Source organism: Lepidochelys olivacea (genome assembly GCF_965140295.1).
Source record: "Lepidochelys olivacea isolate rLepOli2 genome assembly, chromosome: 18".
Classification (NCBI taxonomy): domain Eukaryota; kingdom Metazoa; phylum Chordata; order Testudines; family Cheloniidae; genus Lepidochelys; species Lepidochelys olivacea.
Window position 1 is genome coordinate 5,357,102 of NC_140428.1, and position 72,089 is coordinate 5,429,190.

Genomic DNA, 72,089 nt, shown 5'->3' on the forward strand with positions numbered 1-72,089 from the left:
AGGGCTCAGCTTCTCTCCCAGCACAAAGCCCCTCCAAGCCTCTACACATACAGATACCACCAATACAAAACCAAACACACACAAATACCTTCTCCTCCAACAGAACTCCCACTCAAACTCCCCTGTTTACAGCTCTGTTTGCTAGCTCCTGTGCCGCTGCCTGACTGGCTGCTACCTTTATAGGACCCCTAGTCAGTGAAGCCCCGCCCCCTAATCACGGCTCAGCTTCTCACCCAGCACAAAGCCCCTACACATACAGATACTACCAATACAAAACCAAACACACACAAATACCTTCTCCTCCAACAGAACTCCCACTCAAACCCCCCTGTTTACAGCTCTGTTTGCTAGCTCCTGTGCCGCTGCAGCTGTCTGTGCCGCTGCCTGACTGGCTGCTACCTTTATAGGACCCCTAGTCAGTCAAGCCCCGCCCACTAATCAGGGCTCAGCTTCTCTCCCAGCACAAAGCCCCTACACATACAGATACTACCAATACAAAACCAAACACACACAAATACCTTCTCCTCCAACAGAACTCCCACTCAAACTCCCCTGTTTACAGCTCTGTTTGCTAGCTCCTGTGCCGCTGCAGCTGTCTGTGCCGCTGCCTGACTGGCTGCTACCTTTATAGGACCCCTAGTCAGTGAAGCCCCGCCCCCTAATCAGGGCTCAGCTACTCTCCCAGCACAAAGCCCCTACACATACAGATACTAACAATACAAAACCAAACACACACAAATACCTTCTCCTCCCACTCAAACTCCCCGTTTACAGCTCTGTTTGCTAGCTCCTGTGCCGCTGCAGCTGTCTGTGCCGCTGTCTGACTGGCTGCTACCTTTATAGGACCCCTAGTCAGTGAAGCCCCGCCCCCTAATCAGGGTTCAGCTTCTGTCCCAGCACAAAGCCCCTACACACACAGATACTACCAATACAAAACCAAACACACACAAATACCTTCTCCTCCAACAGAACTCCCACTCAAACTCCCCTGTTTACAGCTCTGTTTGATAGCTCCTGTGCCGCTGCCTGACTGGCTGCAACCTTATAGGACCCCTAGTCAGGGAAGCCCCGCCCACTAATCAGGGCTCAGCTTCTCTCCCAGCACAAAGCCCCTCCAAGCCTCTACACATACAGATACTACCAATACAAAACCAAACACACACAAATACCTTCTCCTCCAACAGAACTCCCACTCAAACTCCCCTGTTTACAGCTCTGTTTGCTAGCTCCTGTGCCGCTGCCTGACTGGCTGCTACCTTTATAGGACCCCTAGTGAGGGAACCCCGCCCCCTAATCAGGGCTCAGCTTCTCTCCCAGCACAAAGCCCCTACACATACAGATACTACCAATACAAAACCAAACACACACAAATACCTTCTCCTCCAACAGAACTCCCACTCAAACTCCCCTGTTTACAGCTCTGTTTGCTAGCTCCTGTGCCGCTGCAGCTGTCTGTGCGGCTGCCTGACTGGCTGCTACCTTTATAGGACCCCTAGTCAGGGAAGCCCCGCCCACTAATCAGGGCTCAGCTTCTCTCCCAGCACAAAGCCCCTCCAAGCCTCTAGACATACAGATACTACCAATACAAAACCAAACACACACAAATACCTTCTCCTCCAACAGAACTCCCACTCAAACTCCCCTGTTTACAGCTCTGTTTGCTAGCTCCTGTGCCGCTGCAGCTGTCAGTGCCGCTGACTGACTGCTACCTTTATAGGACCCCTAGTCAGTCAAGCCCCGCCCCCTAATCAGGGCTCAGCTTCTCTCCCAGCACAAAGCCCCTACACATACAGATACTGCCAATACAAAACCAAACACACACAAATACCTTCTCCTCCAACAGAACTCCCACTCAAACTCCCCTGTTTACAGCTCTGTTTGCTAGCTCCTGTGCCGCTGCAGCTGTCTGTGCCGCTGCCTGACTGGCTGCTACCTTTATAGGACCCCTAGTCAGTCAACCCCCGCCCCCTAATCAGGGCTCAGCTTCTCTCCCAGCACAAAGCCCCTACACACACAGATACTTCCAATACAAAACCAAACACACACAAATACCTTCTCCTCCAACAGAACTCCCACTCAAACTCCCCTGTTTACAGCTCTGTTTGTTAGCTCCTGTGCCGCTGCCTGACTGGATGATACCTTTATAGGACCCCTAGTCAGGGAAGCCCCGCCCACTAATCAGGGCTCAGCTTCTCTCCCAGCACAAAGCCCCTCCAAGCCTCTACACATACAGATACCACCAATACAAAACCAAACACACACAAATACCTTCTCCTCCAACAGAACTCCCACTCAAACTCCCCTGTTTACAGCTCTGTTTGGCTGCTACCTTTATAGGACCCCTAGTCAGTGAAGCCCCGCCCCCTAATCACGGCTCAGCTTCTCTCCCAGCACAAAGCCCCTACACATACAGATACTACCAATACAAAACCAAACACACACAAATACCTTCTCCTCCAACAGAACTCCCACTCAAACTCCCCTGTTTACAGCTCTGTTTGCTAGCTCCTGTGCCGCTGCCTGACTGGCTGCTACCTTTATAGGACCCCTAGTCAGTGAAGCCCCGCCCCCTAATCAGGGCTCAGCTTCTGTCTCAGCACAAAGCCCCTACACACACACATACTACCAATACAAAACCAAACACACACAAATACCTTCTCCTCCAACAGAACTCCCACTCAAACCCTCTGTTTGCTAGCTCCTGTGCCGCTGCAGCTGTCTGTGGCGCTGCCTGACTGGCTGCTACATTTATAGGACCCCTAGTCAGTGAAGCCCCGCCCCCTAATCAGGGCTCAGCTTCTCTCCCAGCACAAAGCCCCTACACATACAGATACTAAGAATACAAAACCAAACACACACAAATACCTTCTCCTCCCACTCAAACTCCCCTGTTTACAGGTCTGTTTGCTAGCTCCTGTGCCGCTGCCTGACTGGCTGCTACCTTTATAGGACCCCTAGTCAGGGAAGCCCCGCCCCCTAATCAGGGCTCAGCTTCTCTCCCAGCACAAAGCCCCTACACATACATATACTAACAATGCAAAACCAAACACACACAAATACCTTCTCCTCCAACAGAACTCCCACTCAAACTCCCCTGTTTACAGCTCTGTTTGCTAGCTCCTGTGCCGCTGCAGCTGTCTGTGCGGCTGCCTGACTGGCTGCTACCTTTATAGGACCCCTTGTCAGGGAAGCCCCGCCCACTAATCAGGGCTCAGCTTCTCTCCCAGCACAAAGCCCCTCCAAGCCTCTACACATCCAGATACTACCAATACAAAACCAAACACACACAAATACCTTCTCCTCCAACAGAACTCCCACTCAAACTCCCCTGTTTACAGCTCTGTTTGCTAGCTCCTGTGCCGCTGCCTGACTGGCTGCTACCTTTATAGGACCCCTAGTCAGTGAAGCCCCGCCCCCTAATCAGGGCTCAGCTTCTGTCCCAGCACAAAGCCCCTACACACACAGATACTACCAATACAAAACCAAACACACACAAATACCTTCTACTCCAACAGTACTCCCACTCAAACTCCCCTGTTTACAGCTCTGTTTGATAGCTCCTGTGCCGCTGCAGCTGTCTGTGCCGCTGCCTGACTGGCTGATACCTTTCTAGGACCCCTAGTCAGTGAAGCCCCGCCCCCTAATCAGGGCTCAGCTTCTCTCCCAGCACGAAGCCCCTACACATACAGATACTACCAATACAAAAACACACACAAATACCTTCTCCTCCAACAGAACTCCCACTCAAACTCCCCTGTTCACAGCTCTGTTTGCTAGCTCCTGTGCCGCTGCCTGACTGGCTGCTACCTTTATAGGACCCCTAGTCAGGGAAGCCCCGCCCCCTAATCAGGGCTCAGCTTCTCTCCCAGCACAAAGCCCCTACACATACAGATACTAACAATACAGAACCAAACACACACAAATACCTTCTCCTCCAAAAGAACTCCCACTCAAACTCCCCTGTTTACAGCTCTGTTTGCTAGCTCCTGTGCTGCTGCAGCTGTCTGTGCCGCTACCTGACTGGCTGCTACCTTTATAGGACCCCTAGTCAGTGAAGCCCCGCCCCCCAATGAGGGCTCAGCTTCTGTCTCAGGACAAAGCCCCTACACACACAGATACTACCAATACAAAACCAAACACACACAAATACCTTCTCCTCCAACAGAACTCCCACTCAAACCCCCCTGTTTACAGATCTGTTTGCTAGCTCCTGTGCCGCTGCAGCTGTCTGTGCCGCTGTCTGACTGGCTGCTACCTTTATAGGACCCCTAGTCAGTGAAGCCCCGCCCCCTAATCAGGGCTCAGCTTCTCTCCCAGCACAAAGCCCCTACATATACAGGTACTAACAATACAAAACCAAACACACACAAATACCTTCTCCTCCCACTCAAACTCTCCGTTTACAGCTCTGTTTGCTAGCTCCTGTGCCGCTGCAGCTGTCTGTGCCGCTGTCTGACTGGCTGCTACCTTTATAGGACCCCTAGTCAGTGAAGCCCCGCCCCCTAATCAGGGTTCAGCTTCTGTCCCAGCACAAAGCCCCTACACACACAGATACTACCAATACAAAACCAAACACACACACATACCTTCTCCTCCAACAGAACTCCCTCTCAAACTCCACTGTTTACAGCTCTGTTTGCTAGCTCCTGTGCCGCTGCAGCTGTCTGTGCCGCTGCCTGACTGGCTGCTAACTTTATAGGACCCCTAGTCAGGGAAGACCCGCCCCTAATCAGGGCTCAGCTTCTCTCCCAGCACAAAGCCCCTACACACACAGATACTACCAATACAAAACCAAACACACACACAAATACCTTCTCCTCCAACAGTACTCCCACTCAAACTCCCCTGTTTACAGCTCTGTTTGCTAGCTCCTGTGCCGCTGCCTGACTGGCTGCTACCTTTATAGGACCCCTAGTCAGGGAAGCCCCGCCCCTAATCAGGGCTCAGCTTCTATCCCAGCACAAAGCCCCTACACATACAGATACTAACAATACAAAACCAAACACAGACGAATACCTTCTCCTCCGAAAGAACTCCCACTCAAACTCCCCTGTTTACAGCTCTGTTTGCTAGCTCCTGTGCCGCTGCAGCTGTCTGTGCCGCTGCCTGATTGGCTGCTACCTTTATAGGACCCCTAGTCAGGGAAGCCCCGCCCCCTAATCACGGCTCAGCTTCTCTCCCAGCACAAAGCCTCTACACATACAGATACTACCAATACAAAACCAAACACCCACAAATACCTACTCCTCCAACAGAACTCCCACTCAAACTCCCCGGCTTACAGCTCTGTTTGCTAGCTCCTGTGCCGCTGCAGCTGTCTGTGCCGGTGCCTGACTGGCTGCTACCTTTATAGGACCCCTAGTCAGTCAAGCCCCGCCCCCTAATCAGGGCTCAGTTTCTTTCCCAGCACAAAGCCCCTACACGCACAGATACTACCAATACAAAACCAAACACACACAAATACCTTCTCCTCCAAAAGAACTCCCACTCAAACTCCCCTGTTTACAGCTCTGTTTGATAGCTCCTGTGCCGCTGCCTGACTGGCTGCAACCTTTATAGGACCCCTAGTCAGGAAAGCCCCGCCCCCTAATCAGGGCTCAGCTTCTCTCCCAGCACAAAGCCCCTACACATACAGATACTACCAATACAAAACCAAACACACACAAATACCTTCTCCTCCAACAGAACTCCCACTCAAACTTCCCTGTTTACAGCTCTGTTTGCTAGCTCCTGTGCCGCTGCCTGACTGGCTGCTACCTTTATAGGACCCCTAGTCAGTGAAGCCCCGCCCCCTAATCAGGGCTCAGCTTCTGTCCCAGCACAAAGCCCCTACACACACAGATACTACCAATACAAAACCAAACACACACAAATACCTTCTACTCCAACAGTACTCCCACTCAAACTCCCCTGTTTACAGCTCTGTTTGATAGCTCCTGTGCCGCTGCAGCTGTCTGTGCCGCTGCCTGACTGGCTGATACCTTTCTAGGACCCCTAGTCAGTGAAGCCCCGCCCCCTAATCAGGGCTCAGCTTCTCTCCCAGCACGAAGCCCCTACACATACAGATACTACCAATACAAAAACACACACAAATACCTTCTCCTCCAACAGAACTCCCACTCAAACTCCCCTGTTCACAGCTCTGTTTGCTAGCTCCTGTGCCGCTGCCTGACTGGCTGCTACCCTTATAGGACCCCTAGTCAGGGAAGCCCCGCCCCCTAATCAGGGCTCAGCTTCTCTCCCAGCACAAAGCCCCTACACATACAGATACTAACAATACAGAACCAAACACACAAATACCTTCTCCTCCAAAAGAACTCCCACTCAAACTCCCCTGTTTACAGCTCTGTTTGCTAGCTCCTGTGCTGCTGCAGCTGTCTGTGCCGCTACCTGACTGGCTGCTACCTTTATAGGACCCCTAGTCAGTGAAGCCCCGCCCCCCAATGAGGGCTCAGCTTCTGTCTCAGGACAAAGCCCCTACACACACAGATACTACCAATACAAAACCAAACACACACAAATACCTTCTCCTCCAACAGAACTCCCACTCAAACCCCCCAGTTTACAGCTCTGTTTGCTAGCTCCTGTGCCGCTGCAGCTGTCTGTGCCGCTGTCTGACTGGCTGCTACCTTTATAGGACCCCTAGTCAGTGAAGCCCCGCCCCCTAATCAGGGCTCAGCTTCTCTCCCAGCACAAAGCCCCTTCATATACAGGTACTAACAATACAAAACCAAACACACACAAATACCTTCTCCTCCCACTCAAACTCTCCGTTTACAGCTCTGTTTGCTAGCTCCTGTGCCGCTGCAGCTGTCTGTGCCGCTGTCTGACTGGCTGCTACCTTTATAGGACCCCTAGTCAGTGAAGCCCCGCCCCCTAATCAGGGTTCAGCTTCTGTCCCAGCACAAAGCCCCTACACACACAGATACTACCAATACAAAACCAAACACACACACATACCTTCTCCTCCAACAGAACTCCCTCTCAAACTCCACTGTTTACAGCTCTGTTTGCTAGCTCCTGTGCCGCTGCAGCTGTCTGTGCCGCTGCCTGACTGGCTGCTAACTTTATAGGACCCCTAGTCAGGGAAGCCCCGCCCCCTAATCAGGGCTCAGCTTCTCTCCCAGCACAAAGCCCCTACACATACATATACTAACAATGCAAAACCAAACACACACACAAATACCGTCTCCTCCAACAGTACTCCCACTCAAACTCCCCTGTTTACAGCTCTGTTTGCTAGCTCCTGTGCCGCTGCCTGACTGGCTGCTACCTTTATAGGACCCCTAGTCAGGGAAGCCCCGCCCCTAATCAGGGCTCAGCTTCTATCCCAGCACAAAGCCCCTACACATACAGATACTAACAATACAAAACCAAACACAGACGAATACCTTCTCCTCCGAAAGAACTCCCACTCAAACTCCCCTGTTTACAGCTCTGTTTGCTAGCTCCTGTGCCGCTGCCTGACTGGCTGCTACCTTTATAGGACCCCTAATCAGTGAAGCCCCGCCCCCTAATCACGGCTCAGCTTCTCTCCCAGCACAAAGCCCCTACACATACAGATACTACCAATACAAAACCAAACACACACAAATACCTTCTCCTCCAACAGAACTCCCACTCAAACTCCCCTGTTTACAGCTCTGTTTGCTAGCTCCTGTGCCGCTGCCTGACTGGCTGCTACCTTTATAGGACCCCTAGTCAGTGAAGCCCCGCCCCCTAATCAGGGCTCAGCTTCTGTCTCAGCACAAAGCCCCTACACACACACATACTACCAATACAAAACCAAACACACACAAATACCTTCTCCTCCAACAGAACTCCCACTCAAACCCTCTGTTTGCTAGCTCCTGTGCCGCTGCAGCTGTCTGTGGCGCTGCCTGACTGGCTGCTACATTTATAGGACCCCTAGTCAGTGAAGCCCCGCCCCCTAATCAGGGCTCAGCTTCTCTCCCAGCACAAAGCCCCTACACATACAGATACTAAGAATACAAAACCAAACACACACAAATACCTTCTCCTCCCACTCAAACTCCCCTGTTTACAGGTCTGTTTGCTAGCTCCTGTGCCGCTGCCTGACTGGCTGCTACCTTTATAGGACCCCTAGTCAGGGAAGCCCCGCCCCCTAATCAGGGCTCAGCTTCTCTCCCAGCACAAAGCCCCTACACATACATATACTAACAATGCAAAACCAAACACACACAAATACCTTCTCCTCCAACAGAACTCCCACTCAAACTCCCCTGTTTACAGCTCTGTTTGCTAGCTCCTGTGCCGCTGCAGCTGTCTGTGCCGCTGCCTGACTGGCTGCTACCTTTATAGGACCCCTAGTCAGTGAAGCCCCGCCCCCTAATCAGGGCTCAGCTTCTGTCCAGCACAAAGCCCCTACACACACAGATACTACCAATACAAAACCAAACACACACAAATATCTTCTACTCCAACAGTACTCCCACTCAAACTCCCCTGTTTACAGCTCTGTTTGATAGCTCCTGTGCCGCTGCAGCTGTCTGTGCCGCTGCCTGACTGGCTGATACCTTTCTAGGACCCCTAGTCAGTGAAGCCCCGCCCCCTAATCAGGGCTCAGCTTCTCTCCCAGCACGAAGCCCCTACACATACAGATACTACCAATACAAAAACACACACAAATACCTTCTCCTCCAACAGAACTCCCACTCAAACTCCCCTGTTCACAGCTCTGTTTGCTAGCTCCTGTGCCGCTGCCTGACTGGCTGCTACCTTTATAGGACCCCTAGTCAGGGAAGCCCCGCCCCCTAATCAGGGCTCAGCTTCTCTCCCAGCACAAAGCCCCTACACATACAGATACTAACAATACAGAACCAAACACACACAAATACCTTCTCCTCCAAAAGAACTCCCACTCAAACTCCCCTGTTTACAGCTCTGTTTGCTAGCTCCTGTGCTGCTGCAGCTGTCTGTGCCGCTACCTGACTGGCTGCTACCTTTATAGGACCCCTAGTCAGTGAAGCCCCGCCCCCCAATGAGGGCTCAGCTTCTGTCTCAGGACAAAGCCCCTACACACACAGATACTACCAATACAAAACCAAACACACACAAATACCTTCTCCTCCAACAGAACTCCCACTCAAACCCCCCTGTTTACAGCTCTGTTTGCTAGCTCCTGTGCCGCTGCAGCTGTCTGTGCCGCTGTCTGACTGGCTGCTACCTTTATAGGACCCCTAGTCAGTGAAGCCCCGCCCCCTAATCAGGGCTCAGCTTCTCTCCCAGCACAAAGCCCCTACATATACAGGTACCAACAATACAAAACCAAACACACGCAAATACCTTCTCCTCCCACTCAAACTCTCCGTTTACAGCTCTGTTTGCTAGCTCCTGTGCCGCTGCAGCTGTCTGTGCCGCTGTCTGACTGGCTGCTACCTTTATAGGACCCCTAGTCAGTGAAGCCCCGCCCCCTAATCAGGGTTCAGCTTCTGTCCCAGCACAAAGCCCCTACACACACAGATACTACCAATACAAAACCAAACACACACACATACCTTCTCCTCCAACAGAACTCCCTCTCAAACTCCACTGTTTACAGCTCTGTTTGCTAGCTCCTGTGCCGCTGCAGCTGTCTGTGCCGCTGCCTGACTGGCTGCTAACTTTATAGGACCCCTAGTCAGGGAAGACCCGCCCCTAATCAGGGCTCAGCTTCTCTCCCAGCACAAAGCCCCTACACACACAGATACTACCAATACAAAACCAAACACACACACAAATACCTTCTCCTCCAACAGTACTCCCACTCAAACTCCCCTGTTTACAGCTCTGTTTGCTAGCTCCTGTGCCGCTGCCTGACTGGCTGCTACCTTTATAGGACCCCTAGTCAGGGAAGCCCCGCCCCTAATCAGGGCTCAGCTTCTATCCCAGCACAAAGCCCCTACACATACAGATACTAACAATACAAAACCAAACACAGACGAATACCTTCTCCTCCGAAAGAACTCCCACTCAAACTCCCCTGTTTACAGCTCTGTTTGCTAGCTCCTGTGCCGCTGCAGCTGTCTGTGCCGCTGCCTGATTGGCTGCTACCTTTATAGGACCCCTAGTCAGGGAAGCCCCGCCCCCTAATCACGGCTCAGCTTCTCTCCCAGCACAAAGCCTCTACACATACAGATACTACCAATACAAAACCAAACACCCACAAATACCTACTCCTCCAACAGAACTCCCACTCAAACTCCCCGGCTTACAGCTCTGTTTGCTAGCTCCTGTGCCGCTGCAGCTGTCTGTGCCGGTGCCTGACTGGCTGCTACCTTTATAGGACCCCTAGTCAGTCAAGCCCCGCCCCCTAATCAGGGCTCAGTTTCTTTCCCAGCACAAAGCCCCTACACGCACAGATACTACCAATACAAAACCAAACACACACAAATACCTTCTCCTCCAAAAGAACTCCCACTCAAACTCCCCTGTTTACAGCTCTGTTTGATAGCTCCTGTGCCGCTGCCTGACTGGCTGCAACCTTTATAGGACCCCTAGTCAGGAAAGCCCCGCCCCCTAATCAGGGCTCAGCTTCTCTCCCAGCACAAAGCCCCTACACATACAGATACTACCAATACAAAACCAAACACACACAAATACCTTCTCTTCCAACAGAACTCCCACTCAAACCCCCTGTTTACAGCTCTGTTTGCTAGCTCCTGTGCCGCTGCAGCTGTCTGTGCCGCTGCCTGACTGGCTGCTACATTTATAGGACCCCTTGTCAGTGAAGCCCCGCCCCCTAATCAGGGCTCAGCTTCTCTCCCATCACAAAGCCCCTACGCATACAGATACTAAGAATACAAAACCAAACACACACAAATACCTTCTCCTCCCACTCAAACTCCCGTGTTTACAGGTCTGTTTGCTAGCTCCTGTGCCGCTGCCTGACTGGCTGCAACCTTATAGGACCCCTAGTCAGGGAAGCCCCGCCCACTAATCAGGGCTCAGCTTCTCTCCCAGCACAAAGCCCCTCCAAGCCTCTACACATACAGATACTACCAATACAAAACCAAACACACACAAATACCTTCTCCTCCAACAGAACTCCCACTCAAACTCCCCTGTTTACAACTCTGTTTGCTAGCTCCTGTGCCGCTGCCTGACTGGCTGCTACCTTTATAGGACCCCTAGTCAGGGAAGCCCCGCCCCCTAATCAGGGCTCAGCTTCTCTCCCAGCACAAAGCCCCTACACATACAGATATTAACAATACAAAACCAAACACACACAAATACCTCCTCCTCCAACAGAACATCCACTCAAACTCCCCTGTTTACAGCTCTGTTTGCTAGCTCCTGTGCCGCTGCAGCTGTCTGTGCGGCTGCCTGACTGGCTGCTATCTTTATAGGACCCCTAGTCAGGGAAGCCCCGCCCACTAATCAGGGCTCAGCTTCTCTCCCAGCACAAAGCCCCTCCAGGCCTCTACACATACAGATACTACCAATACAAAACCAAACACACACGAATACCTTCTCCTCCAACAGAACTCCCACTCAAACTCCCCTGTTTACAGCTCTGTTTGCTAGCTCCTGTGCCGCTGCCTGACTGGCTGCTACCTTTATAGGACCCCTAGTCAGGGAAGCCCCGCCCCCTAATCAGGGCTCAGCTTCTCTCCCAGCAGAAAGCCCCTACACATACAGATACTAACAATACAAAACCAAACACACACAAATACCTTCTCCTCCAAAAGAACTCCCACTCAAACTCCCCTGTTTACAGCCCTGTTTGCTAGCTCCTGTGCTGCTGCAGCTATCTGTGCCGCTACCTGACTGGCTGCTACCTTTATAGGATCCCCTAGTCAGTGAAGCCCCGCCCCCCAATGAGGGCTCAGCTTCTGTCTCAGCAGAAAGCCCCTACACACAGAGATACTACCAATACAAAACCAAACACACACAAATACCTTCTACTCCGACAGTACTCCCACTCAAACTCCCCTGTTTACAGCTCTGTTTGATAGCTCCTGTGCCGCTGCCTGACTGGCTGCAACCCTTATAGGACCCCTAGTCAGGGAAGCGCCGCCCCCTAATCAGGGCTCAGCTTCTCTCCCAGCACAAAGCCCCTACACATACAGATACCACCAATACAAAACCAAACACACACAAATACCTTCTCCTCCAGCAGAACTCCCACTCAAACCCCCCTGTTTACAGCTCTGTTTGCTAGCTCCTGTGCCGCTGCAGCTGTCTGTGCCGCTGCCTGACTGGCTCATACCTTTATAGGACCCCTAGTCAGTGAAGCCCCGCCCCCTAATCAGGGCTCAGCTTCTCTCCCAGCACAAAGCCCCTACACACACAGATACTACCAATACAAAACCAAACACACACAAATACCTTCTACTCCAACAGTACTCCCACTCAAACTCCCCTGTTTACAGCTCTGTTTGCTAGCTCCTGTGCCGCTGCAGCTGTCTGTGCCGCTGCCTGACTGGCTGATACCTTTATAGGACCCCTAGTCAGTGAAGCCCCGCCCCCCAATCAGGGCTCAGCTTCTGTCTCACCACAAAGCCCCTACACACACAGATACTACCAATACAAAACCAAACACACACAAATACCTTCTCCTCCCACTCAAACTCCCGTGTTTACAGGTCTGTTTGCTAGCTCCTGTGCCGCTGCCTGACTGGCTGCAACCTTATAGGACCCCTAGTCAGGGAAGCCCCGCCCACTAATCAGGGCTCAGCTTCTCTCCCAGCACAAAGCCCCTCCAAGCCTCTACACATACAGATACTACCAATACAAAACCAAACACACACAAATACCTTCTCCTCCAACAGAACTCCCACTCAAACTCCCCTGTTTACAACTCTGTTTGCTAGCTCCTGTGCCGCTGCCTGACTGGCTGCTACCTTTATAGGACCCCTAGTCAGGGAAGCCCCGCCCCCTAATCAGGGCTCAGCTTCTCTCCCAGCACAAAGCCCCTACACATACAGATATTAACAATACAAAACCAAACACACACAAATACCTCCTCCTCCAACAGAACTCCCACTCAAACTCCCCTGTTTACAGCTCTGTTTGCTAGCTCCTGTGCCGCTGCAGCTGTCTGTGCGGCTGCCTGACTGGCTGCTATCTTTATAGGACCCCTAGTCAGGGAAGCCCCGCCCACTAATCAGGGCTCAGCTTCTCTCCCAGCACAAAGCCCCTCCAGGCCTCTACACATACAGATACTACCAATACAAAACCAAACACACACGAATACCTTCTCCTCCAACAGAACTCCCACTCAAACTCCCCTGTTTACAGCTCTGTTTGCTAGCTCCTGTGCCGCTGCCTGACTGGCTGCTACCTTTATAGGACCCCTAGTCAGGGAAGCCCCGCCCCCTAATCAGGGCTCAGCTTCTCTCCCAGCAGAAAGCCCCTACACATACAGATACTAACAATACAAAACCAAACACACACAAATACCTTCTCCTCCAAAAGAACTCCCACTCAAACTCCCCTGTTTACAGCCCTGTTTGCTAGCTCCTGTGCTGCTGCAGCTATCTGTGCCGCTACCTGACTGGCTGCTACCTTTATAGGATCCCCTAGTCAGTGAAGCCCCGCCCCCCAATGAGGGCTCAGCTTCTGTCTCAGCAGAAAGCCCCTACACACAGAGATACTACCAATACAAAACCAAACACACACAAATACCTTCTACTCCGACAGTACTCCCACTCAAACTCCCCTGTTTACAGCTCTGTTTGATAGCTCCTGTGCCGCTGCCTGACTGGCTGCAACCCTTATAGGACCCCTAGTCAGGGAAGCGCCGCCCCCTAATCAGGGCTCAGCTTCTCTCCCAGCACAAAGCCCCTACACATACAGATACCACCAATACAAAACCAAACACACACAAATACCTTCTCCTCCAGCAGAACTCCCACTCAAACCCCCCTGTTTACAGCTCTGTTTGCTAGCTCCTGTGCCGCTGCAGCTGTCTGTGCCGCTGCCTGACTGGCTCATACCTTTATAGGACCCCTAGTCAGTGAAGCCCCGCCCCCTAATCAGGGCTCAGCTTCTCTCCCAGCACAAAGCCCCTACACACACAGATACTACCAATACAAAACCAAACACACACAAATACCTTCTACTCCAACAGTACTCCCACTCAAACTCCCCTGTTTACAGCTCTGTTTGCTAGCTCCTGTGCCGCTGCAGCTGTCTGTGCCGCTGCCTGACTGGCTGATACCTTTATAGGACCCCTAGTCAGTGAAGCCCCGCCCCCCAATCAGGGCTCAGCTTCTGTCTCACCACAAAGCCCCTACACACACAGATACTACCAATACAAAACCAAACACACACAAATACCTTCTACTCCGACAGTACTCCCACTCAAACTCCCCTGTTTACAGCTCTGTTTGTAGCTCCTGTGCCGCTGCCTGACTGGCTGCAACCTTTATAGGACCCCTAGTCAGGGAAGCCCCGCCCCCTAATCAGGGCTCAGCTTCTTTCCCAGCACAAAGCCCCTCCAAGCCTCTACACATACAGATACTACCAATACAAAACCAAACACACACACAAATACCTTCTCCTCCAACAGAACTCCCACTCAAACTCCCCTGTTTACATCTCTGTGTGCTAGCTCCTGTGCCGCTGCCTGACTGGCTGCTACCTTTATAGGACCCCTAGTCAGGGAAGCCCCGCCCCCTAATCAGGGCTCAGCTTCTCTCCCAGCACAAAGCCCCTACACACACAGATACTAACAATACAAAACCAAACACACACAAATACCTTCTCCTCCAACAGAACTCCCACTCGAACTCCCCTGTTTACAGCTCTGTTTGTAGCTCCTGTGCCGCTGCCTGACTGGCTGCTACCTTTATAGGACCCCTCGTCAGGGAAGCCCCGCCCCCTAATCAGGCCTCAGCTTCTCTCCCAGCACAAAGCCCCAAAACATACAGATACTACCAATACAAAAGCAAACACACACACAAATACCTTCTCCACCAACAGAACTCCCACTCAAACTCCCCTGTTTACATCGCTGTGTGCTACCTCCTGTGCCGCTGCCTGACTGGCTGCTACCTTTATAGGACCCCTAGTCAGGGAAGCCCCGCCCCCTAATCAGGGCTCAGCTTCTCTCCCAGCACAAAGCCCCTACACATACAGATACTAACAATACAAAAGCAAACACACACACAAATACCTTCTCCACCAACAGAACTCCCACTCAAACTCCCCTGTTTACATCTCTGTGTGCTAGCTCCTGTGCCGCTGCCTGACTGGCTGCTACCTTTATAGGACCCCTAGTCAGGGAAGCCCCGCCCCCTAATCAGGGCTCAGCTTCTCTCCCAGCACAAAGCCCCTACACATACAGATACTAACAATACAAAACCAAACACACACAAAAAACTTCTCCTCCAACAGAACTCCCACTCGAACTCCCCTGTTTACAGCTCTGTTTGTAGCTCCTGTGCCGCTGCCTGACTGGCTGCTACCTTTATAGGACCCCTCGTCAGGGAAGCCCCGCCCCCTAATCAGGGCTCAGCTTCTTTCCCAGCACAAAGCCCCTCCAAGCCTCTACACATACAGATACTACCAATACAAAACCAAACACACACACAAATACCTTCTGCTCCAACAGAACTCCCACTCAAACCCGCCTGTTTACAGCTCTGTTTGCTAGCTCCTGTGCCGCTGCAGCTGTCTGTGCCGCTGCCTGACTGGCTGCGACCTTTATAGGACCCCTAGTCAGTCAAGCCCCGCCCCCTAATCAGGGCTCAGCTTCTCTCCCAGCAAAAAGCCCCTACACACACAGATACTACCAATACAAAAACACACACAAATACCTTCTCCTCCAACAGAACTCCCACTCAAACTCCCCTGTTTACAGCTCTGTTTGCTAGCTCCTGTGCCGATGCAGCTGTCTGTGCCGCTGCCTGACTGGCTGCTACTTTTATAGGACCCCAAGTCAGGGAAGCCCCGCCCCCTAATCAGGGCTCAGCTTCTCTCCCAGCACAAAGCCTCTACACATACAGATACTACCAATACAAAACCAAACACACACAAATACCTTCTCCTCCAACAGAACTCCCACTCAAACTCCCCTGTTTACAGCTCTGTTTGCTAGCTCCTGTGCCGCTGCAGCTGTCTGTGCCGCTGCCTGACTGGCTGCTACCTTTATAGGACTCCTAGTCAGTGAAGCCCCGCCCCCTAATCAGGGCTCAGCTTCTGTCCCAGCACAAAGCCCCTACACACACAGATACTACCAATACAAAACCAAACACACACAAATACCTTCTCCTCCAACAGAACTCCCACTCAAACTCCCCTGTTTACAGCTCTGTTTGCTAGCTCCTGTGCCGCTGCCTGACTGGCTGCTACCTTTATAGGACCCCTAGTCAGGGAAGCCCCGCCCCCTAATCAGGGCTCAGCTTCTCTCCCAGCAGAAAGCCCCTACACATACAGATACTAACAATACAAAACCAAACACACACAAATACCTTCTCCTCCAAAAGAACTCCCACTCAAACTCCCCTGTTTACACCTCTGTTTGCTAGCTCCTGTGCTGCTGCAGCTGTCTGTACCGCTACCTGACTGGCTGCTACCTTTATAGGACCCCTAGTCAGTGAAGCCCCGCCCCCCAATCAGGGCTCAGCTTCTGTCTCAGCACAAAGCCCCTACACACACAGATACTACCAATACAAAACCAAACACACACAAATACCTTCTACTCCGACAGTACTCCCACTCAAACTCCCCTGTTTACAGCTCTGTTTGATAGCTCCTGTGCCGCTGCCTGACTGGCTGCAACCTTTATAGGACCCCTAGTCAGGGAAGCCCCGCCCCCTAATCAGGGCTCAGCTTCTCTCCCAGCACAAAGCCCCTACACATACAGATACCACCAATACAAAACCAAACACACACAAATACCTTCTCCTCCAACAGAACTCCCACTCAAAATCCCCTGTTTACAGCTCTGTTTGCTAGCCCCTGTGCCGATGCAGCTGTCTGTGCCGCTGCGTGACTGGCTGATACCTTTTTAGGACCCCTAGTCAGTGAAGCCCCGCCCCCTAATCAGGGCTCAGCTTCTCTCCCAGCACAAAGCCCCTACACATACAGATACTAACAATACAAAACCGAACACACACAAATACCTTCTCCTCCCACTCAAACTCCCCTGTTTACAGCTCTGTTTGATAGCTCCTGTGCCGCTGCCTGACTGGCTGCAAACTTATAGGACCCCTAGTCAGGGAAGCCCCGCCCACTAAACAGGGCTCAGCTTCTTTCCCAGCACAAAGCCCCTCCAAGCCTCTACACATACAGATACCACCAATACAAAACCAAACACACACAAATACCTTCTCCTCCAACAGAACTCCCACTCAAACTCCCCTGTTTACAGCTCTGTTTGCTAGCTCCTGTGCCGCTGCAGCTGTCTGTGCCGCTGCCTGACTGGCTGCTACCTTTATAGGACCCCTAGTCAGTCAAGCCCCGCCCCCTAATCAGGGCTCAGTTTCTCTCCCAGCACAAAGCCTCTACACATACAGATACTACCAATACAAATCCAAACACACACAAATACCTTCTCCTCCAACAGAACTCCCACTCAAAATCCACTGTTTACAGCTCTGTTTGCTAGCTCCTGTGCCGCTGCAGCTGTCTGTGCCGCTGCCTGACTGGCTGCTACCTTTATAGGACCCCTAGTCAGTCAAGCCCCGCCCCCTAATCAGGGCTCAGTTTCTCTCCCAGCACAAAGCCTCTACACATACAGATACTACCAATACAAATCCAAACACACACAAATACCTTCTCCTCCCACTCAAACTCCCCGTTTACAGCTCTGTTTGCTAGCTCCTGTGCCGCTGCCTGACTGGCTGCTACCTTTATAGGACCCCTCGTCAGGGAAGCCCCGCCCCCTAATCAGGGCTCAGCTTCTTTCCCAGCACAAAGCCCCTCCAAGCCTCTACACATACAGATACTACCAATACAAAACCAAACACACACACAAATACCTTCTCCTCCAACAGAACTCCCACTCAACCCGCCTGTTTACAGCTCTGTTTGCTAGCTCCTGTGCCGCTGCAGCTGTCTGTGCCGCTGCCTGACTGGCTGCGACCTTTATAGGACCCCTAGTCAGTCAAGCCCCGCCCCCTAATCAGGGCTCAGCTTCTGTCCCAGCACAAAGCCCCTACACACACAGATACTACCAATACAAAACCAAACACACACAAATACCTTCTACTCCAACAGTACTCCCACTCAAACTCCCCTGTTTACAGCTCTGTTTGATAGCTCCTGTGCCGCTGCAGCTGTCTGTGCCACTGCCTGACTGGCTGATACCTTTATAGGACCGCTAGTCCGTGAAGCCCCGCCCCCTAATCACGGTTCAGCTTCTGTCCTAGCACAAAGCCCCTACACACACAGATACTACCAATACAAAAACACACACAAATACCTTCTCCTCCAACAGAACTCCCACTCAAACTCCCCTGTTTCCAGCTCTGTTTGCTAGCTCCTGTGCCGCTGCCTGACTGGCTGCTAGCTTTATAGGACCCCTAGTCAGGGAAGCCCCGCCCCCTAATCAGGGCTCAGCTTCTCTCCCAGCACAGAGCCCCTACACATACAGATACCACCAATACAAAACCAAACACACACAAATACCTTCTCCTCCAACAGAACTCCCACTCAAAATCCCCTGTTTACAGCTCTGTTTGCTAGCTCCTGTGCCGATGCAGCTGTCTGTGCCGCTGCCTGACTGTCTGATACCTTTTTAGGACCCCTAGTCAGTGAAGCCCCGCCCCCTAATCAGGGCTCAGCTTCTCTCCCAGCACAAAGCCCCTACACATACAGATACTAACAATACAAAACCAAACACACACAAATACGTTCTCCTCCCACTCAAACTCCCCGTTTACAGCTCTGTTTGCTAGCACCTGTGCCGCTGCAGCTGTCTGTGCCGCTGCCTGACTGGCTGCTACCTTTATAGGACCCCAAGTCAGGGAAGCCCCGCCCCCTAATCAGGGCTCAGCTTCTCTCCCAGCACAAAGCCTCTACACATACAGATACTACCAATACAAATCCAAACACACACAAATACCTTCTCCTCCAACAGAACTCCCACTCCAACTTTCCTCTTTACAGCTCTGTTTGCTAGCTCCTGTGCCGCTGCAGCTGTCTGTGCCGCTGCCTGACTGGCTGCTACCTTTATAGGACCCCTAGTCAGTCAAGCCCCGCCCCCTAATCAGGGCTCAGTTTCTCTCCCAGCACAAAGCCCCTACACATACAGATACTACCAATACAAAACCAAACACACACAAATACCTTCTCCTCCAACAGAACTCCCACTCAAACCCGACTGTTTACAGCTCTGTTTGCTAGCTCCTGTGCCGCTGCAGCTGTCTGTGCCGCTGCCTGACTGGCTGCGACCTTTATAGGACCCCTAGTCAGTGAAGCCCCGCCCCCTAATCAGACCTCAGCTTCTCTCCCAGCACAAAGCCCCTACACACACAGATACTACCAATACAAAAACACACACAAATACCTTCTCCTCCAACAGAACTCCCACGCAAAATCCCCTGTTTACAGCTCTGTTTGCTAGCTCCTGTGCCGCTGCCTGACTGGCTGCTAGCTTTATAGGACCCCTGGTCAGGGAAGCCCCGCCCCCTAATCAGGGCTCAGCTTCTCTCCCAGCACAAAGCCCCTACACATACAGATACCACCAATACAAAACCAAACACACACAAACACCTTCTCCTCCAACAGAACTCCCACGCAAAATCCCCTGTTTACAGCTCTGTTTGCTAGCTCCTGTGCCGATGCAGCTGTCTGTGCCGCTGCCTCACTGGCTGATACCTTTTTAGGACCCCTAGTCAGTGAAGCCCCGCCCCCTAATCAGACCTCAGCTTCTCTCCCAGCACAAAGCCCCTACACATACAGATACCACCAATACAAATCCAAACACACACAAATACCTTCTCCTCCCACTCAAACTCCCCGTTTACAGCTCTGTTTGCTAGCTCCTGTGCCGCTGCAGCTGTCTGTGCCGCTGCCTGACTGACTGCTACCTTTATAGGACCCCTAGTCAGTGAAGCCCCGCCCCCTAATCAGGGCTCAGCTTCTGTCCCAGCACAAAGCCCTTACACATACAGATACCACCAATACAAATCCAAACACACACAAATACCTTCTACTCCAACAGAACTCCCACTCAAACTCCCCTGTTTACAGCTCTGTTTGATAGCTCCTGTGCCGCTGCCTGACTGGCTGCAACCTTTATAGGACCCCTAGCCAGGGAAGCCCCGCCCCCTAATCAGGGCTCAGCTTCTCTCCCAGGACAAAGCCCCTACACATACAGATACCACCAATACAAAACCAAACACACACAAATACCTTCTCCTCCAACAGAACTCCCACTCAAACTCCCCTGTTTACAGCTCTGTTTGCGAGCTCCTGTGCCGCTGCAGCTGTCTGTGCCGCTGCCTGACTGGCTGATACCTTTATAGGGCCCCTAGTCAGGGAAGCCCCGCCCCCTAATCAGGGCTCAGCTTCTCTCCCAGCACAAAGCCCATACACATACAGATACTAACAATACAAAACCAAACACACACAAATACCTTCTCCTCCAACAGAACTCCCACTCCAACTCCCCTGTTTACAGCTCTGTTTGCTAGCTCCTGTGCCGCTGCCTGACTGGCTGCTACCTTTATAGGACCCCTAGCCAGGGAAGCCCCGCCCCCTAATCAGGACTCAGCTTCTCTCCCAGGACAAAGCCCCTACACATAGAGATACCACCAATACAAAACCAAACACACACAAATACCTTCTCCTCCAACAGAACTCCCACTCAAACTCCCCTGTTTACAGCTCTGTTTGCTAGCTCCTGTGCCGCTGCAGCTGTCTGTGCCGCTGCCTGACTGGCTGATACCTTTCTAGGACCCCAAGTAAATGAAGCCCCGCCCCTTAATCACGGCTCAGCTTCTCTCCCAGCACAAAGCCCCTTCACATACAGATACTACCAATACAAAACCAAACACACACGAATACCTTCTCCTCCAACAGAACTCCCACTCGAACTCCCCTGTTTACAGCTCTGTTTGTAGCTCCTGTGCCGCTGCCTGACTGGCTGCAACCTTTATAGGACCCGTAGTCGGGGAAGCCCCGCCCCCTAATCAGGGCTCAGCTTCTTTCCCAGCACAAAGCCCCTCCAAGCCTCTACACATACAGATACTACCAATACAAAACCAAACACACACACAAATACCTTCTCCTCCAACAGAACTCCCACTCAAACTCCCCTGTTTACATCTCTGTGTGCTAGCTCCTGTGCCGCTGCCTGACTGGCTGCTACCTTTATAGGACCCCTAGTCAGGGAAGCCCCGCCCCCTAATCAGGGCTCAGCTTCTCTCCCAGCACAAAGCCCCTACACATACAGATACTAACAATACAAAACCAAACACACACAAAAACCTTCTCCTCCAACAGAACTCCCACTCGAACTCCCCTGTTTACAGCTCTGTTTGTAGCTCCTGTGCCGCTGCCTGACTGGCTGCAACCTTTATAGGACCCCTCGTCAGGGAAGCCCCGCCCCCTAATCAGGCCTCAGCTTCTCTCCCAGCACAAAGCCCCAAAACATACAGATACGACCAATACAAAAGCAAACACACACACAAATACCTTCTCCACCAACAGAACTCCCACTCAAACTCCCCTGTTTACATCTCTGTGTGCTAGCTCCTGTGCCGCTGCCTGACTGGCTGCTACCTTTATAGGACCCCTAGTCAGGGAAGCCCCGCCCCCTAATCAGGGCTCAGCTTCTTTCCCAGCACAAAGCCCCTCCAAGCCTCTACACATACAGATACTACCAATACAAAACCAAACACACACACAAATACCTTCTCCTCCAACAGAACTCCCACTCAAACCCGCCTGTTTACAGCTCTGTTTGCTAGCTCCTGTGCCGCTGCAGCTGTCTGTGCCGCTGCCTGACTGGCTGCGACCTTTATAGGACCCCTAGTCAGTCAAGCCCCGCCCCCTAATCAGGGCTCAGCTTCTCTCCCAGCAAAAAGCCCCTACACATACAGATACTACCAATACAAAACCAAACACACACAAATACCTTCCCCTCCAACAGAACTCCCACTCAAACTCCCCTGTTTACAGCTCTGTTTGCTAGCTCCTGTGCCGCTGCAGCTGTCTGTGCCGCTGCCTGACTGGCTGCTACCTTTATAGGACCCCTAGTCAGTCAAGCCCCGCCCCCTAATCAGGGCTCAGTTTCTCTCCCAGCACAAAGCCCCTACACATACAGATACTACCAATACAAAACCAAACACACACAAATACCTTCTCCTCCAACAGAACTCCCACTCAAACCCGCCTGTTTACAGCTCTGTTTGCTAGCTCCTGTGCCGCTGCAGCTGTCTGTGCCGCTGCCTGACTGGCTGCTACCTTTATAGGACCCCTAGTCAGTGAAGCCCCGCCCCCTAATCAGACCTCAGCTTCTCTCCCAGCACAAAGCCCCTACACACACAGATACTACCAATACAAAAACACACACAAATACCTTCTCCTCCAACAGAACTCCCACTCAAACTCCACTGTTTACAGCTCTGTTTGCTAGCTCCTGTGCCGCTGCCTGACTGGCTGCTAGCTTTATAGGACCCCTAGTCAGGGAAGCCCCGCCCCCTAATCAGGGCTCAGCTTCTCTCCCAGCACAAAGCCCCTACACATACAGATACCACCAATACAAAACCAAACACACACAAACACCTTCTCCTCCAACAGAACTCCCACTCAAAATCCCCTGTTTACAGCTCTGTTTGCTAGCTCCTGTGCCGCTGCAGCTGTCTGTGCCGCTGCCTGACTGGCTGCTACCTTTATAGGACCCCTAGTCAGGGAAGCCCCGCCCCCTAATCAGGGTCAGCTTCTCTCCCAGCACAAAGCCCTTACACATACAGATACCACCAATACAAATCCAAACACACACAAATACCTTCTCCTCCAAGAGAACTCCCACTCAGACTCCCCTGTTTACAGCTCTGTTTGCTAGCTCCTGTGCCGCTGCAGCTGTCTGTGCCGCTGCCTGACTGACTGCTACCTTTATAGGACCCCTAGTCAGTGAAGCCCCGCCCCCTAATCAGGGCTCAGCTTCTGTCCCAGCACAAAGCCCCTACACACACAGATACTACCAATACAAATCCAAACACACACAAATACCTTCTACTCCAACAGAACTCCCACTCAAACTCCCCTGTTTACAGCTCTGTTTGATAGCTCCTGTGCCGCTGCCTGACTGGCTGCTACCTTTATAGGACCCCAAGTCAGGGAAGCCCCGCCCCCTAATCAGGGCTCAGCTTCTCTCCCAGCACAAAGCCTCTACACGCACAGATACTACCAATACAAATCCAAACACACACAAATACCTTCTGCTCCAACAGAACTCCCACTCCAACTTTCCTCTTTACAGCTCCGTTTGCTAGCTCCTGTGCCGCTGCAGCTGTCTGTGACGCTGCCTGACTGGCTGCTACCTTTATAGCACCCCTAGTCAGTGCAGCCCCGCCCCCTAATCAGGGCTCAGCTTCTGTCTCAGCACAAAGCCCCTACACACACAGATACTACCAATACAAAACCAAACACACACAAATACCTTCTACTCCAACAGTACTCCCACTCAAACTCCCCTGTTTACAGCTCTGTTTGCTAGCTCCTGTGCCGCTGCCTGACTGGCTGCTACTTTTATAGGACCCCTAGTCAGGGAAGCCCCGCCCCCAATCAGGGCTCAGCTTCTCTCCCAGCACAAAGCCTCTACACATACAAATACTACCAATACAAATCCAAACACACACAAATACCTTCTCCTCCAACAGAACTCCCACTCAAACTCCCCTGTTTACATCTCTGTGTGCTAGCTCCTGTGCCGCTGCCTGACTGGCTGCTACCTTTATAGGACCCCTAGTCAGGGAAGCCCCGCCCCTAATCAGGGCTCAGCTTCTGTCTCAGCACAAAGCCCCTACACACACAGATACTACCAATACAAAACCAAACACACACAAATACCTTCTACTCCAACAGTACTCCCACTCAAACTCCCCTGTTTACAGCTCTGTTTGCTAGCTCCTGTGCTGCTGCAGCTGTCTGTGCCACTACCTGACTGGCTGCTACCTTTATAGCACCCCTAGTCAGTGCAGCCCCGCCCCCTAATCAGGGCTCAGCTTCTGTCTCAGCACAAAGCCCCTACACACACAGATACTACCAATACAAAACCAAACACACACAAATACCTTCTACTCCAACAGTACTCCCACTCAAACTCCCCTGTTTACAGCTCTGTTTGCTAGCTCCTGTGCTGCTGCAGCTGTCTGTGCCACTACCTGACTGGCTGGTACCTTTATAGCACCCCTAGTCAGTGCAGCCCCGCCCCCTAATCAGGGCTCAGCTTCTGTCTCAGCACAAAGCCCCTACACACACAGATACTACCAATACAAAACCAAACACACACAAATACCTTCTACTCCAACAGTACTCCCACTCAAACTCCCCTGTTTACAGCTCTGTTTGCTAGCTCCTGTGCCGCTGCCTGACTGGCTGCTACTTTTATAGGACCCCTAGTCAGGGAAGCCCCGCCCCCAATCAGGGCTCAGCTTCTCTCCCAGCACAAAGCCTCTACACATACAAATACTACCAATACAAATCCAAACACACACAAATACCTTCTCCTCCAACAGAACTCCCACTCAAACTCCCCTGTTTACATCTCTGTGTGCTAGCTCCTGTGCCGCTGCCTGACTGGCTGCTACCTTTATAGGACCCCTAGTCAGTCAAGCCCCGCCCCCTAATCAGGCCTCAGCTTCTCTCCCAGCACAAAGCCCCTACACACACAGATACTACCAATACAAAACCAAACACACACAAATACCTTCTACTCCAACAGAACTCCCACTCAAAATCCCCTGTTTACAGCTCTGTTTGATAGCTCCTGTGCCGCTGCATGACTGGCTGCAACCTTTATAGGACCCCTAGTCAGGGAAGCCCCGCCCCCTAATCAGGGTCAGCTTCTCTCCCAGCACAAAGCCCTTACACATACAGATACCACCAATACAAATCCAAACACACACAAATACCTTCTCCTCCAAGAGAACTCCCACTCAGACTCCCCTGTTTACAGCTCTGTTTGCTAGCTCCTGTGCCGCTGCAGCTGTCTGTGCCGCTGCCTGACTGGCTGATACCTTTCTAGGACCCCTAGTCAGTGAAGCCCCGCCCCCTAATCAGGGCTCAGCTTCTGTCCCAGCACAAAGCCCCTACACACACAGATACTACCAATACAAATCCAAACACACACAAATACCTTCTACTCCAACAGAACTCCCACTCAAACTCCCCTGTTTACAGCTCTGTTTGATAGCTCCTGTGCCGCTGCCTGACTGGCTGCAACCTTTATAGGACCCCTAGCCAGGGAACCCCCGCCCCCTAATCAGGGCTCAGCTTCTCTCCCAGGACAAAGCCCCTACACATACAGATACCACCAATACAAAACCAAACACACACAAATACCTTCTCCTCCAACAGAACTCCCACTCAAACTCCCCTGTTTACAGCTCTGTTTGCGAGCTCCTGTGCCGCTGCAGCTGTCTGTGCCGCTGCCTGACTGGCTGATACCTTTATAGGGCCCCTAGTCAGGGAAGACCCGCCCCCTAATCAGGGCTCAGCTTCTCTCCCAGCACAAAGCCCATACACATACAGATACTAACAATACAAAACCAAACACACACAAATACCTTCTCCTCCAACAGAACTCCCACTCCAACTCCCCTGTTTACAGCTCTGTTTGCTAGCTCCTGTGCCGCTGCCTGACTGGCTGCTACCTTTATAGGACCCCTAGCCAGGGAAGCCCCGCCCCCTAATCAGGGCTCAGCTTCTCTCCCAGGACAAAGCCCCTACACATAGAGATACCACCAATACAAAACCAAACACACACAAATACCTTCTCCTCCAACAGAACTCCCACTCAAACTCCCCTGTTTACAGCTCTGTTTGCTAGCTCCTGTGCCGCTGCAGCTGTCTGTGCCGCTGCCTGACTGGCTGATACCTTTCTAGGACCCCTAGTAAGTGAAGCCCCGACCCCTAATCACGGCTCAGCTTCTCTCCCAGCACAAAGCCCCTTCACATACAGATACTACCAATACAAAACCAAACACACACGAATACCTTCTCCTCCAACAGAACTCCCACTCGAACTCCCCTGTTTACAGCTCTGTTTGTAGCTCCTGTGCCGCTGCCTGACTGGCTGCAACCTTTATAGGACCCCTAGTCAGGGAAGCCCCGCCCCCTAATCAGGGCTCAGCTTCTTTCCCAGCACAAAGCCCCTACACATAGAGATACCACCAATACAAAACCAAACACACACAAATACCTTCTCCTCCAACAGAACTCCCACTCAAACTCCCCTGTTTACAGCTCTGTTTGCTAGCTCCTGTGCCGCTGCAGCTGTCTGTGCCGCTGCCTGACTGGCTGCTACCTTTATAGGACCCCTAGTCAGTCAAGCCCCGCCCCCTAATCAGGGCTCAGTTTCTCTCCCAGCACAAAGCCCCTACACACACAGATACTACCAATACAAAAACACACACAAATACCTTCTCCTCCAACAGAACTCCCACTCAAACTCCACTGTTTACAGCTCTGTTTGCTAGCTCCTGTGCCGCTGCCTGACTGGCTGCTAGCTTTATAGGACCCCTAGTCAGGGAAGCCCCGCCCCCTAATCAGGGCTCAGCTTCTCTCCCAGCACAAAGCCCCTACACATACAGATACCACCAATACAAAACCAAACACACACAAACACCTTCTCCTCCAACAGAACTCCCACGCAAAATCCCCTGTTTACAGCTCTGTTTGCTAGCTCCTGTGCCGATGCAGCTGTCTGTGCCGCTGCCTCACTGGCTGATACCTTTTTAGGACCCCTAGTCAGTGAAGCCCCGCCCCCTAATCAGACCTCAGCTTCTCTCCCAGCACAAAGCCCCTACACATACAGATACCACCAATACAAATCCAAACACACACAAATACCTTCTCCTCCCACTCAAACTCCCCGTTTACAGCTCTGTTTGCTAGCTCCTGTGCCGCTGCAGCTGTCTGTGCCGCTGCCTGACTGACTGCTACCTTTATAGGACCCCTAGTCAGGGAAGCCCCGCCCCCTAATCAGGGCTCAGCTTCTTTCCCAGCACAAAGCCCCTCCAAGCCTCTACACATACAGATACTACCAATACAAAACCAAACACACACACAAATACCTTCTCCTCCAACAGAACTCCCACTCAAACTCCCCTGTTTACATCTCTGTGTGCTAGCTCCTGTGCCGCTGCCTGACTGGCTGCTACCTTTATAGGACCCCTAGTCAGGGAAGCCGCGCCCCCTAATCAGGGCTCAGCTTCTCTCCCAGCACAAAGCCCCTACACATACAGATACTAACAATACAAAACCAAACACACACAAATACCTTCTCCTCCAACAGAACTCCCACTCGAACTCCCCTGTTTACAGCTCTGTTTGTAGCTCCTGTGCCGCTGCCTGACTGGCTGCTACCTTTATAGGACCCCTCGTCAGGGAAGCCCCGCCCCCTAATCAGGCCTCAGCTTCTCTCCCAGCACAAAGCCCCAAAACATACAGATACTACCAATACAAAAGCAAACACACACACAAATACCTTCTCCACCAACAGAACTCCCACTCAAACTCCCCTGTTTACATCGCTGTGTGCTAGCTCCTGTGCCGCTGCCTGACTGGCTGCTACCTTTATAGGACCCCTAGTCAGGGAAGCCCCGCCCCCTAATCAGGGCTCAGCTTCTCTCCCAGCACAAAGCCCCTACACATACAGATACTAACAATACAAAAGCAAACACACACACAAATACCTTCTCCACCAACAGAACTCCCACTCAAACTCCCCTGTTTACATCTCTGTGTGCTAGCTCCTGTGCCGCTGCGTGACTGGCTGCTACCTTTATAGGACCCCTAGTCAGGGAAGCCCCGCCCCCTAATCAGGGCTCAGCTTCTCTCCCAGCACAAAGCCCCTACACATACAGATACTAACAATACAAAACCAAACACACACAAAAACCTTCTCCTCCAACAGAACTCCCACTCGAACTCCCCTGTTTACAGCTCTGTTTGTAGCTCCTGTGCCGCTGCCTGACTGGCTGCTACCTTTATAGGACCCCTCGTCAGGGAAGCCCCGCCCCCTAATCAGGGCTCAGCTTCTTTCCCAGCACAAAGCCCCTCCAAGCCTCTACACATACAGATACTACCAATACAAAACCAAACACACACACAAATACCTTCTCCTCCAACAGAACTCCCACTCAAACCCGCCTGTTTACAGCTCTGTTTGCTAGCTCCTGTGCCGCTGCAGCTGTCTGTGCCGCTGCCTGACTGGCTGCGACCTTTATAGGACCCCTAGTCAGTCAAGCCCCGCCCCCTAATCAGGGCTCAGCTTCTCTCCCAGCAAAAAGCCCCTACACATACAGATACTACCAATACAAAACCAAACACACACAAATACCTTCTCCTCCAACAGAACTCCCACTCAAACTCCCGTTTACAGCTCTGTTTGCTAGCTCCTGTGCCGCTGCAGCTGTCTGTGCCGCTGCCTGACTGGCTGCTACCTTTATAGGACCCCAAGTCAGGAAAGCCCCGCCCCCTAATCAGGGCTCAGCTTCTCTCCCAGCACAAAGCCTCTACACATACAGATACTACCAATACAAATCCAAACACACACAAATACCTTCTCCTCCAACAGAACTCCCACTCAAACTCCCCTGTTTACATCTCTGTGTGCTAGCTCCTGTGCCGCTGCCTGACTGGCTGCTACCTTTATAGGACCCCTAGTCAGGGAAGCCCCGCCCCCTAATCAGGGCTCAGCTTCTCTCCCAGCACGAAGCCCCTACACATACAGATACTAACAATACAAAACCAAACACACACACAAATACCTTCTCCTCCAACAGAACTCCCACTCAACCCGCCTGTTTACAGCTCTGTTTGCTAGCTCCTGTGCCGCTGCAGCTGTCTGTGCCGCTGCCTGACTGGCTGCGACCTTTATAGGACCCCTAGTCAGTCAAGCCCCGCCCCCTAATCAGGGCTCAGCTTCTGTCCCAGCACAAAGCCCCTACACACACAGATACTACCAATACAAAACCAAACACACACAAATACCTTCTACTCCAACAGTACTCCCACTCAAACTCCCCTGTTTACAGCTCTGTTTGATAGCTCCTGTGCCGCTGCAGCTGTCTGTGCCGCTGCCTGACTGGCTGATACCTTTATAGGACCGCTAGTCAGTGAAGCCCCGCCCCCTAATCACGGTTCAGCTTCTGTCCTAGCACAAAGCTCCTACACACACAGATACTACCAATACAAAAACACACACAAATACCTTCTCCTCCAACAGAACTCCCACTCAAACTCCCCTGTTTCCAGCTCTGTTTGCTAGCTCCTGTGCCGCTGCCTGACTGGCTGCTAGCTTTATAGGACCCCTAGTCAGGGAAGCCCCGCCCCCTAATCAGGGCTCAGCTTCTCTCCCAGCACAGAGCCCCTACACATACAGATACCACCAATACAAAACCAAACACACACAAATACCTTCTCCTCCAACAGAACTCCCACTCAAAATCCCCTGTTTACAGCTCTGTTTGCTAGCTCCTGTGCCGATGCAGCTGTCTGTGCCGCTGCCTGACTGTCTGATACCTTTTTAGGACCCCTAGTCAGTGAAGCCCCGCCCCCTAATCAGGGCTCAGCTTCTCTCCCAGCACAAAGCCCCTACACATACAGATACTAACAATACAAAACCAAACACACACAAATACCTTCTCCTCCCACTCAAACTCCCCGTTTACAGCTCTGTTTGCTAGCTCCTGTGCCGCTGCAGCTGTCTGTGCCGCTGCCTGACTGGCTGCTACCTTTATAGGACCCCAAGTCAGGGAAGCCCCGCCCCCTAATCAGGGCTCAGCTTCTCTCCCAGCACAAAGCCTCTACACATACAGATACTACCAATACAAATCCAAACACACACAAATACCTTCTCCTCCAACAGAACTCCCACTCCAACTGTCCTCTTTACAGCTCTGTTTGCTAGCTCCTGTGCCGCTGCAGCTGTCTGTGCCGCTGCCTGACTGGCTGCTACCTTTATAGGACCCCTAGTCAGTCAAGCCCCGCCCCCTAATCAGGGCTCAGTTTCTCTCCCAGCACAAAGCCCCTACACATACAGATACTACCAATACAAAACCAAACACACACAAATACCTTCTCCTCCAACAGAACTCCCACTCAAACCCGCCTGTTTACAGCTCTGTTTGCTAGCTCCTGTGCCGCTGCAGCTGTCTGTGCCGCTGCCTGACTGGCTGCGACCTTTATAGGACCCCTAGTCAGTGAAGCCCCGCCCCCTAATCAGACCTCAGCTTCTCTCCCAGCACAAAGCCCCTACACACACAGATACTACCAATACAAAAACACACACAAATACCTTCTCCTCCAACAGAACTCCCACTCAAACTCCCCTGTTTACAGCTCTGTTTGCTAGCTCCTGTGCCGCTGCCTGACTGGCTGCTACCTTTATAGGACCCCTAGCCAGGGAAGCCCCGCCCCCTAAACAGGGCTCAGCTTCTCTCCCAGGACAAAGCCCCTACACATAGAGATACCACCAATACAAAACCAAACACACACAAATACCTTCTCCTCCAACAGAACTCCCACTCAAACTCCCCTGTTTACAGCTCTGTTTGCTAGCTCCTGTGCCGCTGCAGCTGTCTGTGCCGCTGCCTGACTGGCTGATACCTTTCTAGGACCCCTAGTAAATGAAGCCCCGCCCCCTAATCACGGCTCAGCTTCTCTCCCAGCACAAAGCCCCTTCACATACAGATACTACCAATACAAAACCAAACACACACGAATACCTTCTCCTCCAACAGAACTCCCACTCGAACTCCCCTGTTTACAGCTCTGTTTGTAGCTCCTGTGCCGCTGCCTGACTGGCTGCAACCTTTATAGGACCCCTAGTCAGGGAAGCCCCGCCCCCTAATCAGGGCTCAGCTTCTTTCCCAGCACAAAGCCCCTCCAAGCCTCTACACATACAGATACTACCAATACAAAAAAAACACACACACAAATACCTTCTCCTCCAACAGAACTCCCACTCAAACTCCCCTGTTTACATCTCTGTGTGCTAGCTCCTGTGCCGCTGCCTGACTGGCTGCTACCTTTATAGGACCCCTAGTCAGGGAAGCCCCGCCCCCTAATCAGGGCTCAGCTTCTCTCCCAGCACAAAGCCCCTACACATACAGATACTAACAATACAAAACCAAACACACACAAATACCTTCTCCTCCAACAGAACTCCCACTCGAACTCCCCTGTTTACAGCTCTGTTTGTAGCTCCTGTGCCGCTGCCTGACTGGCTGCAACCTTTATAGGACCCCTCGTCAGGGAAGCCCCGCCCCCTAATCAGGCCTCAGCTTCTCTCCCAGCACAAAGCCCCAAAACATACAGATACTACCAATACAAAAGCAAACACACACACAAATACCTTCTCCACCAACAGAACTCCCACTCAAACTCCCCTGTTTACATCTCTGTGTGCTAGCTCCTGTGCCGCTGCCTGACTGGCTGCTACCTTTATAGGACCCCTAGTCAGGGAAGCCCCGCCCCCTAATCAGGGCTCAGCTTCTCTCCCAGCACAAAGCCCCTACACATACAGATACTAACAATACAAAACCAAACACACACAAAAACCTTCTCCTCCAACAGAACTCCCACTCGAACTCCCCTGTTTACAGCTCTGTTTGTAGCTCCTGTGCCGCTGCCTGACTGGCTGCTACCTTTATAGGACCCCTCGTCAGGGAAGCCCCGCCCCCTAATCAGGGCTCAGCTTCTTTCCCAGCACAAAGCCCCTCCAAGCCTCTACACATACAGATACTACCAATACAAAACCAAACACACACACAAATACCTTCTCCTCCAACAGAACTCCCACTCAAACCCGCCTGTTTACAGCTCTGTTTGCTAGCTCCTGTGCCGCTGCAGCTGTCTGTGCCGCTGCCTGACTGGCTGCGACCTTTATAGGACCCCTAGTCAGTCAAGCCCCGCCCCCTAATCAGGGCTCAGCTTCTCTCCCAGCAAAAAGCCCCTACACATACAGATACTACCAATACAAAACCAAACACACACAAATACCTTCTCCTCCAACAGAACTCCCACTCAAACTCCCCTGTTTACAGCTCTGTTTGCTAGCTCCTGTGCCGCTGCAGCTGTCTGTGCCGCTGCCTGACTGGCTGCTACCTTTATAGGACTCCTAGTCAGTGAAGCCCCGCCCCCTAATCAGGGCTCAGTTTCTGTCCCAGCACAAAGCCCCTACACACACAGATACTACCAATACAAATCCAAACACACACAAATACCTTCTCCTCCAACAGAACTCCCACTCAAAATCCCCTGTTTACATCTCTGTGTGCTAGCTCCTGTGCCGCTGCCTGACTGGCTGCTACCTTTATAGGACCCCTAGTCAGGGAAGCCCCGCCCCCTAATCAGGGCTCAGCTTCTCTCCCAGCACGAAGCCCCTACACATACAGATACTAACAATACAAAACCAAACACACACAAATACCTTCTCCTCCAACAGAACTCCCACTCGAACTCCCCTGTTTACAGCTCTGTTTGCTAGCTCCTGTGCCGCTGCAGCTGTCTGTGCCGCTGCCTGACTGGGTGCTACCTTTATAGGACCCCTAGTCAGGGAAGCCCCGCCCCCTAATCACGGCTCAGCTTCTCTCCCAGCACAAAGCCCCTTCACATACAGATACTACCAATACAAAACCAAACACACACGAATACCTTCTCCTCCAACAGAACTCCCACTCGAACTCCCCTGTTTACAGCTCTGTTTGTAGCTCCTGTGCCGCTGCCTGACTGGCTGCAACCTTTATAGGACCCCTAGTCAGGGAAGCCCCGCCCCCTAATCAGGGCTCAGCTTCTTTCCCAGCACAAAGCCCCTCCAAGCCTCTACACATACAGATACTACCAATACAAAACCAAACACACACACAAATACCTTCTCCTCCAACAGAACTCCCACTCAAACTCCCCTGTTTACATCTCTGTGTGCTAGCTCCTGTGCCGCTGCCTGACTGGCTGCTACCTTTATAGGACCCCTAGTCAGGGAAGCCCCGCCCCCTAATCAGGGCTCAGCTTCTCTCCCAGCACAAAGCCCCTACACATACAGATACTAACAATACAAAACCAAACACACACAAAAACCTTCTCCTCCAACAGAACTCCCACTCGAACTCCCCTGTTTACAGCTCTGTTTGTAGCTCCTGTGCCGCTGCCTGACTGGCTGCAACCTTTATAGGACCCCTCGTCAGGGAAGCCCCGCCCCCTAATCAGGCCTCAGCTTCTCTCCCAGCACAAAGCCCCAAAACATACAGATACTACCAATACAAAAGCAAACACACACACAAATACCTTCTCCACCAACAGAACTCCCACTCAAACTCCCCTGTTTACATCTCTGTGTGCTAGCTCCTGTGCCGCTGCCTGACTGGCTGCTACCTTTATAGGACCCCTAGTCAGGGAAGCCCCGCCCCCTAATCAGGGCTCAGCTTCTTTCCCAGCACAAAGCCCCTCCAAGCCTCTACACATACAGATACTACCAATACAAAACCAAACACACACACAAATACCTTCTCCTCCAACAGAACTCCCACTCAAACCCGCCTGTTTACAGCTCTGTTTGCTAGCTCCTGTGCCCCTGCAGCTGTCTGTGCCGCTGCCTGACTGGCTGCGACCTTTATAGGACCCCTAGTCAGTCAAGCCCCGCCCCCTAATCAGGGCTCAGCTTCTCTCCCAGGACAAAGCCCCTACACATACAGATACCACCAATACAAAACCAAACACACACAAATACCTTCTCCTCCAACAGAACTCCCACTCAAACTCCCCTGTTTACAGCTCTGTTTGCGAGCTCCTGTGCCGCTGCAGCTGTCTGTGCCGCTGCCTGACTGGCTGATACCTTTATAGGGACCCCCATTCAGGGAAGACCCGCCCCCTAATCAGGGCTCAGCTTCTCTCCCAGCACAAAGCCCATACACATACAGATACTAACAATACAAAACCAAACACACACAAATACCTTCTCCTCCAACAGAACTCCCACTCCAACTCCCCTGTTTACAGCTCTGTTTGCTAGCTCCTGTGCCGCTGCCTGACTGGCTGCTACCTTTATAGGACCCCTAGCCAGGGAAGCCCCGCCCCCTAATCAGGGCTCAGCTTCTCTCCCAGGACAAAGCCCCTACACATAGAGATACCACCAATACAAAACCAAACACACACAAATACCTTCTCCTCCAACAGAACTCCCACTCAAACTCCCCTGTTTACAGCTCTGTTTGCTAGCTCCTGTGCCGCTGCAGCTGTCTGTGCCGCTGCCTGACTGGCTGATACCTTTCTAGGACCCCTAGTAAGTGAAGCCCCGACCCCTAATCACGGCTCAGCTTCTCTCCCAGCACAAAGCCCCTTCACATACAGATACTACCAATACAAAACCAAACACACACGAATACCTTCTCCTCCAACAGAACTCCCACTCGAACTCCCCTGTTTACAGCTCTGTTTGCTAGCTCCTGTGCCGCTGCAGCTGTCTGTGCCGCTGCCTGACTGGCTGCTACCTTTATAGGACCCCTAGTCAGTCAAGCCCCGCCCCCTAATCAGGGCTCAGTTTCTCTCCCAGCACAAAGCCCCTACACATACAGATACTACCAATACAAAACCAAACACACACAAATACCTTCTCCTCCAACAGAACTCCCACTCAAACCCGCCTGTTTACAGCTCTGTTTGCTAGCTCCTGTGCCGCTGCAGCTGTCTGTGCCGCTGCCTGACTGGCTGCGACCTATATAGGACCCCTAGTCAGTGAAGCCCCGCCCCCTAATCAGACCTCAGCTTCTCTCCCAGCACAAAGCCCCTACACACACAGATACTACCAATACAAAAACACACACAAATACCTTCTCCTCCAACAGAACTCCCACTCAAACTCCACTGTTTACAGCTCTGTTTGCTAGCTCCTGTGCCGCTGCCTGACTGGCTGCTAGCTTTATAGGACCCCTAGTCAGGGAAGCCCCGCCCCCTAATCAGGGCTCAGCTTCTCTCCCAGCACAAAGCCCCTACACATACAGATACCACCAATACAAAACCAAACACACACAAACACCTTCTCCTCCAACAGAACTCCCACGCAAAATCCAGTGTTTACAGCTCTGTTTGCTAGCTCCTGTGCCGATGCAGCTGTCTGTGCCGCTGCCTCACTGGCTGATACCTTTTTAGGACCCCTAGTCAGTGAAGCCCCGCCCCCTAATCAGACCTCAGCTTCTCTCCCAGCACAAAGCCCCTACACATACAGATACCACCAATACAAATCCAAACACACACAAATACCTTCTCCTCCCACTCAAACTCCCCGTTTACAGCTCTGTTTGCTAGCTCCTGTGCCGCTGCAGCTGTCTGTGCCGCTGCCTGACTGACTGCTACCTTTATAGGACCCCTAGTCAGGGAAGCCCCGCCCCCTAATCAGGGTCAGCTTCTCTCCCAGCACAAAGCCCTTACACATACAGATACCACCAATACAAATCCAAACACACACAAATACCTTCTCCTCCAAGAGAACTCCCACTCAGACTCCCCTGTTTACAGCTCTGTTTGCTAGCTCCTGTGCCGCTGCAGCTGTCTGTGCCGCTGCCTGACTGACTGCTACCTTTATAGGACCCCTAGTCAGTGAAGCCCCGCCCCCTAATCAGGGCTCAGCTTCTGTCCCAGCACAAAGTCCCTACACACACAGATACTACCAATACAAATCCAAACACACACAAATACCTTCTACTCCAACAGAACTCCCACTCAAACTCCCCTGTTTACAGCTCTGTTTGATAGCTCCTGTGCCGCTGCCTGACTGGCTGCTACCTTTATAGGACCCCAAGTCAGGGAAGCCCCGCCCCCTAATCAGGGCTCAGCTTCTCTCCCAGCACAAAGCCTCTACACGCACAGATACTACCAATACAAATCCAAACACACACAAATACCTTCTGCTCCAACAGAACTTCCACTCCAACTTTCCTCTTTACAGCTCTGTTTGCTAGCTCCTGTGCCGCTGCAGCTGTCTGTGACGCTGCCTGACTGGCTGCTACCTTTATAGGACCCCTAGTCAGGGAAGACCCGCCCCCTAATCAGGGCTCAGCTTCTGTCCCAACACAAAGCCCCTACACGCACAGATACTACCAATACAAAACCAAACACAGACACAAATACCTTCTCCTCCAACAGCACTCGCACTCAAACTCCCTGTTTACAGCTCTGTTTGCTAGCTCCTGTGCCGCTGCCTGACTGGCTGCTACCTTTATAGGACCCCTAGTCAGGGAAGCCCCGCCCCTAATCAGGGCTCAGCTTCTCTCCCAGCACAAAGCCCCTACACATACAGATACTAACAATAGAAAACCAAACACACACAAATACCTTCTCCTCCGAAAGAACTCCCACTCAAACTCCCCTGTTTACAGCTCTGTTTGCTAGCTCCTGTGCTGCTGCAGCTGTCTGTGCCACTACCTGACTGGCTGCTACCTTTACAGCACCCCTAGTCAGTGAAGCCCCGCCCCCTAATCAGGGCTCAGCTTCTGTCTCAGCACAAAGCCCCTACACACACAGATACTACCAATACAAAACCAAACACACACAAATACCTTCTCCTCCAACAGAACTCCCACTCAAACTCCCCTGTTTACATCTCTGTGTGCTAGCTCCTGTGCCGCTGCCTGACTGGCTGCTACTTTTATAGGACCCCTAGTCAGGGAAGCCCCGCCCCCTAATCAGGGCTCAGCTTCTCTCCCAGCACAAAGCCTCTACACATACAAATACTACCAATACAAATCCAAACACACACAAATACCTTCTCCTCCAACAGAACTCCCACTCAAACTCCCCTGTTTACATCTCTGTGTGCTAGCTCCTGTGCCGCTGCCTGACTGGCTGCTATCTTTATAGGACCCCTAGTCAGTCAAGCCCCGCCCCCTAATCAGGCCTCAGCTTCTCTCCCAGCACAAAGCCCCTACACACACAGATACTACCAATACAAATCCAAACACACACAAATACCTTCTACTCCAACAGAACTCCCACTCAAACTCCCCTGTTTACAGCTCTGTTTGATAGCTCCTGTGCCGCTGCCTGACTGGCTGCAACCTTTATAGGACCCCTAGCCAGGGAAGCCCCGCCCCCTAATCAGGGCTCAGCTTCTCTCCCAGGACAAAGCCCCTACACATACAGATACCACCAATACAAAACCAAACACACACAAATACCTTCTCCTCCAACAGAACTCCCACTCAAACTCCCCTGTTTACAGCTCTGTTTGCGAGCTCCTGTGTCGCTGCAGCTGTCTGTGCCGCTGCCTGACTGGCTGATACCTTTATAGGGCCCCTAGTCAGGGAAGCCCCGCCCCCTAATCAGGGCTCAGCTTCTCTCCCAGCACAAAGCCCATACACATACAGATACTAACAATACAAAACCAAACACACACAAATACCTTCTCCTCCAACAGAACTCCCACTCCAACTCCCCTGTTTACAGCTCTGTTTGCTAGCTCCTGTGCCGCTGCCTGACTGGCTGCTACCTTTATAGGACCCCTAGCCAGGGAAGCCCCGCCCCCTAATCAGGGCTCAGCTTCTCTCCCAGGACAAAGCCCCTACACATAGAGATACCACCAATACAAAACCAAACACACACAAATACCTTCTCCTCCAACAGAACTCCCACTCAAACTCCCCTGTTTACAGCTCTGTTTGCTAGCTCCTGTGCCGCTGCAGCTGTCTGTGCCGCTGCCTGACTGGCTGATACCTTTCTAGGACCCCTAGTCAGGGAAGCCCCGCCCCCTAATCAGGGCTCAGCTTCTCTCCCAGCACAAAGCCCCTTCACATACAGATACTACCAATACAAAACCAAACACACACGAATACCTTCTCCTCCAACAGAACTCCCACTCGAACTCCCCTGTTTACAGCTCTGTTTGTAGCTCCTGTGCCGCTGCCTGACTGGCTGCAACCTTTATAGGACCCCTAGTCAGGGAAGCCCCGCCCCCTAATCAGGGCTCAGCTTCTTTCCCAGCACAAAGCCCCTCCAAGCCTCTACACATACAGATACTACCAATACAAAACCAAACACACACACAAATACCTTCTCCTCCAACAGAACTCCCACTCAAACTCCCCTGTTTACATCTCTGTGTGCTAGCTCCTGTGCCGCTGCCTGACTGGCTGCTACCTTTATAGGACCCCTAGTCAGGGAAGCCGCGCCCCCTAATCAGGGCTCAGCTTCTCTCCCAGCACAAAGCCCCTACACATACAGATACTAACAATACAAAACCAAACAAACACAAATACCTTCTCCTCCAACAGAACTCCCACTCGAACTCCCCTGTTTACAGCTCTGTTTGTAGCTCCTGTGCCGCTGCCTGACTGGCTGCTACCTTTATAGGACCCCTCGTCAGGGAAGCCCCGCCCCCTAATCAGGCCTCAGCTTCTCTCCCAGCACAAAGCCCCAAAACATACAGATACTACCAATACAAAAGCAAACACACACACAAATACCTTCTCCACCAACAGAACTCCCACTCAAACTCCCCTGTTTACATCGCTGTGTGCTAGCTCCTGTGCCGCTGCCTGACTGGCTGCTACCTTTATAGGACCCCTAGTCAGGGAAGCCCCGCCCCCTAATCAGGGCTCAGCTTCTCTCCCAGCACAAAGCCCCTACACATACAGATACTAACAATACAAAAGCAAACACACACACAAATACCTTCTCCACCAACAGAACTCCCACTCAAACTCCCCTGTTTACATCTCTGTGTGCTAGCTCCTGTGCCGCTGCCTGACTGGCTGCTACCTTTATAGGACCCCTAGTCGGGGAAGCCCCGCCCCCTAATCAGGGCTCAGCTTCTCTCCCAGCACAAAGCCCCTACACATACAGATACTAACAATACAAAACCAAACACACACAAAAACCTTCTCCTCCAACAGAACTCCCACTCGAACTCCCCTGTTTACAGCTCTGTTTGTAGCTCCTGTGCCGCTGCCTGACTGGCTGCTACCTTTATAGGACCCCTCGTCAGGGAAGCCCCGCCCCCTAATCAGGGCTCAGCTTCTTTCCCAGCACAAAGCCCCTCCAAGCCTCTACACATACAGATACTACCAATACAAAACCAAACACACACACAAATACCTTCTCCTCCAACAGAACTCCCACTCAAACCCGCCTGTTTACAGCTCTGTTTGCTAGCTCCTGTGCCGCTGCAGCTGTCTGTGCCGCTGCCTGACTGGCTGCGACCTTTATAGGACCCCTAGTCAGTCAAGCCCCGCCCCCTAATCAGGGCTCAGCTTCTGTCCCAGCAAAAAGCCCCTACACATACAGATACTACCAATACAAATCCAAACACACACAAATACCTTCTCCTCCAACAGAACTCCCACTCAAACTCCCCTGTTTACAGCTCTGTTTGATAGCTCCTGTGCCGCTGCAGCTGTCTGTGCCGCTGCCTGACTGGCTGATACCTTTATAGGACCGCTAGTCAGTGAAGCCCCGCCCCCTAATCACGGTTCAGCTTCTGTCCTAGCACAAAGCTCCTACACACACAGATACTACCAATACAAAAACACACACAAATACCTTCTCCTCCAACAGAACTCCCACTCAAACTCCCCTGTTTCCAGCTCTGTTTGCTAGCTCCTGTGCCGCTGCCTGACTGGCTGCTAGCTTTATAGGACCCCTAGTCAGGGAAGCCCCGCCCCCTAATCAGGGCTCAGCTTCTCTCCCAGCACAGAGCCCCTACACATACAGATACCACCAATACAAAACCAAACACACACAAATACCTTCTCCTCCAACAGAACTCCCACTCAAAATCCCCTGTTTACAGCTCTGTTTGCTAGCTCCTGTGCCGATGCAGCTGTCTGTGCCGCTGCCTGACTGTCTGATACCTTTTTAGGACCCCTAGTCAGTGAAGCCCCGCCCCCTAATCAGGGCTCAGCTTCTCTCCCAGCACAAAGCCTCTACACATACAGATACTACCAATACAAATCCAAACACACACAAATACCTTCTCCTCCAACAGAACTCCCACTCCAACTTTCCTCTTTACAGCTCTGTTTGCTAGCTCCTGTGCCGCTGCAGCTGTCTGTGCCGCTGCCTGACTGGCTGCTACCTTTATAGGACCCCTAGTCAGTCAAGCCCCGCCCCCTAATCAGGGCTCAGTTTCTCTCCCAGCACAAAGCCCCTACACATACAGATACTACCAATACAAAACCAAACACACACAAATACCTTCTCCTCCAACAGAACTCCCACTCAAACCCGCCTGTTTACAGCTCTGTTTGCTAGCTCCTGTGCCGCTGCAGCTGTCTGTGCCGCTGCCTGACTGGCTGCGACCTTTATAGGACCCCTAGTCAGTGAAGCCCCGCCCCCTAATCAGACCTCAGCTTCTCTCCCAGCACAAAGCCCCTACACACACAGATACTACCAATACAAAAACACACACAAATACCTTCTCCTCCAACAGAACTCCCCGTTTACAGCTCTGTTTGCTAGCACCTGTGCCGCTGCAGCTGTCTGTGCCGCTGCCTGACTGGCTGCTACCTTTATAGGACCCCAAGTCAGGGAAGCCCCGCCCCCTAATCAGGGCTCAGCTTCTCTCCCAGCACAAAGCCTCTACACATACAGATACTACCAATACAAATCCAAACACACACAAATACCTTCTCCTCCAACAGAACTCCCACTCCAACTTTCCTCTTTACAGCTCTGTTTGCTAGCTCCTGTGCCGCTGCAGCTGTCTGTGCCGCTGCCTGACTGGCTGCTACCTTTATAGGACCCCTAGTCAGTCAAGCCCCGCCCCCTAATCAGGGCTCAGTTTCTCTCCCAGCACAAAGCCCCTACACATACAGATACTACCAATACAAAACCAAACACACACAAATACCTTCTCCTCCAACAGAACTCCCACTCAAACCCGACTGTTTACAGCTCTGTTTGCTAGCTCCTGTGCCGCTGCAGCTGTCTGTGCCGCTGCCTGACTGGCTGCGACCTTTATAGGACCCCTAGTCAGTGAAGCCCCGCCCCCTAATCAGACCTCAGCTTCTCTCCCAGCACAAAGCCCCTACACACACAGATACTACCAATACAAAAACACACACAAATACCTTCTCCTCCAACAGAACTCCCACGCAAAATCCCCTGTTTACAGCTCTGTTTGCTAGCTCCTGTGCCGCTGCCTGACTGGCTGCTAGCTTTATAGGACCCCTGGTCAGGGAAGCCCCGCCCCCTAATCAGGGCTCAGCTTCTCTCCCAGCACAAAGCCCCTACACATACAGATACCACCAATACAAAACCAAACACACACAAACACCTTCTCCTCCAACAGAACTCCCACGCAAAATCCCCTGTTTACAGCTCTGTTTGCTAGCTCCTGTGCCGATGCAGCTGTCTGTGCCGCTGCCTCACTGGCTGATACCTTTTTAGGACCCCTAGTCAGTGAAGCCCCGCCCCCTAATCAGACCTCAGCTTCTCTCCCAGCACAAAGCCCCTACACATACAGATACCACCAATACAAATCCAAACACACACAAATACCTTCTCCTCCCACTCAAACTCCCCGTTTACAGCTCTGTTTGCTAGCTCCTGTGCCGCTGCAGCTGTCTGTGCCGCTGCCTGACTGACTGCTACCTTTATAGGACCCCTAGTCAGTGAAGCCCCGCCCCCTAATCAGGGCTCAGCTTCTGTCCCAGCACAAAGCCCTTACACATACAGATACCACCAATACAAATCCAAACACACACAAATACCTTCTACTCCAACAGAACTCCCACTCAAACTCCCCTGTTTACAGCTCTGTTTGATAGCTCCTGTGCCGCTGCCTGACTGGCTGCAACCTTTATAGGACCCCTAGCCAGGGAAGCCCCGCCCCCTAATCAGGGCTCAGCTTCTCTCCCAGGACAAAGCCCCTACACATACAGATACCACCAATACAAAACCAAACACACACAAATACCTTCTCCTCCAACAGAACTCCCACTCAAACTCCCCTGTTTACAGCTCTGTTTGCGAGCTCCTGTGCCGCTGCAGCTGTCTGTGCCGCTGCCTGACTGGCTGATACCTTTATAGGGCCCCTAGTCAGGGAAGCCCCGCCCCCTAATCAGGGCTCAGCTTCTCTCCCAGCACAAAGCCCATACACATACAGATACTAACAATACAAAACCAAACACACACAAATACCTTCTCCTCCAACAGAACTCCCACTCCAACTCCCCTGTTTACAGCTCTGTTTGCTAGCTCCTGTGCCGCTGCCTGACTGGCTGCTACCTTTATAGGACCCCTAGCCAGGGAAGCCCCGCCCCCTAATCAGGACTCAGCTTCTCTCCCAGGACAAAGCCCCTACACATAGAGATACCACCAATACAAAACCAAACACACACAAATACCTTCTCCTCCAACAGAACTCCCACTCAAACTCCCCTGTTTACAGCTCTGTTTGCTAGCTCCTGTGCCGCTGCAGCTGTCTGTGCCGCTGCCTGACTGGCTGATACCTTTCTAGGACCCCAAGTAAATGAAGCCCCGCCCCTTAATCACGGCTCAGCTTCTCTCCCAGCACAAAGCCCCTTCACATACAGATACTACCAATACAAAACCAAACACACACGAATACCTTCTCCTCCAACAGAACTCCCACTCGAACTCCCCTGTTTACAGCTCTGTTTGTAGCTCCTGTGCCGCTGCCTGACTGGCTGCAACCTTTATAGGACCCGTAGTCGGGGAAGCCCCGCCCCCTAATCAGGGCTCAGCTTCTTTCCCAGCACAAAGCCCCTCCAAGCCTCTACACATACAGATACTACCAATACAAAACCAAACACACACACAAATACCTTCTCCTCCAACAGAACTCCCACTCAAACTCCCCTGTTTACATCTCTGTGTGCTAGCTCCTGTGCCGCTGCCTGACTGGCTGCTACCTTTATAGGACCCCTAGTCAGGGAAGCCCCGCCCCCTAATCAGGGCTCAGCTTCTCTCCCAGCACAAAGCCCCTACACATACAGATACTAACAATACAAAACCAAACACACACAAAAACCTTCTCCTCCAACAGAACTCCCACTCGAACTCCCCTGTTTACAGCTCTGTTTGTAGCTCCTGTGCCGCTGCCTGACTGGCTGCAACCTTTATAGGACCCCTCGTCAGGGAAGCCCCGCCCCCTAATCAGGCCTCAGCTTCTCTCCCAGCACAAAGCCCCAAAACATACAGATACGACCAATACAAAAGCAAACACACACACAAATACCTTCTCCACCAACAGAACTCCCACTCAAACTCCCCTGTTTACATCTCTGTGTGCTAGCTCCTGTGCCGCTGCCTGACTGGCTGCTACCTTTATAGGACCCCTAGTCAGGGAAGCCCCGCCCCCTAATCAGGGCTCAGCTTCTTTCCCAGCACAAAGCCCCTCCAAGCCTCTACACATACAGATACTACCAATACAAAACCAAACACACACACAAATACCTTCTCCTCCAACAGAACTCCCACTCAAACCCGCCTGTTTACAGCTCTGTTTGCTAGCTCCTGTGCCGCTGCAGCTGTCTGTGCCGCTGCCTGACTGGCTGCGACCTTTATAGGACCCCTAGTCAGTCAAGCCCCGCCCCCTAATCAGGGCTCAGCTTCTCTCCCAGCAAAAAGCCCCTACACATACAGATACTACCAATACAAAACCAAACACACACAAATACCTTCCCCTCCAACAGAACTCCCACTCAAACTCCCCTGTTTACAGCTCTGTTTGCTAGCTCCTGTGCCGCTGCAGCTGTCTGTGCCGCTGCCTGACTGGCTGCTACCTTTATAGGACCCCTAGTCAGTGAAGCCCCGCCCCCTAATCACGGTTCAGCTTCTGTCCTAGCACAAAGCTCCTACACACACAGATACTACCAATACAAAAACACACACAAATACCTTCTCCTCCAACAGAACTCCCACTCAAACTCCCCTGTTTCCAGCTCTGTTTGCTAGCTCCTGTGCCGCTGCCTGACTGGCTGCTAGCTTTATAGGACCCCTAGTCAGGGAAGCCCCGCCCCCTAATCAGGGCTCAGCTTCTCTCCCAGCACAGAGCCCCTACACATACAGATACCACCAATACAAAACCAAACACACACAAATACCTTCTCCTCCAACAGAACTCCCACTCAAAATCCCCTGTTTACAGCTCTGTTTGCTAGCTCCTGTGCCGATGCAGCTGTCTGTGCCGCTGCCTGACTGTCTGATACCTTTTTAGGACCCCTAGTCAGTGAAGCCCCGCCCCCTAATCAGGGCTCAGCTTCTCTCCCAGCACAAAGCCTCTACACATACAGATACTACCAATACAAATCCAAACACACACAAATACCTTCTCCTCCAACAGAACTCCCACTCCAACTTTCCTCTTTACAGCTCTGTTTGCTAGCTCCTGTGCCGCTGCAGCTGTCTGTGCCGCTGCCTGACTGGCTGCTACCTTTATAGGACCCCTAGTCAGTCAAGCCCCGCCCCCTAATCAGGGCTCAGTTTCTCTCCCAGCACAAAGCCCCTACACATACAGATACTACCAATACAAAACCAAACACACACAAATACCTTCTCCTCCAACAGAACTCCCACTCAAACCCGCCTGTTTACAGCTCTGTTTGCTAGCTCCTGTGCCGCTGCAGCTGTCTGTGCCGCTGCCTGACTGGCTGCGACCTTTATAGGACCCCTAGTCAGTGAAGCCCCGCCCCCTAATCAGACCTCAGCTTCTCTCCCAGCACAAAGCCCCTACACACACAGATACTACCAATACAAAAACACACACAAATACCTTCTCCTCCAACAGAACTCCCCGTTTACAGCTCTGTTTGCTAGCACCTGTGCCGCTGCAGCTGTCTGTGCCGCTGCCTGACTGGCTGCTACCTTTATAGGACCCCAAGTCAGGGAAGCCCCGCCCCCTAATCAGGGCTCAGCTTCTCTCCCAGCACAAAGCCTCTACACATACAGATACTACCAATACAAATCCAAACACACACAAATACCTTCTCCTCCAACAGAACTCCCACTCCAACTTTCCTCTTTACAGCTCTGTTTGCTAGCTCCTGTGCCGCTGCAGCTGTCTGTGCCGCTGCCTGACTGGCTGCTACCTTTATAGGACCCCTAGTCAGTCAAGCCCCGCCCCCTAATCAGGGCTCAGTTTCTCTCCCAGCACAAAGCCCCTACACATACAGATACTACCAATACAAAACCAAACACACACAAATACCTTCTCCTCCAACAGAACTCCCACTCAAACCCGACTGTTTACAGCTCTGTTTGCTAGCTCCTGTGCCGCTGCAGCTGTCTGTGCCGCTGCCTGACTGGCTGCGACCTTTATAGGACCCCTAGTCAGTGAAGCCCCGCCCCCTAATCAGACCTCAGCTTCTCTCCCAGCACAAAGCCCCTACACACACAGATACTACCAATACAAAAACACACACAAATACCTTCTCCTCCAACAGAACTCCCACGCAAAATCCCCTGTTTACAGCTCTGTTTGCTAGCTCCTGTGCCGCTGCCTGACTGGCTGCTAGCTTTATAGGACCCCTGGTCAGGGAAGCCCCGCCCCCTAATCAGGGCTCAGCTTCTCTCCCAGCACAAAGCCCCTACACATACAGATACCACCAATACAAAACCAAACACACACAAACACCTTCTCCTCCAACAGAACTCCCACGCAAAATCCCCTGTTTACAGCTCTGTTTGCTAGCTCCTGTGCCGATGCAGCTGTCTGTGCCGCTGCCTCACTGGCTGATACCTTTTTAGGACCCCTAGTCAGTGAAGCCCCGCCCCCTAATCAGACCTCAGCTTCTCTCCCAGCACAAAGCCCCTACACATACAGATACCACCAATACAAATCCAAACACACACAAATACCTTCTCCTCCCACTCAAACTCCCCGTTTACAGCTCTGTTTGCTAGCTCCTGTGCCGCTGCAGCTGTCTGTGCCGCTGCCTGACTGACTGCTACCTTTATAGGACCCCTAGTCAGTGAAGCCCCGCCCCCTAATCAGGGCTCAGCTTCTGTCCCAGCACAAAGCCCTTACACATACAGATACCACCAATACAAATCCAAACACACACAAATACCTTCTACTCCAACAGAACTCCCACTCAAACTCCCCTGTTTACAGCTCTGTTTGATAGCTCCTGTGCCGCTGCCTGACTGGCTGCAACCTTTATAGGACCCCTAGCCAGGGAAGCCCCGCCCCCTAATCAGGGCTCAGCTTCTCTCCCAGGACAAAGCCCCTACACATACAGATACCACCAATACAAAACCAAACACACACAAATACCTTCTCCTCCAACAGAACTCCCACTCAAACTCCCCTGTTTACAGCTCTGTTTGCGAGCTCCTGTGCCGCTGCAGCTGTCTGTGCCGCTGCCTGACTGGCTGATACCTTTATAGGGCCCCTAGTCAGGGAAGCCCCGCCCCCTAATCAGGGCTCAGCTTCTCTCCCAGCACAAAGCCCATACACATACAGATACTAACAATACAAAACCAAACACACACAAATACCTTCTCCTCCAACAGAACTCCCACTCCAACTCCCCTGTTTACAGCTCTGTTTGCTAGCTCCTGTGCCGCTGCCTGACTGGCTGCTACCTTTATAGGACCCCTAGCCAGGGAAGCCCCGCCCCCTAATCAGGACTCAGCTTCTCTCCCAGGACAAAGCCCCTACACATAGAGATACCACCAATACAAAACCAAACACACACAAATACCTTCTCCTCCAACAGAACTCCCACTCAAACTCCCCTGTTTACAGCTCTGTTTGCTAGCTCCTGTGCCGCTGCAGCTGTCTGTGCCGCTGCCTGACTGGCTGATACCTTTCTAGGACCCCAAGTAAATGAAGCCCCGCCCCTTAATCACGGCTCAGCTTCTCTCCCAGCACAAAGCCCCTTCACATACAGATACTACCAATACAAAACCAAACACACACGAATACCTTCTCCTCCAACAGAACTCCCACTCGAACTCCCCTGTTTACAGCTCTGTTTGTAGCTCCTGTGCCGCTGCCTGACTGGCTGCAACCTTTATAGGACCCGTAGTCGGGGAAGCCCCGCCCCCTAATCAGGGCTCAGCTTCTTTCCCAGCACAAAGCCCCTCCAAGCCTCTACACATACAGATACTACCAATACAAAACCAAACACACACACAAATACCTTCTCCTCCAACAGAACTCCCACTCAAACTCCCCTGTTTACATCTCTGTGTGCTAGCTCCTGTGCCGCTGCCTGACTGGCTGCTACCTTTATAGGACCCCTAGTCAGGGAAGCCCCGCCCCCTAATCAGGGCTCAGCTTCTCTCCCAGCACAAAGCCCCTACACATACAGATACTAACAATACAAAACCAAACACACACAAAAACCTTCTCCTCCAACAGAACTCCCACTCGAACTCCCCTGTTTACAGCTCTGTTTGTAGCTCCTGTGCCGCTGCCTGACTGGCTGCAACCTTTATAGGACCCCTCGTCAGGGAAGCCCCGCCCCCTAATCAGGCCTCAGCTTCTCTCCCAGCACAAAGCCCCAAAACATACAGATACGACCAATACAAAAGCAAACACACACACAAATACCTTCTCCACCAACAGAACTCCCACTCAAACTCCCCTGTTTACATCTCTGTGTGCTAGCTCCTGTGCCGCTGCCTGACTGGCTGCTACCTTTATAGGACCCCTAGTCAGGGAAGCCCCGCCCCCTAATCAGGGCTCAGCTTCTTTCCCAGCACAAAGCCCCTCCAAGCCTCTACACATACAGATACTACCAATACAAAACCAAACACACACACAAATACCTTCTCCTCCAACAGAACTCCCACTCAAACCCGCCTGTTTACAGCTCTGTTTGCTAGCTCCTGTGCCGCTGCAGCTGTCTGTGCCGCTGCCTGACTGGCTGCGACCTTTATAGGACCCCTAGTCAGTCAAGCCCCGCCCCCTAATCAGGGCTCAGCTTCTCTCCCAGCAAAAAGCCCCTACACATACAGATACTACCAATACAAAACCAAACACACACAAATACCTTCCCCTCCAACAGAACTCCCACTCAAACTCCCCTGTTTACAGCTCTGTTTGCTAGCTCCTGTGCCGCTGCAGCTGTCTGTGCCGCTGCCTGACTGGCTGCTACCTTTATAGGACCCCTAGTCAGTCAAGCCCCGCCCCCTAATCAGGGCTCAGTTTCTCTCCCAGCACAAAGCCCCTACACATACAGATACTACCAATACAAAACCAAACACACACAAATACCTTCTCCTCCAACAGAACTCCCACTCAAACCCGCCTGTTTACAGCTCTGTTTGCTAGCTCCTGTGCCGCTGCAGCTGTCTGTGCCGCTGCCTGACTGGCTGCTACCTTTATAGGACCCCTAGTCAGTGAAGCCCCGCCCCCTAATCAGACCTCAGCTTCTCTCCCAGCACAAAGCCCCTACACACACAGATACTACCAATACAAAAACACACACAAATACCTTCTCCTCCAACAGAACTCCCACTCAAACTCCACTGTTTACAGCTCTGTTTGCTAGCTCCTGTGCCGCTGCCTGACTGGCTGCTAGCTTTATAGGACCCCTAGTCAGGGAAGCCCCGCCCCCTAATCAGGGCTCAGCTTCTCTCCCAGCACAAAGCCCCTACACATACAGATACCACCAATACAAAACCAAACACACACAAACACCTTCTCCTCCAACAGAACTCCCACTCAAAATCCCCTGTTTACAGCTCTGTTTGCTAGCTCCTGTGCCGCTGCAGCTGTCTGTGCCGCTGCCTGACTGGCTGCTACCTTTATAGGACCCCTAGTCAGGGAAGCCCCGCCCCCTAATCAGGGTCAGCTTCTCTCCCAGCACAAAGCCCTTACACATACAGATACCACCAATACAAATCCAAACACACACAAATACCTTCTCCTCCAAGAGAACTCCCACTCAGACTCCCCTGTTTACAGCTCTGTTTGCTAGCTCCTGTGCCGCTGCAGCTGTCTGTGCCGCTGCCTGACTGACTGCTACCTTTATAGGACCCCTAGTCAGTGAAGCCCCGCCCCCTAATCAGGGCTCAGCTTCTGTCCCAGCACAAAGCCCCTACACACACAGATACTACCAATACAAATCCAAACACACACAAATACCTTCTACTCCAACAGAACTCCCACTCAAACTCCCCTGTTTACAGCTCTGTTTGATAGCTCCTGTGCCGCTGCCTGACTGGCTGCTACCTTTATAGGACCCCAAGTCAGGGAAGCCCCGCCCCCTAATCAGGGCTCAGCTTCTCTCCCAGCACAAAGCCTCTACACGCACAGATACTACCAATACAAATCCAAACACACACAAATACCTTCTGCTCCAACAGAACTCCCACTCCAACTTTCCTCTTTACAGCTCCGTTTGCTAGCTCCTGTGCCGCTGCAGCTGTCTGTGACGCTGCCTGACTGGCTGCTACCTTTATAGCACCCCTAGTCAGTGCAGCCCCGCCCCCTAATCAGGGCTCAGCTTCTGTCTCAGCACAAAGCCCCTACACACACAGATACTACCAATACAAAACCAAACACACACAAATACCTTCTACTCCAACAGTACTCCCACTCAAACTCCCCTGTTTACAGCTCTGTTTGCTAGCTCCTGTGCCGCTGCCTGACTGGCTGCTACTTTTATAGGACCCCTAGTCAGGGAAGCCCCGCCCCCAATCAGGGCTCAGCTTCTCTCCCAGCACAAAGCCTCTACACATACAAATACTACCAATACAAATCCAAACACACACAAATACCTTCTCCTCCAACAGAACTCCCACTCAAACTCCCCTGTTTACATCTCTGTGTGCTAGCTCCTGTGCCGCTGCCTGACTGGCTGCTACCTTTATAGGACCCCTAGTCAGGGAAGCCCCGCCCCTAATCAGGGCTCAGCTTCTGTCTCAGCACAAAGCCCCTACACACACAGATACTACCAATACAAAACCAAACACACACAAATACCTTCTACTCCAACAGTACTCCCACTCAAACTCCCCTGTTTACAGCTCTGTTTGCTAGCTCCTGTGCTGCTGCAGCTGTCTGTGCCACTACCTGACTGGCTGCTACCTTTATAGCACCCCTAGTCAGTGCAGCCCCGCCCCCTAATCAGGGCTCAGCTTCTGTCTCAGCACAAAGCCCCTACACACACAGATACTACCAATACAAAACCAAACACACACAAATACCTTCTACTCCAACAGTACTCCCACTCAAACTCCCCTGTTTACAGCTCTGTTTGCTAGCTCCTGTGCTGCTGCAGCTGTCTGTGCCACTACCTGACTGGCTGGTACCTTTATAGCACCCCTAGTCAGTGCAGCCCCGCCCCCTAATCAGGGCTCAGCTTCTGTCTCAGCACAAAGCCCCTACACACACAGATACTACCAATACAAAACCAAACACACACAAATACCTTCTACTCCAACAGTACTCCCACTCAAACTCCCCTGTTTACAGCTCTGTTTGCTAGCTCCTGTGCCGCTGCCTGACTGGCTGCTACTTTTATAGGACCCCTAGTCAGGGAAGCCCCGCCCCCAATCAGGGCTCAGCTTCTCTCCCAGCACAAAGCCTCTACACATACAAATACTACCAATACAAATCCAAACACACACAAATACCTTCTCCTCCAACAGAACTCCCACTCAAACTCCCCTGTTTACATCTCTGTGTGCTAGCTCCTGTGCCGCTGCCTGACTGGCTGCTACCTTTATAGGACCCCTAGTCAGTCAAGCCCCGCCCCCTAATCAGGCCTCAGCTTCTCTCCCAGCACAAAGCCCCTACACACACAGATACTACCAATACAAAACCAAACACACACAAATACCTTCTACTCCAACAGAACTCCCACTCAAAATCCCCTGTTTACAGCTCTGTTTGATAGCTCCTGTGCCGCTGCATGACTGGCTGCAACCTTTATAGGACCCCTAGTCAGGGAAGCCCCGCCCCCTAATCAGGGTCAGCTTCTCTCCCAGCACAAAGCCCTTACACATACAGATACCACCAATACAAATCCAAACACACACAAATACCTTCTCCTCCAAGAGAACTCCCACTCAGACTCCCCTGTTTACAGCTCTGTTTGCTAGCTCCTGTGCCGCTGCAGCTGTCTGTGCCGCTGCCTGACTGGCTGATACCTTTCTAGGACCCCTAGTCAGTGAAGCCCCGCCCCCTAATCAGGGCTCAGCTTCTGTCCCAGCACAAAGCCCCTACACACACAGATACTACCAATACAAATCCAAACACACACAAATACCTTCTACTCCAACAGAACTCCCACTCAAACTCCCCTGTTTACAGCTCTGTTTGATAGCTCCTGTGCCGCTGCCTGACTGGCTGCAACCTTTATAGGACCCCTAGCCAGGGAACCCCCGCCCCCTAATCAGGGCTCAGCTTCTCTCCCAGGACAAAGCCCCTACACATACAGATACCACCAATACAAAACCAAACACACACAAATACCTTCTCCTCCAACAGAACTCCCACTCAAACTCCCCTGTTTACAGCTCTGTTTGCGAGCTCCTGTGCCGCTGCAGCTGTCTGTGCCGCTGCCTGACTGGCTGATACCTTTATAGGGCCCCTAGTCAGGGAAGACCCGCCCCCTAATCAGGGCTCAGCTTCTCTCCCAGCACAAAGCCCATACACATACAGATACTAACAATACAAAACCAAACACACACAAATACCTTCTCCTCCAACAGAACTCCCACTCCAACTCCCCTGTTTACAGCTCTGTTTGCTAGCTCCTGTGCCGCTGCCTGACTGGCTGCTACCTTTATAGGACCCCTAGCCAGGGAAGCCCCGCCCCCTAATCAGGGCTCAGCTTCTCTCCCAGGACAAAGCCCCTACACATAGAGATACCACCAATACAAAACCAAACACACACAAATACCTTCTCCTCCAACAGAACTCCCACTCAAACTCCCCTGTTTACAGCTCTGTTTGCTAGCTCCTGTGCCGCTGCAGCTGTCTGTGCCGCTGCCTGACTGGCTGATACCTTTCTAGGACCCCTAGTAAGTGAAGCCCCGACCCCTAATCACGGCTCAGCTTCTCTCCCAGCACAAAGCCCCTTCACATACAGATACTACCAATACAAAACCAAACACACACGAATACCTTCTCCTCCAACAGAACTCCCACTCGAACTCCCCTGTTTACAGCTCTGTTTGTAGCTCCTGTGCCGCTGCCTGACTGGCTGCAACCTTTATAGGACCCCTAGTCAGGGAAGCCCCGCCCCCTAATCAGGGCTCAGCTTCTTTCCCAGCACAAAGCCCCTACACATAGAGATACCACCAATACAAAACCAAACACACACAAATACCTTCTCCTCCAACAGAACTCCCACTCAAACTCCCCTGTTTACAGCTCTGTTTGCTAGCTCCTGTGCCGCTGCAGCTGTCTGTGCCGCTGCCTGACTGGCTGCTACCTTTATAGGACCCCTAGTCAGTCAAGCCCCGCCCCCTAATCAGGGCTCAGTTTCTCTCCCAGCACAAAGCCCCTACACACACAGATACTACCAATACAAAAACACACACAAATACCTTCTCCTCCAACAGAACTCCCACTCAAACTCCACTGTTTACAGCTCTGTTTGCTAGCTCCTGTGCCGCTGCCTGACTGGCTGCTAGCTTTATAGGACCCCTAGTCAGGGAAGCCCCGCCCCCTAATCAGGGCTCAGCTTCTCTCCCAGCACAAAGCCCCTACACATACAGATACCACCAATACAAAACCAAACACACACAAACACCTTCTCCTCCAACAGAACTCCCACGCAAAATCCCCTGTTTACAGCTCTGTTTGCTAGCTCCTGTGCCGATGCAGCTGTCTGTGCCGCTGCCTCACTGGCTGATACCTTTTTAGGACCCCTAGTCAGTGAAGCCCCGCCCCCTAATCAGACCTCAGCTTCTCTCCCAGCACAAAGCCCCTACACATACAGATACCACCAATACAAATCCAAACACACACAAATACCTTCTCCTCCCACTCAAACTCCCCGTTTACAGCTCTGTTTGCTAGCTCCTGTGCCGCTGCAGCTGTCTGTGCCGCTGCCTGACTGACTGCTACCTTTATAGGACCCCTAGTCAGGGAAGCCCCGCCCCCTAATCAGGGTCAGCTTCTCTCCCAGCACAAAGCCCTTACACATACAGATACCACCAATACCAATCCAAACACACACAAATACCTTCTCCTCCAAGAGAACTCCCACTCAGACTCCCCTGTTTACAGCTCTGTTTGCTAGCTCCTGTGCCGCTGCAGCTGTCTGTGCCGCTGCCTGACTGACTGCTACCTTTATAGGACCCCTAGTCAGTGAAGCCCCGCCCCCTAATCAGGGCTCAGCTTCTGTCCCAGCACAAAGTCCCTACACACACAGATACTACCAATACAAATCCAAACACACACAAATACCTTCTACTCCAACAGAACTCCCACTCAAACTCCCCTGTTTACAGCTCTGTTTGATAGCTCCTGTGCCGCTGCCTGATTGGCTGCTACCTTTATAGGACCCCAAGTCAGGGAAGCCCCGCCCCCTAATCAGGGCTCAGCTTCTCTCCCAGCACAAAGCCTCTACACGCACAGATACTACCAATACAAATCCAAACACACACAAATACCTTCTGCTCCAACAGAACTCCCACTCCAACTTTCCTCTTTACAGCTCTGTTTGCTAGCTCCTGTGCCGCTGCAGCTGTCTGTGACGCTGCCTGACTGGCTGCTACCTTTATAGGACCCCTAGTCAGGGAAGACCCGCCCCCTAATCAGGGCTCAGCTTCTGTCCCAACACAAAGCCCCTACACGCACAGATACTACCAATACAAAACCAAACACAGACACAAATACCTTCTGCTCCAACAGCTCTCGCACTCAAACTCCCTGTTTACAGCTCTGTTTGCTAGCTCCTGTGCCGCTGCCTGACTGGCTGCTACCTTTATAGGACCCCTAGTCAGGGAAGCCCCGCCCCTAATCAGGGCTCAGCTTCTCTCCCAGCACAAAGCCCCTACACATACAGATACTAACAATAGAAAACCAAACACACACAAATACCTTCTCCTCCGAAAGAACTCCCACTCAAACTCCCCTGTTTACAGCTCTGTTTGCTAGCTCCTGTGCTGCTGCAGCTGTCTGTGCCACTACCTGACTGGCTGCTACCTTTATAGCACCCCTAGTCAGTGAAGCCCCGCCCCCTAATCAGGGCTCAGCTTCTGTCTCAGCACAAAGCCCCTACACACACAGATACTACCAATACAAAACCAAACACACACAAATACCTTCTACTCCAACAGTACTCCCACTCAAACTCCCCTGTTTACAGCTCTGTTTGCTAGCTCCTGTGCCGCTGCCTGACTGGCTGCTACTTTTATAGGACCCCTAGTCAGGGAAGCCCCGCCCCCTAATCAGGGCTCAGCTTCTCTCCCAGCACAAAGCCTCTACACATACAAATACTACCAATACAAATCCAAACACACACAAATACCTTCTCCTCCAACAGAACTCCCACTCAAACTCCCCTGTTTACATCTCTGTGTGCTAGCTCCTGTGCCGCTGCCTGACTGGCTGCTACCTTTATAGGACCCCTAGTCAGTCAAGCCCCGCCCCCTAATCAGGCCTCAGCTTCTCTCCCAGCACAAAGCCCCTACACACACAGATACTACCAATACAAATCCAAACACACACAAATACCTTCTACTCCAACAGAACTCCCACTCAAACTCCCCTGTTTACAGCTCTGTTTGATAGCTCCTGTGCCGCTGCCTGACTGGCTGCAACCTTTATAGGACCCCTAGCCAGGGAAGCCCCGCCCCCTAATCAGGGCTCAGCTTCTCTCCCAGGACAAAGCCCCTACACATACAGATACCACCAATACAAAACCAAACACACACAAATACCTTCTCCTCCAACAGAACTCCCACTCAAACTCCCCTGTTTACAGCTCTGTTTGCGAGCTCCTGTGCCGCTGCAGCTGTCTGTGCCGCTGCCCGACTGGCTGATACCTTTATAGGGCCCCTAGTCAGGGAAGCCCCGCCCCCTAATCAGGGCTCAGCTTCTCTCCCAGCACAAAGCCCATACACATACAGATACTAACAATACAAAACCAAACACACACAAATACCTTCTCCTCCAACAGAACTCCCACTCCAACTCCCCTGTTTACAGCTCTGTTTGCTAGCTGCTGTGCCGCTGCCTGACTGGCTGCTACCTTTATAGGACCCCTAGCCAGGGAAGCCCCGCCCCCTAATCAGGGCTCAGCTTCTCTCCCAGGACAAAGCCCCTACACATAGAGATACCACCAATACAAAACCAAACACACACAAATACCTTCTCCTCCAACAGAACTCCCACTCGAACTCCCCTGTTTACAGCTCTGTTTGTAGCTCCTGTGCCGCTGCCTGACTGGCTGCAACCTTTATAGGACCCCTAGTCAGGGAAGCCCCGCCCCCTAATCAGGGCTCAGCTTCTTTCCCAGCACAAAGCCCCTCCAAGCCTCTACACATACAGATACTACCAATACAAAACCAAACACACACACAAATACCTTCTCCTCCAACAGAACTCCCACTCAAACTCCCCTGTTTACATCTCTGTGTGCTAGCTCCTGTGCCGCTGCCTGACTGGCTGCTACCTTTATAGGACCCCTAGTCAGGGAAGCCGCGCCCCCTAATCAGGGCTCAGCTTCTCTCCCAGCACAAAGCCCCTACACATACAGATACTAACAATACAAAACCAAACACACACAAATACCTTCTCCTCCAACAGAACTCCCACTCGAACTCCCCTGTTTACAGCTCTGTTTGTAGCTCCTGTGCCGCTGCCTGACTGGCTGCTACCTTTATAGGACCCCTCGTCAGGGAAGCCCCGCCCCCTAATCAGGCCTCAGCTTCTCTCCCAGCACAAAGCCCCAAAACATACAGATACTACCAATACAAAAGCAAACACACACACAAATACCTTCTCCACCAACAGAACTCCCACTCAAACTCCCCTGTTTACATCGCTGTGTGCTAGCTCCTGTGCCGCTGCCTGACTGGCTGCTACCTTTATAGGACCCCTAGTCAGGGAAGCCCCGCCCCCTAATCAGGGCTCAGCTTCTCTCCCAGCACAAAGCCCCTACACATACAGATACTAACAATACAAAAGCAAACACACACACAAATACCTTCTCCACCAACAGAACTCCCACTCAAACTCCCCTGTTTACATCTCTGTGTGCTAGCTCCTGTGCCGCTGCGTGACTGGCTGCTACCTTTATAGGACCCCTAGTCAGGGAAGCCCCGCCCCCTAATCAGGGCTCAGCTTCTCTCCCAGCACAAAGCCCCTACACATACAGATACTAACAATACAAAACCAAACACACACAAAAACCTTCTCCTCCAACAGAACTCCCACTCGAACTCCCCTGTTTACAGCTCTGTTTGTAGCTCCTGTGCCGCTGCCTGACTGGCTGCTACCTTTATAGGACCCCTCGTCAGGGAAGCCCCGCCCCCTAATCAGGGCTCAGCTTCTTTCCCAGCACAAAGCCCCTCCAAGCCTCTACACATACAGATACTACCAATACAAAACCAAACACACACACAAATACCTTCTCCTCCAACAGAACTCCCACTCAAACCCGCCTGTTTACAGCTCTGTTTGCTAGCTCCTGTGCCGCTGCAGCTGTCTGTGCCGCTGCCTGACTGGCTGCTACCTTTATAGGACCCCTAGTCAGTCAAGCCCCGCCCCCTAATCAGGGCTCAGCTTCTCTCCCAGCACAAAGCCTCTACACATACAGATACTACCAATACAAATCCAAACACACACAAATACCTTCTCCTCCAACAGAACTCCCACTCAAACTCCCCTGTTTACATCTCTGTGTGCTAGCTCCTGTGCCGCTGCCTGACTGGCTGCTACCTTTATAGGACCCCTAGTCAGGGAAGCCCCGCCCCCTAATCAGGGCTCAGCTTCTCTCCCAGCACGAAGCCCCTACACATACAGATACTAACAATACAAAACCAAACACACACACAAATACCTTCTCCTCCAACAGAACTCCCACTCAACCCGCCTGTTTACAGCTCTGTTTGCTAGCTCCTGTGCCGCTGCAGCTGTCTGTGCCGCTGCCTGACTGGCTGCGACCTTTATAGGACCCCTAGTCAGTCAAGCCCCGCCCCCTAATCAGGGCTCAGCTTCTGTCCCAGCACAAAGCCCCTACACACACAGATACTACCAATACAAAACCAAACACACACAAATACCTTCTACTCCAACAGTACTCCCACTCAAACTCCCCTGTTTACAGCTCTGTTTGATAGCTCCTGTGCCGCTGCAGCTGTCTGTGCCGCTGCCTGACTGGCTGATACCTTTATAGGACCGCTAGTCAGTGAAGCCCCGCCCCCTAATCACGGTTCAGCTTCTGTCCTAGCACAAAGCTCCTACACACACAGATACTACCAATACAAAAACACACACAAATACCTTCTCCTCCAACAGAACTCCCACTCAAACTCCCCTGTTTCCAGCTCTGTTTGCTAGCTCCTGTGCCGCTGCCTGACTGGCTGCTAGCTTTATAGGACCCCTAGTCAGGGAAGCCCCGCCCCCTAATCAGGGCTCAGCTTCTCTCCCAGCACAGAGCCCCTACACATACAGATACCACCAATACAAAACCAAACACACACAAATACCTTCTCCTCCAACAGAACTCCCACTCAAAATCCCCTGTTTACAGCTCTGTTTGCTAGCTCCTGTGCCGATGCAGCTGTCTGTGCCGCTGCCTGACTGTCTGATACCTTTTTAGGACCCCTAGTCAGTGAAGCCCCGCCCCCTAATCAGGGCTCAGCTTCTCTCCCAGCACAAAGCCCCTACACATACAGATACTAACAATACAAAACCAAACACACACAAATACCTTCTCCTCCCACTCAAACTCCCCGTTTACAGCTCTGTTTGCTAGCTCCTGTGCCGCTGCAGCTGTCTGTGCCGCTGCCTGACTGGCTGCTACCTTTATAGGACCCCAAGTCAGGGAAGCCCCGCCCCCTAATCAGGGCTCAGCTTCTCTCCCAGCACAAAGCCTCTACACATACAGATACTACCAATACAAATCCAAACACACACAAATACCTTCTCCTCCAACAGAACTCCCACTCCAACTGTCCTCTTTACAGCTCTGTTTGCTAGCTCCTGTGCCGCTGCAGCTGTCTGTGCCGCTGCCTGACTGGCTGCTACCTTTATAGGACCCCTAGTCAGTCAAGCCCCGCCCCCTAATCAGGGCTCAGTTTCTCTCCCAGCACAAAGCCCCTACACATACAGATACTACCAATACAAAACCAAACACACACAAATACCTTCTCCTCCAACAGAACTCCCACTCAAACCCGCCTGTTTACAGCTCTGTTTGCTAGCTCCTGTGCCGCTGCAGCTGTCTGTGCCGCTGCCTGACTGGCTGCGACCTTTATAGGACCCCTAGTCAGTGAAGCCCCGCCCCCTAATCAGACCTCAGCTTCTCTCCCAGCACAAAGCCCCTACACACACAGATACTACCAATACAAAAACACACACAAATACCTTCTCCTCCAACAGAACTCCCACTCAAACTCCCCTGTTTACAGCTCTGTTTGCTAGCTCCTGTGCCGCTGCCTGACTGGCTGCTACCTTTATAGGACCCCTAGCCAGGGAAGCCCCGCCCCCTAAACAGGGCTCAGCTTCTCTCCCAGGACAAAGCCCCTACACATAGAGATACCACCAATACAAAACCAAACACACACAAATACCTTCTCCTCCAACAGAACTCCCACTCAAACTCCCCTGTTTACAGCTCTGTTTGCTAGCTCCTGTGCCGCTGCAGCTGTCTGTGCCGCTGCCTGACTGGCTGATACCTTTCTAGGACCCCTAGTAAATGAAGCCCCGCCCCCTAATCACGGCTCAGCTTCTCTCCCAGCACAAAGCCCCTTCACATACAGATACTACCAATACAAAACCAAACACACACGAATACCTTCTCCTCCAACAGAACTCCCACTCGAACTCCCCTGTTTACAGCTCTGTTTGTAGCTCCTGTGCCGCTGCCTGACTGGCTGCAACCTTTATAGGACCCCTAGTCAGGGAAGCCCCGCCCCCTAATCAGGGCTCAGCTTCTTTCCCAGCACAAAGCCCCTCCAAGCCTCTACACATACAGATACTACCAATACAAAAAAAACACACACACAAATACCTTCTCCTCCAACAGAACTCCCACTCAAACTCCCCTGTTTACATCTCTGTGTGCTAGCTCCTGTGCCGCTGCCTGACTGGCTGCTACCTTTATAGGACCCCTAGTCAGGGAAGCCCCGCCCCCTAATCAGGGCTCAGCTTCTCTCCCAGCACAAAGCCCCTACACATACAGATACTAACAATACAAAACCAAACACACACAAATACCTTCTCCTCCAACAGAACTCCCACTCGAACTCCCCTGTTTACAGCTCTGTTTGTAGCTCCTGTGCCGCTGCCTGACTGGCTGCAACCTTTATAGGACCCCTCGTCAGGGAAGCCCCGCCCCCTAATCAGGCCTCAGCTTCTCTCCCAGCACAAAGCCCCAAAACATACAGATACTACCAATACAAAAGCAAACACACACACAAATACCTTCTCCACCAACAGAACTCCCACTCAAACTCCCCTGTTTACATCTCTGTGTGCTAGCTCCTGTGCCGCTGCCTGACTGGCTGCTACCTTTATAGGACCCCTAGTCAGGGAAGCCCCGCCCCCTAATCAGGGCTCAGCTTCTCTCCCAGCACAAAGCCCCTACACATACAGATACTAACAATACAAAACCAAACACACACAAAAACCTTCTCCTCCAACAGAACTCCCACTCGAACTCCCCTGTTTACAGCTCTGTTTGTAGCTCCTGTGCCGCTGCCTGACTGGCTGCTACCTTTATAGGACCCCTCGTCAGGGAAGCCCCGCCCCCTAATCAGGGCTCAGCTTCTTTCCCAGCACAAAGCCCCTCCAAGCCTCTACACATACAGATACTACCAATACAAAACCAAACACACACACAAATACCTTCTCCTCCAACAGAACTCCCACTCAAACCCGCCTGTTTACAGCTCTGTTTGCTAGCTCCTGTGCCGCTGCAGCTGTCTGTGCCGCTGCCTGACTGGCTGCGACCTTTATAGGACCCCTAGTCAGTCAAGCCCCGCCCCCTAATCAGGGCTCAGCTTCTCTCCCAGCAAAAAGCCCCTACACATACAGATACTACCAATACAAAACCAAACACACACAAATACCTTCTCCTCCAACAGAACTCCCACTCAAACTCCCCTGTTTACAGCTCTGTTTGCTAGCTCCTGTGCCGCTGCAGCTGTCTGTGCCGCTGCCTGACTGGCTGCTACCTTTATAGGACTCCTAGTCAGTGAAGCCCCGCCCCCTAATCAGGGCTCAGTTTCTGTCCCAGCACAAAGCCCCTACACACACAGATACTACCAATACAAATCCAAACACACACAAATACCTTCTCCTCCAACAGAACTCCCACTCAAAATCCCCTGTTTACATCTCTGTGTGCTAGCTCCTGTGCCGCTGCCTGACTGGCTGCTACCTTTATAGGACCCCTAGTCAGGGAAGCCCCGCCCCCTAATCAGGGCTCAGCTTCTCTCCCAGCACGAAGCCCCTACACATACAGATACTAACAATACAAAACCAAACACACACAAATACCTTCTCCTCCAACAGAACTCCCACTCGAACTCCCCTGTTTACAGCTCTGTTTGCTAGCTCCTGTGCCGCTGCAGCTGTCTGTGCCGCTGCCTGACTGGGTGCTACCTTTATAGGACCCCTAGTCAGGGAAGCCCCGCCCCCTAATCACGGCTCAGCTTCTCTCCCAGCACAAAGCCCCTTCACATACAGATACTACCAATACAAAACCAAACACACACGAATACCTTCTCCTCCAACAGAACTCCCACTCGAACTCCCCTGTTTACAGCTCTGTTTGTAGCTCCTGTGCCGCTGCCTGACTGGCTGCAACCTTTATAGGACCCCTAGTCAGGGAAGCCCCGCCCCCTAATCAGGGCTCAGCTTCTTTCCCAGCACAAAGCCCCTCCAAGCCTCTACACATACAGATACTACCAATACAAAACCAAACACACACACAAATACCTTCTCCTCCAACAGAACTCCCACTCAAACTCCCCTGTTTACATCTCTGTGTGCTAGCTCCTGTGCCGCTGCCTGACTGGCTGCTACCTTTATAGGACCCCTAGTCAGGGAAGCCCCGCCCCCTAATCAGGGCTCAGCTTCTCTCCCAGCACAAAGCCCCTACACATACAGATACTAACAATACAAAACCAAACACACACAAAAACCTTCTCCTCCAACAGAACTCCCACTCGAACTCCCCTGTTTACAGCTCTGTTTGTAGCTCCTGTGCCGCTGCCTGACTGGCTGCAACCTTTATAGGACCCCTCGTCAGGGAAGCCCCGCCCCCTAATCAGGCCTCAGCTTCTCTCCCAGCACAAAGCCCCAAAACATACAGATACTACCAATACAAAAGCAAACACACACACAAATACCTTCTCCACCAACAGAACTCCCACTCAAACTCCCCTGTTTACATCTCTGTGTGCTAGCTCCTGTGCCGCTGCCTGACTGGCTGCTACCTTTATAGGACCCCTAGTCAGGGAAGCCCCGCCCCCTAATCAGGGCTCAGCTTCTTTCCCAGCACAAAGCCCCTCCAAGCCTCTACACATACAGATACTACCAATACAAAACCAAACACACACACAAATACCTTCTCCTCCAACAGAACTCCCACTCAAACCCGCCTGTTTACAGCTCTGTTTGCTAGCTCCTGTGCCCCTGCAGCTGTCTGTGCCGCTGCCTGACTGGCTGCGACCTTTATAGGACCCCTAGTCAGTCAAGCCCCGCCCCCTAATCAGGGCTCAGCTTCTCTCCCAGGACAAAGCCCCTACACATACAGATACCACCAATACAAAACCAAACACACACAAATACCTTCTCCTCCAACAGAACTCCCACTCAAACTCCCCTGTTTACAGCTCTGTTTGCGAGCTCCTGTGCCGCTGCAGCTGTCTGTGCCGCTGCCTGACTGGCTGATACCTTTATAGGGACCCCCATTCAGGGAAGACCCGCCCCCTAATCAGGGCTCAGCTTCTCTCCCAGCACAAAGCCCATACACATACAGATACTAACAATACAAAACCAAACACACACAAATACCTTCTCCTCCAACAGAACTCCCACTCCAACTCCCCTGTTTACAGCTCTGTTTGCTAGCTCCTGTGCCGCTGCCTGACTGGCTGCTACCTTTATAGGACCCCTAGCCAGGGAAGCCCCGCCCCCTAATCAGGGCTCAGCTTCTCTCCCAGGACAAAGCCCCTACACATAGAGATACCACCAATACAAAACCAAACACACACAAATACCTTCTCCTCCAACAGAACTCCCACTCAAACTCCCCTGTTTACAGCTCTGTTTGCTAGCTCCTGTGCCGCTGCAGCTGTCTGTGCCGCTGCCTGACTGGCTGATACCTTTCTAGGACCCCTAGTAAGTGAAGCCCCGACCCCTAATCACGGCTCAGCTTCTCTCCCAGCACAAAGCCCCTTCACATACAGATACTACCAATACAAAACCAAACACACACGAATACCTTCTCCTCCAACAGAACTCCCACTCGAACTCCCCTGTTTACAGCTCTGTTTGCTAGCTCCTGTGCCGCTGCAGCTGTCTGTGCCGCTGCCTGACTGGCTGCTACCTTTATAGGACCCCTAGTCAGTCAAGCCCCGCCCCCTAATCAGGGCTCAGTTTCTCTCCCAGCACAAAGCCCCTACACATACAGATACTACCAATACAAAACCAAACACACACAAATACCTTCTCCTCCAACAGAACTCCCACTCAAACCCGCCTGTTTACAGCTCTGTTTGCTAGCTCCTGTGCCGCTGCAGCTGTCTGTGCCGCTGCCTGACTGGCTGCGACCTATATAGGACCCCTAGTCAGTGAAGCCCCGCCCCCTAATCAGACCTCAGCTTCTCTCCCAGCACAAAGCCCCTACACACACAGATACTACCAATACAAAAACACACACAAATACCTTCTCCTCCAACAGAACTCCCACTCAAACTCCACTGTTTACAGCTCTGTTTGCTAGCTCCTGTGCCGCTGCCTGACTGGCTGCTAGCTTTATAGGACCCCTAGTCAGGGAAGCCCCGCCCCCTAATCAGGGCTCAGCTTCTCTCCCAGCACAAAGCCCCTACACATACAGATACCACCAATACAAAACCAAACACACACAAACACCTTCTCCTCCAACAGAACTCCCACGCAAAATCCAGTGTTTACAGCTCTGTTTGCTAGCTCCTGTGCCGATGCAGCTGTCTGTGCCGCTGCCTCACTGGCTGATACCTTTTTAGGACCCCTAGTCAGTGAAGCCCCGCCCCCTAATCAGACCTCAGCTTCTCTCCCAGCACAAAGCCCCTACACATACAGATACCACCAATACAAATCCAAACACACACAAATACCTTCTCCTCCCACTCAAACTCCCCGTTTACAGCTCTGTTTGCTAGCTCCTGTGCCGCTGCAGCTGTCTGTGCCGCTGCCTGACTGACTGCTACCTTTATAGGACCCCTAGTCAGGGAAGCCCCGCCCCCTAATCAGGGTCAGCTTCTCTCCCAGCACAAAGCCCTTACACATACAGATACCACCAATACAAATCCAAACACACACAAATACCTTCTCCTCCAAGAGAACTCCCACTCAGACTCCCCTGTTTACAGCTCTGTTTGCTAGCTCCTGTGCCGCTGCAGCTGTCTGTGCCGCTGCCTGACTGACTGCTACCTTTATAGGACCCCTAGTCAGTGAAGCCCCGCCCCCTAATCAGGGCTCAGCTTCTGTCCCAGCACAAAGTCCCTACACACACAGATACTACCAATACAAATCCAAACACACACAAATACCTTCTACTCCAACAGAACTCCCACTCAAACTCCCCTGTTTACAGCTCTGTTTGATAGCTCCTGTGCCGCTGCCTGACTGGCTGCTACCTTTATAGGACCCCAAGTCAGGGAAGCCCCGCCCCCTAATCAGGGCTCAGCTTCTCTCCCAGCACAAAGCCTCTACACGCACAGATACTACCAATACAAATCCAAACACACACAAATACCTTCTGCTCCAACAGAACTTCCACTCCAACTTTCCTCTTTACAGCTCTGTTTGCTAGCTCCTGTGCCGCTGCAGCTGTCTGTGACGCTGCCTGACTGGCTGCTACCTTTATAGGACCCCTAGTCAGGGAAGACCCGCCCCCTAATCAGGGCTCAGCTTCTGTCCCAACACAAAGCCCCTACACGCACAGATACTACCAATACAAAACCAAACACAGACACAAATACCTTCTCCTCCAACAGCACTCGCACTCAAACTCCCTGTTTACAGCTCTGTTTGCTAGCTCCTGTGCCGCTGCCTGACTGGCTGCTACCTTTATAGGACCCCTAGTCAGGGAAGCCCCGCCCCTAATCAGGGCTCAGCTTCTCTCCCAGCACAAAGCCCCTACACATACAGATACTAACAATAGAAAACCAAACACACACAAATACCTTCTCCTCCGAAAGAACTCCCACTCAAACTCCCCTGTTTACAGCTCTGTTTGCTAGCTCCTGTGCTGCTGCAGCTGTCTGTGCCACTACCTGACTGGCTGCTACCTTTACAGCACCCCTAGTCAGTGAAGCCCCGCCCCCTAATCAGGGCTCAGCTTCTGTCTCAGCACAAAGCCCCTACACACACAGATACTACCAATACAAAACCAAACACACACAAATACCTTCTCCTCCAACAGAACTCCCACTCAAACTCCCCTGTTTACATCTCTGTGTGCTAGCTCCTGTGCCGCTGCCTGACTGGCTGCTACTTTTATAGGACCCCTAGTCAGGGAAGCCCCGCCCCCTAATCAGGGCTCAGCTTCTCTCCCAGCACAAAGCCTCTACACATACAAATACTACCAATACAAATCCAAACACACACAAATACCTTCTCCTCCAACAGAACTCCCACTCAAACTCCCCTGTTTACATCTCTGTGTGCTAGCTCCTGTGCCGCTGCCTGACTGGCTGCTATCTTTATAGGACCCCTAGTCAGTCAAGCCCCGCCCCCTAATCAGGCCTCAGCTTCTCTCCCAGCACAAAGCCCCTACACACACAGATACTACCAATACAAATCCAAACACACACAAATACCTTCTACTCCAACAGAACTCCCACTCAAACTCCCCTGTTTACAGCTCTGTTTGATAGCTCCTGTGCCGCTGCCTGACTGGCTGCAACCTTTATAGGACCCCTAGCCAGGGAAGCCCCGCCCCCTAATCAGGGCTCAGCTTCTCTCCCAGGACAAAGCCCCTACACATACAGATACCACCAATACAAAACCAAACACACACAAATACCTTCTCCTCCAACAGAACTCCCACTCAAACTCCCCTGTTTACAGCTCTGTTTGCGAGCTCCTGTGTCGCTGCAGCTGTCTGTGCCGCTGCCTGACTGGCTGATACCTTTATAGGGCCCCTAGTCAGGGAAGCCCCGCCCCCTAATCAGGGCTCAGCTTCTCTCCCAGCACAAAGCCCATACACATACAGATACTAACAATACAAAACCAAACACACACAAATACCTTCTCCTCCAACAGAACTCCCACTCCAACTCCCCTGTTTACAGCTCTGTTTGCTAGCTCCTGTGCCGCTGCCTGACTGGCTGCTACCTTTATAGGACCCCTAGCCAGGGAAGCCCCGCCCCCTAATCAGGGCTCAGCTTCTCTCCCAGGACAAAGCCCCTACACATAGAGATACCACCAATACAAAACCAAACACACACAAATACCTTCTCCTCCAACAGAACTCCCACTCAAACTCCCCTGTTTACAGCTCTGTTTGCTAGCTCCTGTGCCGCTGCAGCTGTCTGTGCCGCTGCCTGACTGGCTGATACCTTTCTAGGACCCCTAGTCAGGGAAGCCCCGCCCCCTAATCAGGGCTCAGCTTCTCTCCCAGCACAAAGCCCCTTCACATACAGATACTACCAATACAAAACCAAACACACACGAATACCTTCTCCTCCAACAGAACTCCCACTCGAACTCCCCTGTTTACAGCTCTGTTTGTAGCTCCTGTGCCGCTGCCTGACTGGCTGCAACCTTTATAGGACCCCTAGTCAGGGAAGCCCCGCCCCCTAATCAGGGCTCAGCTTCTTTCCCAGCACAAAGCCCCTCCAAGCCTCTACACATACAGATACTACCAATACAAAACCAAACACACACACAAATACCTTCTCCTCCAACAGAACTCCCACTCAAACTCCCCTGTTTACATCTCTGTGTGCTAGCTCCTGTGCCGCTGCCTGACTGGCTGCTACCTTTATAGGACCCCTAGTCAGGGAAGCCGCGCCCCCTAATCAGGGCTCAGCTTCTCTCCCAGCACAAAGCCCCTACACATACAGATACTAACAATACAAAACCAAACAAACACAAATACCTTCTCCTCCAACAGAACTCCCACTCGAACTCCCCTGTTTACAGCTCTGTTTGTAGCTCCTGTGCCGCTGCCTGACTGGCTGCTACCTTTATAGGACCCCTCGTCAGGGAAGCCCCGCCCCCTAATCAGGCCTCAGCTTCTCTCCCAGCACAAAGCCCCAAAACATACAGATACTACCAATACAAAAGCAAACACACACACAAATACCTTCTCCACCAACAGAACTCCCACTCAAACTCCCCTGTTTACATCGCTGTGTGCTAGCTCCTGTGCCGCTGCCTGACTGGCTGCTACCTTTATAGGACCCCTAGTCAGGGAAGCCCCGCCCCCTAATCAGGGCTCAGCTTCTCTCCCAGCACAAAGCCCCTACACATACAGATACTAACAATACAAAAGCAAACACACACACAAATACCTTCTCCACCAACAGAACTCCCACTCAAACTCCCCTGTTTACATCTCTGTGTGCTAGCTCCTGTGCCGCTGCCTGACTGGCTGCTACCTTTATAGGACCCCTAGTCGGGGAAGCCCCGCCCCCTAATCAGGGCTCAGCTTCTCTCCCAGCACAAAGCCCCTACACATACAGATACTAACAATACAAAACCAAACACACACAAAAACCTTCTCCTCCAACAGAACTCCCACTCGAACTCCCCTGTTTACAGCTCTGTTTGTAGCTCCTGTGCCGCTGCCTGACTGGCTGCTACCTTTATAGGACCCCTCGTCAGGGAAGCCCCGCCCCCTAATCAGGGCTCAGCTTCTTTCCCAGCACAAAGCCCCTCCAAGCCTCTACACATACAGATACTACCAATACAAAACCAAACACACACACAAATACCTTCTCCTCCAACAGAACTCCCACTCAAACCCGCCTGTTTACAGCTCTGTTTGCTAGCTCCTGTGCCGCTGCAGCTGTCTGTGCCGCTGCCTGACTGGCTGCGACCTTTATAGGACCCCTAGTCAGTCAAGCCCCGCCCCCTAATCAGGGCTCAGCTTCTGTCCCAGCAAAAAGCCCCTACACATACAGATACTACCAATACAAATCCAAACACACACAAATACCTTCTCCTCCAACAGAACTCCCACTCAAACTCCCCTGTTTACAGCTCTGTTTGATAGCTCCTGTGCCGCTGCAGCTGTCTGTGCCGCTGCCTGACTGGCTGATACCTTTATAGGACCGCTAGTCAGTGAAGCCCCGCCCCCTAATCACGGTTCAGCTTCTGTCCTAGCACAAAGCTCCTACACACACAGATACTACCAATACAAAAACACACACAAATACCTTCTCCTCCAACAGAACTCCCACTCAAACTCCCCTGTTTCCAGCTCTGTTTGCTAGCTCCTGTGCCGCTGCCTGACTGGCTGCTAGCTTTATAGGACCCCTAGTCAGGGAAGCCCCGCCCCCTAATCAGGGCTCAGCTTCTCTCCCAGCACAGAGCCCCTACACATACAGATACCACCAATACAAAACCAAACACACACAAATACCTTCTCCTCCAACAGAACTCCCACTCCAACTTTCCTCTTTACAGCTCTGTTTGCTAGCTCCTGTGCCGCTGCAGCTGTCTGTGCCGCTGCCTGACTGGCTGCTACCTTTATAGGACCCCTAGTCAGTCAAGCCCCGCCCCCTAATCAGGGCTCAGTTTCTCTCCCAGCACAAAGCCCCTACACATACAGATACTACCAATACAAAACCAAACACACACAAATACCTTCTCCTCCAACAGAACTCCCACTCAAACCCGCCTGTTTACAGCTCTGTTTGCTAGCTCCTGTGCCGCTGCAGCTGTCTGTGCCGCTGCCTGACTGGCTGCGACCTTTATAGGACCCCTAGTCAGTGAAGCCCCGCCCCCTAATCAGACCTCAGCTTCTCTCCCAGCACAAAGCCCCTACACACACAGATACTACCAATACAAAAACACACACAAATACCTTCTCCTCCAACAGAACTCCCACTCAAACTCCCCTGTTTACAGCTCTGTTTGCTAGCTCCTGTGCCGCTGCCTGACTGGCTGCTACCTTTATAGGACCCCTAGCCAGGGAAGCCCCGCCCCCTAATCAGGGCTCAGCTTCTCTCCCAGGACAAAGCCCCTACACATAGAGATACCACCAATACAAAACCAAACACACACAAATACCTTCTCCTCCAACAGAACTCCCACTCAAACTCCCCTGTTTACAGCTCTGTTTGCTAGCTCCTGTGCCGCTGCAGCTGTCTGTGCCGCTGCCTGACTGGCTGATACCTTTCTAGGACCCCTAGTAAATGAAGCCCGGGCCCCTAATCACGGCTCAGCTTCTCTCCCAGCACAAAGCCCCTTCACATACAGATACTACCAATACAAAACCAAACACACACGAATACCTTCTCCTCCAACAGAACTCCCACTCGAACTCCCCTGTTTACAGCTCTGTTTGTAGCTCCTGTGCCGCTGCCTGACTGGCTGCAACCTTTATAGGACCCCTAGTCAGGGAAGCCCCGCCCCCTAATCAGGGCTCAGCTTCTTTCCCAGCACAAAGCCCCTCCAAGCCTCTACACATACAGATACTACCAATACAAAACCAAACACACACACAAATACCTTCTCCTCCAACAGAACTCCCACTCAAACTCCCCTGTTTACATCTCTGTGTGCTAGCTCCTGTGCCGCTGCCTGACTGGCTGCTACCTTTATAGGACCCCTAGTCAGGGAAGCCCCGCCCCCTAATCAGGGCTCAGCTTCTCTCCCAGCACAAAGCCCCTACACATACAGATACTAACAATACAAAACCAAACACACACAAATACCTTCTCCTCCAACAGAACTCCCACTCGAACTCCCCTGTTTACAGCTCTGTTTGTAGCTCCTGTGCCGCTGCCTGACTGGCTGCAACCTTTATAGGACCCCTCGTCAGGGAAGCCCCGCCCCCTAATCAGGCCTCAGCTTCTCTCCCAGCACAAAGCCCCAAAACATACAGATACTACCAATACAAAAGCAAACACACACACAAATACCTTCTCCACCAACAGAACTCCCACTCAAACTCCCCTGTTTACATCTCTGTGTGCTAGCTCCTGTGCCGCTGCCTGACTGGCTGCTACCTTTATAGGACCCCTAGTCAGGGAAGCCCCGCCCCCTAATCAGGGCTCAGCTTCTCTCCCAGCACAAAGCCCCTACACATACAGATACTAACAATACAAAACCAAACACACACAAAAACCTTCTCCTCCAACAGAACTCCCACTCGAACTCCCCTGTTTACAGCTCTGTTTGTAGCTCCTGTGCCGCTGCCTGACTGGCTGCTACCTTTATAGGACCCCTCGTCAGGGAAGCCCCGCCCCCTAATCAGGGCTCAGCTTCTTTCCCAGCACAAAGCCCCTCCAAGCCTCTACACATACAGATACTACCAATACAAAACCAAACACACACACAAATACCTTCTCCTCCAACAGAACTCCCACTCAAACCCGCCTGTTTACAGCTCTGTTTGCTAGCTCCTGTGCCGCTGCAGCTGTCTGTGCCGCTGCCTGACTGGCTGCGACCTTTATAGGACCCCTAGTCAGTCAAGCCCCGCCCCCTAATCAGGGCTCAGCTTCTCTCCCAGCAAAAAGCCCCTACACATACAGATACTACCAATACAAAACCAAACACACACAAATACCTTCTCCTCCAACAGAACTCCTACTCAAACTCCCCTGTTTACAGCTCTGTTTGCTAGCTCCTGTGCCGCTGCAGCTGTCTGTGCCGCTGCCTGACTGGCTGCTACCTTTATAGGACTCCTAGTCAGTGAAGCCCCGCCCCCTAATCAGGGCTCAGTTTCTGTCCCAGCACAAAGCCCCTACACACACAGATACTACCAATACAAAAACACACACAAATACCTTCTCCTCCAACAGAACTCCCACTCAAACTCCCCTGTTTACAGCTCTGTTTGCTAGCTCCTGTGCCGATGCAGCTGACTGTGCCGCTGCCTGACTAGCTGATACCTTTTTAGGACCCCTAGTCAGTGAAGCCCCGTCCCCTAATCAGGGCTCAGCTTCTCTCCCAGCACAAAGCCCCTACACATACAGATACTACCAATACAAATCCAAACACACACAAATACCTTCTCCTCCAACAGAACTCCCACTCAAAATCCCCTGTTTACATCTCTGTGTGCTAGCTCCTGTGCCGCTGCCTGACTGGCTGCTACCTTTATAGGACCCCTAGTCAGGGAAGCCCCGCCCCCTAATCAGGGCTCAGGTTCTCTCCCAGCACGAAGCCCCTACACATACAGATACTAACAATACAAAACCAAACACACACAAATACCTTCTCCTCCAACAGAACTCCCACTCGAACTCCCCTGTTTACAGCTCTGTTTGCTAGCTCCTGTGCCGCTGCAGCTGTCTGTGCCGCTGCCTGACTGGGTGCTACCTTTATAGGACCCCTAGTCAGTCAAGCCCCGCCCCCTAATCAGGGCTCAGTTTCTCTCCCAGCACAAAGCCTCTACACATACAGATACTACCAATACAAATCCAAACACACACAAATACCTTCTCCTCCAACAGAACTCCCACTCAAACTCCCCTGTTTACAGCTCTGTTTGCGAGCTCCTGTGCCGCTGCAGCTGTCTGTGCCGCTGCCTGACTGGCTGATACCTTTCTAGGACCCCTAGTCAGGGAAGCCCCGCCCCCTAATCACGGCTCAGCTTCTCTCCCAGCACAAAGCCCCTTCACATACAGATACTACCAATACAAAACCAAACACACACGAATACCTTCTCCTCCAACAGAACTCCCACTCGAACTCCCCTGTTTACAGCTCTGTTTGTAGCTCCTGTGCCGCTGCCTGACTGGCTGCAACCTTTATAGGACCCCTAGTCAGGGAAGCCCCGCCCCCTAATCAGGGCTCAGCTTCTTTCCCAGCACAAAGCCCCTCCAAGCCTCTACACATACAGATACTACCAATACAAAACCAAACACACACACAAATACCTTCTCCTCCAACAGAACTCCCACTCAAACTCCCCTGTTTACATCTCTGTGTGCTAGCTCCTGTGCCGCTGCCTGACTGGCTGCTACCTTTATAGGACCCCTAGTCAGGGAAGCCCCGCCCCCTAATCAGGGCTCAGCTTCTCTCCCAGCACAAAGCCCCTACACATACAGATACTAACAATACAAAACCAAACACACACAAAAACCTTCTCCTCCAACAGAACTCCCACTCGAACTCCCCTGTTTACAGCTCTGTTTGTAGCTCCTGTGCCGCTGCCTGACTGGCTGCAACCTTTATAGGACCCCTCGTCAGGGAAGCCCCGCCCCCTAATCAGGCCTCAGCTTCTCTCCCAGCACAAAGCCCCAAAACATACAGATACTACCAATACAAAAGCAAACACACACACAAATACCTTCTCCACCAACAGAACTCCCACTCAAACTCCCCTGTTTACATCTCTGTGTGCTAGCTCCTGTGCCGCTGCCTGACTGGCTGCTACCTTTATAGGACCCCTAGTCAGGGAAGCCCCGCCCCCTAATCAGGGCTCAGCTTCTTTCCCAGCACAAAGCCCCTCCAAGCCTCTACACATACAGAT